This window comes from Somniosus microcephalus, chromosome 3, assembly GCF_052327205.1.
Source record: "Somniosus microcephalus isolate GS21.2 chromosome 3, FLI_Smic_1.0, whole genome shotgun sequence".
NCBI classification, from domain to species: Eukaryota; Metazoa; Chordata; class Chondrichthyes; order Squaliformes; family Somniosidae; genus Somniosus; species Somniosus microcephalus.
The window spans coordinates 154,468,734-154,540,822 of NC_140989.1; positions in this window are offsets into that span (position 1 = coordinate 154,468,734).

A 72,089-nucleotide genomic window follows, 5' to 3' on the forward strand; every position below is an offset into this window, starting at 1 on the left:
AACTGAGGGGGATACAAGGTGGTAGTGAAAACTGAGGGGGATACATGGTGGTACTGAGAACTGAAGGGGATACAAGGTGGTAGTAAATACTGAGGGGGATACAAGGTGGTAGTGAGAACTGAGGGGGATACAAAATGGTAGTGAGAACTGAGGTGGATACAAGGTGGTAGTGAGAACTGAGGGGGATTCAAGGTGGTAGTGATAACTGAGGGGGATACAAGATGGTACTGAGAACTGAGGGGGATACAAGGTGGTAGTGAGAACTGAGGGGGTACAATGTGGTAGTGAGAACTGAGGGGGATACAAGGTGGTACTGAGAACTGAGGGGGATACAAAATGGTACTGAGAACTGAGGGGCATGCAAGGTGGTAATGAGAACTGATGGGAATACAAGGTGGTACTGAGAACTGAGGGGGATGCAAGGTGGTAGTGAGAACTGAGTGGAATACAAGGTGGGACTGAGAACTTAGGAGGATACAAGGTGTTAGTGAGAACTGAGGGGAATACAAGGTGGTACTGAGAACTGAGGGGGATACAAGGTGGTAGAGAGAACCGAGGGGATACAAGGTGGTAGTGAAAACTGAGGGGGATACAAGGTGGTAGTGACAACTTAGGGGGATACAAAATTGTAGTGAGAACTGAGGTGGATACAAGGTGGGACTGAGAACTTAGGAGGATACAAGGTGTTAGTGAGAACTGAGGGGAATACAAGGTGGTACTGAGAACTGAGGGGTATACAAGGTGGTAGTGAAAACTGAGCGGAATACAAGGTGGTACTGAGAACTGAGAGGGATACAAGGTGGTACTGAGAATTTACGGGGATACAATGTGGTAGTGAAAACTGAGGGGGATACAAGGTGGTACTGAGAACTGAGGGGGATACAAGCTGGTAGTGAAAACTGAAGGGGATACAAGAAGGTAGTGAGAACTGAGGGGAATACAAGGTGGTACTGAGAACTGAGGGGGATACAAGGTGGTCATGAGAACTGAGGGGGTACTAGGTGGTAATGAGAGCTGAGGGGGATAAAAAGGGGTACTGAGAACTGAGAGGGATACAAGGTGGTACTGAGAACTGAGGGGGATACAAGATTGTACTGAGAACTGAGGGAGATACAATGTGGTAGTGAGAACTGATGGGAATACAAGGTGGTACTGAGAACTGAGGGGGATACAAGGTGGTAGATAAAACTGAGGGGGATACAAGTTGGTAGTGAGAACTGAGGGGGATACAAGGTGGTACTGAGAACTGAGGGGGATACAAGGTGCTACTGAGAACTAACGGGAATACAAGGTGGTACTGAGAACTGAGGGGGATACAAGGTGGTACTGAAAACTGAGGGGGATACAAGGTGGTACTGAGAACTGAAGGGGATACAAGGTGGTAGTAAAAACTGAGGGGGATACAAGGTGGTAGTGAGAACTGAGGGGAATACAAGGTGGTACTGAGAACTGAGGGGGGTACAAAATGGTAGTGAGAACTGAGGTGGATATAAGGTGGTAGTGAAAACTGAGGGGGATACAAGTTGGTCGTGAAAACTGAGGGGGATACAAGGTGGTAGTGACAACTGAGGGGGATACAAACTGGTAGTGAGAACTGAGGTCGATACAAGGTGGTAGTGAGAACTGAGGGGGATACAAGGTGGTAGTGAAAATTGAGGGGGATACAAGGTGGTACTGAGAACTGAGGGGGATACAAGGTGGTAGTGAAAACTGAGGGGGATACAAGGTGGTAGTGAGAACTGAGCGGGATACAAGGTGTTAGTGAAAACTGAGGGGGATACAAGGTGGTAGTGATAACTCGGGGATACAAAATGGTAGTGAGAACTGAGGTGGATACAAGGTGGTAGTGAGAACTGAGGGGGATGCAAGGTGGTACTGAGAACAAAGGGGAATACAAGGTGGTACTGAGAACTGAGGGGGATACAAGGTGGTATTGAAAACTGAGGTGGATTCAAGGTGGTAGTGAGAACTTAAGGGAATACAAGGTGGTACTGAGAACTGAGGGGGATACAAAATGGTAGTGAGAACTGAGGTGGATTCAAGGTGGTAGTGAGAACTGAGGGGGATACAAGGTGGTAGTGAAAACTGAGGGGGATACAAGGTGGTACTGAGAACTGAGGGGGATACAAGGTGGTAGTGAAAACTGAGGGGGATACAAGTTTGCAGTGAGAACTGAGGGGAATACAAGGTGGTAGTGACAACTGAGGAGGATACAAAATGGTATTGAGAACTGAGGTGGATACAAGGTGGTAGTGAGAAATGAGGGGGAAACAAGGTGGTAGTGAAAACTGAGGGGATACAAGGTGGTAGTGAGAACTGAGGGGAATACATGGTGGTAGTGAGAACTGAGGGGGATAGAAGGTGGTAGTGAAAACTGAGGGGGTACAAGGTGGTAGTGAGAACTGAGGGGAATACAAGGTGGTAGTGACAACTGAGGGGGATACAAACTGGTAGTGAGAACTGAGGTGGATACAAGGTGGTTGTGAGAACTGAGGGGGATACAAGGTGGCAGTGAAAACTGAGGGGGATACAAGGTGGTAGTGAGAACTGAGGGGGATACAAGGTGTTAGTGAAAACTGAGGGGGATACAAGGTGGTAGTGATAACTCAGGGGGATACAAAATGATAGTGAGAACTGAGGTGGATACAAGGTGGTAGTGAGAACTGGGGGGGATACAAGGTGGTAGTGAAAACTGAGGGGGATACAAGGTGGTAGTGATAACTCAGGGGGATTCAAAATGGTAGTGAGAACTGAGGTGGATACAAGGTGGTAGTGAGAAATGAGGGGGATGCAAGGTGGTACTGAGAACAAAGGGGAATACAAGGTGGTACTGAGAACTGAGGGGGATACAAGGAGGTATTGAAAACTGAGGGGGACACAAGGTGGTAGAGAGAACTTAGGGGAATACAAGGTGGTACTGAGAACTGAGGGGGATACAAAATGGTAGTGAGAACTGAGGTGGATTCAAGGTGGTAGTGAGAACAGAGGGGATACAAGGTGGTAGTGAAACCTGGGGGGGATACAAGGTGGTACTGAGAACTGAGGGGGATACAAGGTGGTAGTGAAAACTGAGGGGGATACAAGTTTGTAGTGAGAACTGAGGGGAATACAAGGTGGTAGTGACAACTGAGGAGGTTAAAAAATGGTATTGAGAACTGAGGTGGATACAAGGTGGAAGTGAGAAATGAGGGGGAAACAAGGTGGTAGTGAAAACTGAGGGGATACAAGGTGGTAGTAAGAACTGAGGGGAATACATGGTGGTAGTGAGAACTGAGGGGGATAGAAGGTGGTAGTGAAAACTGAGGGGGTACAAGGTGGTAGTGAGAACTGAGGGGAATACAAGGTGGTAGTGACAACTGAGGGGGATACAAACTGGTAGTGAGAACTGAGGTGGATACAAGGTGGTTGTGAGAACTGAGGGGGATACAAGGTGGTAGTGAAAACTGAGGGGGATACAAGGTGGTAGTGAGAACTGAGGGGGATACAAGGTGTTAGTGAAAACTTAGGGGAATACAAGGTGGTAGTGATAACTCAGGGGGATACAAAATGATAGTGAGAACTGAGGTGGATACAAGGTGGTAGTGAGAACTGAGGGGAATACAAGGTGGTAGTGAGAATTGAGGGGAATACAAGGTGGTAGTGAGAATTGAGGGGGATAGAAGGTGGTAGTGAAAACTGAGGGGGTACAAGGTGGTAGTGACAACTGAGGGGAATACAAGGTGGTAGTGACAACTGAGAGGGATACAAACTGGTAGTGAGAACTGAGGTGGATACAAGGTGGTTGTGAGAACTGAGGGGGATACAAGGTGGTAGTGAAAACTGAGGGGGATACAAGGTGGTAGTGACAACTTAGGGGGATACAAAATTGTAGTGAGAACTGAGGTGGATACAAGGTGGTAGTGAGAACTGAGGGGGATACAAGGTGGTAGTGAAAACTGAGGGGGATACAAGATGGTAGTGAGAACTGAGGGGAATACAAGGTGGTACTGAGAACTGAGGGGGATACAAGGTGGTCATGAGAACTGAGGGGGTACTAGGTGGTAATGAGAGCTGAGGGGGATAAAAAGGGGTACTGAGAACTGAGAGGGATACAAGGTGGTACTGAGAACTGAGGGGGATACAAGATTGTACTGAGAACTGAGGGGGATACAAGGTGGTAGTGAGAACTGATGGGAATACAAGGTGGTACTGAGAACTGAGGGGGATACAAGGTGGTAGATAAAACTGAGGGGGATACAAGTTGGTAGTGAGAACTGAGGGGGATACAAGGTGGTACTGAGAACTGAGGGGGATACAAGGTGCTACTGAGAACTAAGGGGAATACAAGGTGGTGCTGAGAACTGAGGGGGATACAAGGTGGTACTGAAAACTGAGGGGGATACAAGGTGGTACTGAGAACTGAAGGGGATACAAGGTGGTAGTAAAAACTGAGGGGGATACAAGGTGGTAGTGAGAACTGAGGGGAATACAAGGTGGTACTGAGAACTGAGGGGGATACAAGGTGGTAGTGAAAACTGAGGGGGATACAAGGTGGTAGTGAGAACTGAGGGGGATACAAGGTGTTAGTGAAAACTGAGGGGGATACAAGGTGGTAGTGATAACTCAGGGGGATACAAAATGGTAGTGAGAACTGAGGTGGATACAAGGTGGTAGTGAGAACTGAGGGGGATGCAAGGTGGTACTGAGAACAAAGGGGAATACAAGGTGGTACTGAGAACTGAGGGGGATACAAGGTGGTATTGAAAACTGAGGGGGACACAAGGTGGTAGAGAGAACTTAGGGGAATACAAGGTGGTACTGAGAACTGAGGGGGATACAAAATGGTAGTGAGAACTGAGGTGGATTCAAGGTGGTAGTGAGAACTGAGGGGGATACAAGGTGGTAGTGAAAACTGAGGGGGATACAAGGTGGTACTGAGAACTGAGGGGGATACAAGGTGGTAGTGAAAACTGAGGGGGATACAGGTTTGTAGTGAGAACTGAGGGGAATACAAGGTGGTAGTGACAACTGAGGAGGATACAAAATGGTATTGAGAACTGAGGTGGATACAAGGTGGTAGTGAGAAATGAGGGGGAAACAAGGTGGTAGTGAAAACTGAGGGGATACAAGGTGGTAGTGAGAACTGAGGGGAATACATGGTGGTAGTGAGAACTGAGGGGATAGAAGGTGGTAGTGAAAACTGAGGGGGTACAAGGTGGTAGTGAGAACTGAGGGGAATACAAGGTGGTAGTGACAACTGAGTGGGATACAAACTGGTAGTGAGAACTGAGGTGGATACAAGGTGGTTGTGAGAACTGAGGGGGATACAAGGTGGTAGTGAAAACTGAGGGGGATACAAGGTGGTAGTGAGAACTGAGGGGGATACAAGGTGTTAGTGAAAACTGAGGGGGATACAAGGTGGTAGTGATAACTCAGGGGGATACAAAATGATAGTGAGAACTGAGGTGGATACAAGGTGGTAGTGAGAACTGAGGGGGATACAAGGTGGTAGTGAAAACTGAGGGTGATGCAAGGTGGTACTGAGAACTGAGGGTGCTACAAGGTGGTAGTGAAAACTCAGGGGGATACAAGGTGGTTGTGAGAATTGAGGGGAATACAAGGTGGTAGTGAGAATTGAGGGGGATAGAAGGTGGTAGTGAAAACTGAGGGGGTACAAGGTGGTAGTGACAACTGAGGGGAATACAAGGTGGTAGTGACAACTGAGAGGGATACAAACTGGTAGTGAGAACTGAGGTGGATACAAGGTGGTTGTGAGAACTGAGGGGGATACAAGGTGGTAGTGAAAACTGAGGGGGATACAAGGTGGTACTGAGAACTGAGGGGGATACAAGGTGGTCATGAGAACTGAGGGGGTACTAGGTGGTAATGAGAGCTGAGGGGGATAAAAAGGGGTACTGAGAACTGAGAGGGATACAAGGTGGTACTGAGAACTGAGGGGGATACAAGATTGTACTGAGAACTGAGGGGGATACAAGGTGGTACTGAAAACTGAGGGGGATACAAGGTGGTAGATAAAACTGAGGGGGATACAAGTTGGTAGTGAGAACTGAGAGGGATACAAGGTGGTACTGAGAACTGAGGGGGATACAAGGTGCTACTGAGAACTAAGGGGAATACAAGGTGGTACTGAGAACTGAGGGGGATACAAGGTGGTACTGAAAACTGAGGGGGATACAAGGTGGTACTGAGAACTGAAGGGGATACAAGGTGGTAGTAAAAACTGAGGGGGATACAAGGTGGTAGTGAGAACTGAGGGGAATACAAGGTGGTACTGAGAACTGAGGGGGGTACAAAATGGTAGTGAGAACTGAGGTGGATATAAGGTGGTAGTGAAAACTGAGGGGGATACAAGTTGGTCGTGAAAACTGAGGGGATACAAGGTGGTAGTGACAACTGAGGGGGATACAAACTGGTAGTGAGATCTGAGGTCGATACAAGGTGGTAGTGAGAACTGAGGGGGATACAAGGTGGTAGTGAAAATTGAGGGGAATACAAGGTGGTACTGAGAACTGAGGGGGATACAAGGTGGTAGTGAAAACTGAGGGGGATACAAGGTGGTAGTGAGAACTGAGGGGGATACAAGGTGTTAGTGAAAACTGAGGGGGATACAAGCTGGTAGTGATAACTCAGGGGGATACAAAATGGTAGTGAGAACTGAGGTGGATACAAGGTGGTAGTGAGAACTGAGGGGGATGCAAGGTGGTACTGAGAACAAAGGGGAATACAAGGTGGTACTGAGAACTGAGGGGGATACAAGGTGGTATTGAAAACTGAGGGGGACACAAGGTGGTAGAGAGAACTGAGGGGAATACAAGGTGGTACTGAGAACTGAGGGGGATACAAAATGGTAGTGAGAACTGAGGTGGATTCAAGGTGGTAGTGAGAACTGAGGGGGATACAAGGTGGTAGTGAAAACTGAGGGGGATACAAGGTGGTACTGAGAACTGAGGGGGATACAAGGTGGTAGTGAAAACTGAGGGGGATACAGGTTTGTAGTGAGAACTGAGGGGAATACAAGGTGGTGGTGACAACTGAGGAGGATACAAAATGTTATTGAGAACTGAGGTGGATACAAGGTGGTAGTGAGAAATGAGGGGGAAACAAGGTGGTAGTGAAAACTGAGGGGATACAAGGTGGTAGTGAGAACTGAGGGGAATACATGGTGGTAGTGAGAACTGAGGGGGATAGAAGGTGGTAGTGAAAACTGAGGGGGTACAAGGTGGTAGTGAGAACTGAGGGGAATACAAGGTGGTAGTGACAACTGAGGGGGATACAAACTGGTAGTGAGAACTGAGGTGGATACAAGGTGGTTGTGAGAACTGAGGTGAATACAAGGTGGTAGTGAGAACTGAGGGGGATAACAGGTGGGAGTGAGAACTGAGGGGGTACAAGGTGGTAGTGAGAACTGAGGTGGATACAAGGTGGTAGTGAAAACTGAGGGGGATACAAGGTGGTACTGAGAACTGAGGGGGATACAAGGTGGTAGTGAGAACTGAGGGGAATACAAGGTGGTAGTGAGAATTGTGGGGAATACAAGGTGGTTGTGAGAATTGAGGGGGATAGAAGGTGGTAGTGAAAACTGAGGGGGTACAAGGTGGTAGTGACAACTGAGGGGAATACAAGGTGGTAGTGACAACTGAGAGGGATGCAAACTGGTAGTGAGAACTGAGGTGGATACAAGGTGGTTGTGAGAACTGAGGGGGATACAAGGTGGTAGTGAAAACTGAGGGGGATACAAGATGGTAGTGAGAACTGAGGGGAATACAAGGTGGTACTGAGAACTGAGGGGGATACAAGGTGGTCATGAGAACTGAGGGGGTACTCGGTGGTAATGAGAGCTGAGGGGGATAAAAAGGGGTACTGAGAACTGAGAGGGATACAAGGTGGTACTGAGAACTGAGGGGTATACAAGATTGTACTGAGAACTGAGGGGGATACAAGGTGGTAGTGAGACCTGATGGGAATACAAGGTGGTACTGAGAACTGAGGGGGATACAAGGTGGTAGATAAAACTGAGGGGGATACAAGTTGGTAGTGAGAACTGAGGGGGATACAAGGTGGTACTGAGAACTGAGGGGGATACAAGGTGCTACTGAGAACGAAGGGGAATACAAGGTGGTACTGAGAACTGAGGGGGATACAAGGTGGTACTGAAAACTGAGGGGGATACAAGGTGGTAGTGAGAACTGAGGGGAATACAAGGTGGTACTGAGAACTGAAGGGGATACAAGGTGGTCGTAAAAACTGAGGGGGATACAAGGTGGTAGTGAGAACTGAGGGGAATACAAGGTGGTACTGAGAACTGAGGGGGGTACAAAATGGTAGTGAGAACTGAGGTGGATATAAGGTGGTAGTGAAAACTGAGGGGGATACAAGTTGGTCGTGAAAACTGAGGGGGATACAAGGTGGTAGTGACAACTGAGGGGGATACAAACTGGTAGTGAGATCTGAGGTCGATACAAGGTGGTAGTGAGAACTGAGGGGGATACAAGGTGGTAGTGAAAATTGAGGGGAATACAAGGTGGTACTGAGAACTGAGGGGGATAGAAGGTGGTAGTGAAAACTGAGGGGGATACAAGGTGGTAGTGAGAACTGAGGGGGATACAAGGTGTTAGTGAAAACTGAGGGGGATACAAGGTGGTAGTGATAACTCAGGGGGATACAAAATGGTAGTGAGAACTGAGGTGGATACAAGGTGGTAGTGAGAACTGAGGGGGATGCAAGGTGGTACTGAGAACAAAGGGGAATACAAGGTGGTACTGAGAACTGAGGGGGATACAAGGTGGTATTGAAAACTGAGGGGGACACAAGGTGGTAGAGAGAACTGAGGGGAATACAAGGTGGTACTGAGAACTGAGGGGGATACAAAATGGTAGTGAGAACTGAGGTGGATTCAAGGTGGTAGTGAGAACTGAGGGGGATACAAGGTGGTAGTGAAAACTGAGGGGGATACAAGGTGGTACTGAGAACTGAGGGGGATACAAGGTGGCAGTGAAAACTGAGGGGGATACAAGTTTGTAGTGAGAACTGAGGGGAATACAAGGTGGTAGTGACAACTGAGGAGGATACAAAATGTTATTGAGAACTGAGGTGGATACAAGGTGGTAGTGAGAAATGAGGGGGAAACAAGGTGGTAGTGAAAACTGAGGGGATACAAGGTGGTAGTGAGAACTGAGGGGAATACATGGTGGTAGTGAGAACTGAGGGGGATAGAAGGTGGTCGTGAAAACTGAGGGGGTACAAGGTGGTAGTGAGAACTGAGGGGAATACAAGGTGGTACTGAGAACTGAGGGGGATACAAGGTGGTACTGAGAACTAAGGGGAATACAAGGTGGTACTGAGAACTGAGGGGGATACAAGGTGGTAGTGAAAACTGAGGGGGATACATGGTGGTACTGAGAACTGAAGGGGATACAAGGTGGTAGTAAAAACTGAGGGGGATACAAGGTGGTAGTGAGAACTGAGGGGGATACAAAATGGTAGTGAGAACTGAGGTGGATACAAGGTGGTAGTGAGAACTGAGGGGGATTCAAGGTGGTAGTGATAACTGAGGGGATACAAGATGGTACTGAGAACTGAGGGGGATACAAGGTGGTAGTGAGAACTGAGGGGGTACAATGTGGTAGTGAGAACTGAGGGGGATACAAGGTGGTACTGAGAACTGAGGGGGATACAAAATGGTACTGAGAACTGAGGGGCATGCAAGGTGGTAATGAGAACTGATGGGAATACAAGGTGGTACTGAGAACTGAGGGGGATGCAAGGTGGTAGTGAGAACTGAGTGGAATACAAGGTGGGACTGAGAACTTAGGAGGATACAAGGTGGTAGTGAGAACTGAGGGGAATACAAGGTGGTACTGAGAACTGAGGGGGATACAAGGTGGTAGAGAGAACCGAGGGGAATACAAGGTGGTAGTGAGAACTGAGGGGGATACAAATTGGTAGTGAAAACTGAGGGGGATACAAGGTGGTAGTGAGAACTGAGGGGAATACAAGGTGGTACTGAGAACTGAGGGGGATACAAGGTGGTAGTGAAAACTGAGGGGGATACAATGTGGTAGTGAGAACTGAGCGGAATACAAGGTGGTACTGAGAACTGAGAGGGATACAAGGTGGTACTGAGAATTTACGGGGATACAAGGTGGTAGTGAAAACTGACGGGGATACAAGGTGGTACTGAGAACTGAGGGGGATACAAGCTGGTAGTGAAAACTGAAGGGGATACAAGATGGTAGTGAGAACTGAGGGGAATACAAGGTGGTACTGAGAACTGAGGGGGATACAAGGTGGTCATGAGAACTGAGGGGGTACTAGGCGGTAATGAGAGCTGAGGGGGATAAAAAGGGGTACTGAGAACGGTACTGGAGAACTGAGAGGGATACAAGGTGGTACTGAGAACTGAGGGGGATACAAGATTGTACTGAGAACTGAGGGAGATACAAGGGGTAGTGAGAACTGATGGGAATACAAGGTGGTACTGAGAACTGAGGGGGATACAAGGTGGTAGATAAAACTGAGGGGGATTCAAGTTGGGAGTGAGAACTGAGGGGGATACAAGGTGCTACTGAGAACTGAGGGGGATACAAGGTGCTACTGAGAACTAAGGGGAATACAAGGTGGTACTGAGAACTGAGGGGGATACAAGGTGGTACTGAAAACTGAGGGGGATACAAGGTGGTACTGAGAACTGAAGGGGATACAAGGTGGTAGTAAAAACTGAGGGGATACAAGGTGTAGTGAGAACTGAGGGGAATACAAGGTGGTACTGAGAACTGAGGGGCGTACAAATGTCGTGAGAACTGGAGTGATATAAGGTGGTAGTGAAAACTGAGGGGATACAAGTTGGTCGTGAAAACTGAGGGGATACAAGGTGGTAGTGACAACTGAGGGGGATACAAACTGGTAGTGAGAACTGAGGTCGATACCCAAGGTGGTAGTGAGAACTGAGGGGGATACAAGGTGTAGTGAAAATTGAGGGGGATACAAGGTGGTACTGAGAACTGAGGGGATACAAGGTGGTAGTGAAAACTGAGGGGGATACAAGGTGGTAGTGAGAACTGAGGGGGATACAAGGTGTTAGTGAAAACTGAGGGGGATACAAGGTGGTAGTGATAACTCAGGGGGATACAAAATGTAGTGAGAACTGAGGTGGATACAAGGTGGTAGTGAGAACTGAGGGGGATGCAAGGTGGTACTGAGAACAAAGGGGAATACAAGGTGGTACTGAGAACTGAGGGGGATACAAGGTGGTATTGAAAACTGAGGGGGACACAAGGTGGTAGAGAGAACTTAGGGGAATACAAGGTGGTACTGAGAACTGAGGGGGATACAAAATTGTAGTGAGAACTGAGGTGGATTCAAGGTGGTAGTGAGAACTGAGGGGGATACAAGGTGGTAGTGAAAACTGAGGGGGATACAAGGTGGTACTGAGAACTGAGGGGGATACAAGGTGGTTGTGAAAACTGAGGGGGGATACAAGTTTGTAGTGAGAACTGAGGGGAATACAAGGTGGTAGTGACAACTGAGGAGGATACAAAATGGTATTGAGAACTGAGGTGGATACAAGGTGGTAGTGAGAAATGAGGGGGAAACAAGGTGGTAGTGAAAACTGAGGGGATACAAGGTGGTAGTGAGAACTGAGGGGAATACATGGTGGTAGTGAGAACTGAGGGGGATAGAAGGTGGTAGTGACAACTGAGGGGGATACAAACTGGTAGTGAGAACTGAGGTGGATACAAGGTGGTTGTGAGAACTGAGGGCATACAAGGTGGTAGTGAAAACTGAGAGGGATACAAGGTGTAGTGAGAACTGAGGGGGATACAAGGTGTTAGTGAAAACTGAGGGGATACAAGGTGGTAGTGATAACTCAGGGGGATACAAAATGGTAGTGAGAACTGAGGTGGATACAAGGTGGTAGTGAGAACTGAGGGGGATACATGGTGGTAGTGAAAACTGAGGGTGATGCAAGGGGTACTGAGAACTGAGGGTGCTACAAGGTGTAGTGAAAACTCAGGGGGATTCAAGGTGGTTGTGAGAACTGAGGTGAATACAAGGTGGTAGTGAGAACTGAGGGGATAAAAGGTGGTAGTGAGAACTGAGGGGTACAAGGTGGTAGTGAGAACTGAGGTGGATACAAGGTGGTAGTGAAAAACTGAGGGGGATACAGGTGGTACTGAGAACTGAGGGGGATACAAGGTGGTAGTGTGAGAACTGAGGGGGATCCATGGTGTTAGTGAAAACTGAGGGGATACAAGGTGGTAGTGAGAACTGAGGGGAATACAAGGTGGTAGTGAGAATTGAGGGGGATAGAAGGTGGTAGTGAAAACTGAGGGGGTACAAGGTGGTAGTGACAACTGAGGGGAATACAAGGTGGTAGTGACAACTGAGAGGGATACAAACTGGTAGTGAGACTGAGGTGGATTCAAGGTGGTTGTGAGAACTGAGGGGGATACAAGGTGGTAGTGAAAACTTAGGGGGATACAAAATTGTAGTGAGAACTGAGGTGGATACAAGGTGGTACTGAGAACTGAGGGGGATACAAGGTGGTAGTGAAAACTGAGGGGGATACAAGGTGGTTATGATAACTGAGGTGAATACAAGGTGGTCGTGAGAAATGAGGGGGATAGAAGGTGGTAGTGAGAACTGAGGGGGTACAAGGTAGTAGTGAGAACTGAGGTGGATACAAGGTGGTAGTGAAAACTGAGGGCGATACAAGGTGGTACTGAGAACTGAGGAGAATACAAGGTGGTAATGAGAAATGAGGGGAATTCAAGGTGGTAGTGAGAACTGAGGGGGATACAAGGAGGTAGTGAGAACTGAGGGGGATACAAGGTGGTACTGAGAACTGAGGGAGATACAAGGTGGCAGTGAAAACTGAGGGGGATACAAGTTGGTTATGAGAACTGAGGGGAATTCAAGGTGGCAGTGAGAACTGAGGGGGATAGACGGTGGTAGTGAGAACTGAGGGGAATACAAGGTGGTAGTGAGAACTGAGGGGGATACAAGGTGGTAGTGAACACTGAGGGGGATACAAGGTGGTACTGAGAAATGAGGGGGATACAAGGTGGTAGTGAGAACGGAGGGGATCCAAGGTGTTAGTGAGAACTGAGGGGAATACAAGGTGTTAGTGAGAACTGAGGGGGATGCAAGGTGGTACTGAGAACTGAGGGGGATACAAGGTGGTACTGAGAACTATGGGGAATACAAGGTGGTACTGAGAACTGAGGGGGATACAAGGTGGTAGTGAAAACTGAGGGGGTTACATGGTGGTACTGAGAACTGAAGGGGATACAATGTGTTAGTAAAAACTGAGGGGGATACAAGGTGGTAGTGAGAACTGAGGGGGATACAAAATGGTAGTGAGAACTGAGGTGGATACAAGGTGGTAGTGAGAACTGAGGGGGATTCAAGGTGGTAGTGATAACTGAGGGGGATACAAGATGGTACTGAGAACTGAGGGGGATACAAGGTGGTAGTGAGAACTGAGGGGGTACAATGTAGGAGTGAGAACTGAGGGGGATACAAGGTGGTACTGAGAACTGAGGGGGATACAAGATGGTACTGAGAACTGAGGGGCATGCAAGGTGGTAATGAGAACTGATGGGAATACAAAGTGGTACTGAGAACTGAGGGGGATGCAAGGTGGTAGTGAGAACTGAGTGGAATACAAGGTGGGACTGAGAACTTAGGAGGATACAAGGTGGTAGTGAGAACTGAGGGGAATACAAGGTGGTACTGAGAACTGAGGGGGATACAAGGTGGTCGAGAGAACCGAGGGGAATACAAGGTGGTAGTGAGAACTGAGGGGGATACAAATTGGTAGTGAAAACTGAGGGGGATACAAGGTGGTAGTGAGAACTGAGGGGAATACAAGGTGGTACTGAGAACTGAGGGGGATACAAGGTGGTAGTGAAAACTGAGGGGGATACAATGTGGTAGTGAGAACTGAGCGGAATACAAGGTGGTACTGAGAACTGAGAGGGATACAAGGTGGTACTGAGAATTTACGGGGATACAAGGTGGTAGTGAAAACTGAGGGGGATACAAGGTGGTACTGAGAACTGAGGGGGATACAAGCTGGTAGTGAAAACTGAAGGGGATATAAGATGGTAGTGAGAACTGAGGGGAATACAAGGTGGTACTGAGAACTGAGGGGGATACAAGGTGGTCATGAGAACTGAGGGGGTACTAGGTGGTAATGAGAGCTGAGGGGGATAAAAAGGGGTACTGAGAACTGAGAGGGATACAAGGTGGTACTGAGAACTGAGGGGGATACAAGATTGTACTGAGAACTGAGGGGGATACAAGGTGGTAGTGAGAACTGATGGGAATACAAGGTGGTACTGAGAACTGAGGGGGATACAAGGTGGTAGATAAAACTGAGGGGGATTCAAGTTGGTAGTGAGAACTGAGGGGGAAACAAGGTGGTACTGAGAACTGAGGGGGATACAAGGTGCTACTGAGAACTAAGTGGAATACAAGCTGGTACTGAGAACTGAGGGGGATACAAGGTGGTACTGAAAACTGAGGGGGATACAAGGTGGTACTGAGAACTGAAGGGGATACAAGGTGGTAGTAAAAACTGAGGGGGATACAAGGTGGTAGTGAGAACTGAGGGGAATACAAGGTGGTACTGAGAACTGAGGGGGGTACAAAATGGTAGTGAGAACTGAGGTGGATATAAGGTGGTAGTGAAAACTGAGGGGGCTACAAGTTGGTCGTGAAAACTGAGGGGGATACAAGGTGGTAGTGACAACTGAGGGGGATACAAACTGGTAGTGAGATCTGAGGTCGATACAAGGTGGTAGTGAGAACTGAGGGGGATACAAGTTGGTAGTGAAAATTGAGGGGAATACAAGGTGGTACTGAGAACTGAGGGGGATACAAGGTGGTAGTGAAAACTGAGGGGGATACAAGGTGGTAGTGAGAACTGAGGGGGATACAAGGTGTTAGTGAAAACTGAGGGGGATACAAGGTGGTAGTGATAACTCAGGGGGATACAAAATGGTAGTGAGAACTGAGGTGGATACAAGGTGGTAGTGAGAACTGAGGGGGATGCAAGGTGGTACTGAGAACAAAGGGGAATACAAGGTGGTACTGAGAACTGAGGGGGATACAAGGTGGTATTGAAAACTGAGGGGGACACAAGGTGGTAGAGAGAACTGAGGGGAATACAAGGTGGTACTGAGAACTGAGGGGGATACAAAATGGTAGTGAGAACTGAGGTGGATTCAAGGTGGTAGTGAGAACTGAGGGGGATACAAGGTGGTAGTGAAAACTGAGGGGTTACAAGGTGGTACTGAGAACTGAGGGGGATACAAGGTGGTAGTGAAAACTGAGGGGGATACAAGTTTGTAGTGAGAACTGAGGGGAATACAAGGTGGTAGTGACAACTGAGGAGGATACAAAATGGTATTGAGAACTGAGGTGGATACAAGGTGGTAGTGAGAAATGAGGGGGAAACAAGGTGGTAGTGAAAACTGAGGGGATACAAGGTGGTAGTGAGAACTGAGGGGAATACATGGTGGTAGTGAGAACTGAGGGGATAGAAGGTGGTAGTGAAAACTGAGGGGGTACAAGGTGGTAGTGAGAACTGAGGGGAATACAAGGTGGTAGTGACAACTGAGTGGGATACAAACTGGTAGTGAGAACTGAGGTGGATACAAGGTGGTTGTGAGAACTGAGGGGGATACAAGGTGGTAGTGAAAACTGAGGGGGATACAAGGTGGTAGTGAGAACTGAGGGGGATACAAGGTGTTAGTGAAAACTGAGGGGGATACAAGGTGGTAGTGATAACTCAGGGGGATACAAAATGATAGTGAGAACTGAGGTGGATACAAGGTGGTAGTGAGAACTGAGGGGGATACAAGGTGGTAGTGAAAACTGAGGGTGATGCAAGGTGGTACTGAGAACTGAGGGTGCTACAAGGTGGTAGTGAAAACTCAGGGGGATACAAGGTGGTTGTGAGAATTGAGGGGAATACAAGGTGGTAGTGAGAATTGAGGGGGATAGAAGGTGGTAGTGAAAACTGAGGGGGTACAAGGTGGTAGTGACAACTGAGGGGAATACAAGGTGGTAGTGACAACTGAGAGGGATACAAACTGGTAGTGAGAACTGAGGTGGATACAAGGTGGTTGTGAGAACTGAGGGGGATACAAGGTGGTAGTGAAAACTGAGGGGGATACAAGGTGGTACTGAGAACTGAGGGGGATACAAGGTGGTCATGAGAACTGAGGGGGGTACTAGGTGGTAATGAGAGCTGAGGGGGATAAAAAGGGGTACTGAGAACTGAGAGGGATACAAGGTGGTACTGAGAACTGAGGGGGATACAAGATTGTACTGAGAACTGAGGGGGATACAAGGTGGTACTGAAAACTGAGGGGGATACAAGGTGGTAGATAAAACTGAGGGGGATACAAGTTGGTAGTGAGAACTGAGAGGGATACAAGGTGGTACTGAGAACTGAGGGGGATACAAGGTGCTACTGAGAACTAAGGGGAATACAAGGTGGTACTGAGAACTGAGGGGGATACAAGGTGGTACTGAAAACTGAGGGGGATACAAGGTGGTACTGAGAACTGAAGGGGATACAAGGTGGTAGTAAAAACTGAGGGGGATACAAGGTGGTAGTGAGAACTGAGGGGAATACAAGGTGGTACTGAGAACTGAGGGGGGTACAAAATGGTAGTGAGAACTGAGGTGGATATAAGGTGGTAGTGAAAACTGAGGGGGATACAAGTTGGTCGTGAAAACTGAGGGGATACAAGGTGGTAGTGACAACTGAGGGGGATACAAACTGGTAGTGAGATCTGAGGTCGATACAAGGTGGTAGTGAGAACTGAGGGGGATACAAGTTGGTAGTGAAAATTGAGGGGAATACAAGGTGGTACTGAGAACTGAGGGGGATACAAGGTGGTAGTGAAAACTGAGGGGGATACAAGGTGGTAGTGAGAACTGAGGGGGATACAAGGTGTTAGTGAAAACTGAGGGGGATACAAGCTGGTAGTGATAACTCAGGGGGATACAAAATGGTAGTGAGAACTGAGGTGGATACAAGGTGGTAGTGAGAACTGAGGGGGATGCAAGGTGGTACTGAGAACAAAGGGGAATACAAGGTGGTACTGAGAACTGAGGGGGATACAAGGTGGTATTGAAAACTGAGGGGGACACAAGGTGGTAGAGAGAACTGAGGGGAATACAAGGTGGTACTGAGAACTGAGGGGGATACAAAATGGTAGTGAGAACTGAGGTGGATTCAAGGTGGTAGTGAGAACTGAGGGGGATACAAGGTGGTAGTGAAAACTGAGGGGGATACAAGGTGGTACTGAGAACTGAGGGGGATACAAGGTGGTAGTGAAAACTGAGGGGGATACAGGTTTGTAGTGAGAACTGAGGGGAATACAAGGTGGTGGTGACAACTGAGGAGGATACAAAATGTTATTGAGAACTGAGGTGGATACAAGGTGGTAGTGAGAAATGAGGGGGAAACAAGGTGGTAGTGAAAACTGAGGGGATACAAGGTGGTAGTGAGAACTGAGGGGAATACATGGTGGTAGTGAGAACTGAGGGGGATAGAAGGTGGTAGTGAAAACTGAGGGGGTACAAGGTGGTAGTGAGAACTGAGGGGAATACAAGGTGGTAGTGACAACTGAGGGGGATACAAACTGGTAGTGAGAACTGAGGTGGATACAAGGTGGTTGTGAGAACTGAGGTGAATACAAGGTGGTAGTGAGAACTGAGGGGGATAACAGGTGGGAGTGAGAACTGAGGGGGTACAAGGTGGTAGTGAGAACTGAGGTGGATACAAGGTGGTAGTGAAAACTGAGGGGGATACAAGGTGGTACTGAGAACTGAGGGGGATACAAGGTGGTAGTGAGAACTGAGGGGAATACAAGGTGGTAGTGAGAATTGTGGGGAATACAAGGTGGTTGTGAGAATTGAGGGGGATAGAAGGTGGTAGTGAAAACTGAGGGGGTACAAGGTGGTAGTGACAACTGAGGGGAATACAAGGTGGTAGTGACAACTGAGAGGGATGCAAACTGGTAGTGAGAACTGAGGTGGATACAAGGTGGTTGTGAGAACTGAGGGGGATACAAGGTGGTAGTGAAAACTGAGGGGGATACAAGATGGTAGTGAGAACTGAGGGGAATACAAGGTGGTACTGAGAACTGAGGGGGATACAAGGTGGTCATGAGAACTGAGGGGGTACTCGGTGGTAATGAGAGCTGAGGGGGATAAAAAGGGGTACTGAGAACTGAGAGGGATACAAGGTGGTACTGAGAACTGAGGGGGATACAAGATTGTACTGAGAACTGAGGGGGATACAAGGTGGTAGTGAGACCTGATGGGAATACAAGGTGGTACTGAGAACTGAGGGGGATACAAGGTGGTAGATAAAACTGAGGGGGATACAAGTTGGTAGTGAGAACTGAGGGGGATACAAGGTGGTACTGAGAACTGAGGGGGATACAAGGTGCTACTGAGAACGAAGGGGAATACAAGGTGGTACTGAGAACTGAGGGGGATACAAGGTGGTACTGAAAACTGAGGGGGATACAAGGTGGTACTGAGAACTGAAGGGGATACAAGGTGGTCGTAAAAACTGAGGGGGATACAAGGTGGTAGTGAGAACTGAGGGGAATACAAGGTGGTACTGAGAACTGAGGGGGGTACAAAATGGTAGTGAGAACTGAGGTGGATATAAGGTGGTAGTGAAAACTGAGGGGGATACAAGTTGGTCGTGAAAACTGAGGGGGATACAAGGTGGTAGTGACAACTGAGGGGGATACAAACTGGTAGTGAGATCTGAGGTCGATACAAGGTGGTAGTGAGAACTGAGGGGGATACAAGGTGGTAGTGAAAATTGAGGGGAATACAAGGTGGTACTGAGAACTGAGGGGGATAGAAGGTGGTAGTGAAAACTGAGGGGGATACAAGGTGGTAGTGAGAACTGAGGGGGATACAAGGTGTTAGTGAAAACTGAGGGGGATACAAGGTGGTAGTGATAACTCAGGGGGATACAAAATGGTAGTGAGAACTGAGGTGGATACAAGGTGGTAGTGAGAACTGAGGGGGATGCAAGGTGGTACTGAGAACAAAGGGGAATACAAGGTGGTACTGAGAACTGAGGGGGATACAAGGTGGTATTGAAAACTGAGGGGGACACAAGGTGGTAGAGAGAACTGAGGGGAATACAAGGTGGTACTGAGAACTGAGGGGGATACAAAATGGTAGTGAGAACTGAGGTGGATTCAAGGTGGTAGTGAGAACTGAGGGGGATACAAGGTGGTAGTGAAAACTGAGGGGGATACAAGGTGGTACTGAGAACTGAGGGGGATACAAGGTGGCAGTGAAAACTGAGGGGGATACAAGTTTGTAGTGAGAACTGAGGGGAATACAAGGTGGTAGTGACAACTGAGGAGGATACAAAATGTTATTGAGAACTGAGGTGGATACAAGGTGGTAGTGAGAAATGAGGGGGAAACAAGGTGGTAGTGAAAACTGAGGGGATACAAGGTGGTAGTGAGAACTGAGGGGAATACATGGTGGTAGTGAGAACTGAGGGGGATAGAAGGTGGTCGTGAAAACTGAGGGGGTACAAGGTGGTAGTGAGAACTGAGGGGAATACAAGGTGGTACTGAGAACTGAGGGGGATACAAGGTGGTACTGAGAACTAAGGGGAATACAAGGTGGTACTGAGAACTGAGGGGGATACAAGGTGGTAGTGAAAACTGAGGGGGATACATGGTGGTACTGAGAACTGAAGGGGATACAAGGTGGTAGTAAAAACTGAGGGGGATACAAGGTGGTAGTGAGAACTGAGGGGGATACAAAATGGTAGTGAGAACTGAGGTGGATACAAGGTGGTAGTGAGAACTGAGGGGGATTCAAGGTGGTAGTGATAACTGAGGGGATACAAGATGGTACTGAGAACTGAGGGGGATACAAGGTGGTAGTGAGAACTGAGGGGGTACAATGTGGTAGTGAGAACTGAGGGGGATACAAGGTGGTACTGAGAACTGAGGGGGATACAAAATGGTACTGAGAACTGAGGGGCATGCAAGGTGGTAATGAGAACTGATGGGAATACAAGGTGGTACTGAGAACTGAGGGGGATGCAAGGTGGTAGTGAGAACTGAGTGGAATACAAGGTGGGACTGAGAACTTAGGAGGATACAAGGTGGTAGTGAGAACTGAGGGGAATACAAGGTGGTACTGAGAACTGAGGGGGATACAAGGTGGTAGAGAGAACCGAGGGGAATACAAGGTGGTAGTGAGAACTGAGGGGGATACAAATTGGTAGTGAAAACTGAGGGGGATACAAGGTGGTAGTGAGAACTGAGGGGAATACAAGGTGGTACTGAGAACTGAGGGGGATACAAGGTGGTAGTGAAAACTGAGGGGGATACAATGTGGTAGTGAGAACTGAGCGGAATACAAGGTGGTACTGAGAACTGAGAGGGATACAAGGTGGTACTGAGAATTTACAGGGATACAAGGTGGTAGTGAAAACTGACGGGGATACAAGGTGGTACTGAGAACTGAGGGGGATACAAGCTGGTAGTGAAAACTGAAGGGGATACAAGATGGTAGTGAGAACTGAGGGGAATACAAGGTGGTACTGAGAACTGAGGGGGATACAAGGTGGTCATGAGAACTGAGGGGGTACTAGGCGGTAATGAGAGCTGAGGGGGATAAAAAGGGGTACTGAGAACTGAGAGGGATACAAGGTGGTACTGAGAACTGAGGGGGATACAAGATTGTACTGAGAACTGAGGGAGATACAAGGTGGTAGTGAGAACTGATGGGAATACAAGGTGGTACTGAGAACTGAGGGGGATACAAGGTGGTAGATAAAACTGAGGGGGATACAAGTTGGTAGTGAGAACTGAGGGGGATACAAGGTGCTACTGAGAACTGAGGGGGATACAAGGTGCTACTGAGAACTAAGGGGAATACAAGGTGGTACTGAGAACTGAGGGGGATACAAGGTGGTACTGAAAACTGAGGGGGATACAAGGTGGTACTGAGAACTGAAGGGGATACAAGGTGGTAGTAAAAACTGAGGGGGATACAAGGTGGTAGTGAGAACTGAGGGGAATACAAGGTGGTACTGAGAACTGAGGGGCGTACAAAATGGTCGTGAGAACTGAGGTGGATATAAGGTGGTAGTGAAAACTGAGGGGGATACAAGTTGGTCGTGAAAACTGAGGGGGATACAAGGTGGTAGTGACAACTGAGGGGGATACAAACTGGTAGTGAGAACTGAGGTCGATACAAGGTGGTAGTGAGAACTGAGGGGGATACAAGGTGGTAGTGAAAATTGAGGGGGATACAAGGTGGTACTGAGAACTGAGGGGGATACAAGGTGGTAGTGAAAACTGAGGGGGATACAAGGTGGTAGTGAGAACTGAGGGGGATACAAGGTGTTAGTGAAAACTGAGGGGGATACAAGGTGGTAGTGATAACTCAGGGGGATACAAAATGGTAGTGAGAACTGAGGTGGATACAAGGTGGTAGTGAGAACTGAGGGGGATGCAAGGTGGTACTGAGAACAAAGGGGAATACAAGGTGGTACTGAGAACTGAGGGGGATACAAGGTGGTATTGAAAACTGAGGGGGACACAAGGTGGTAGAGAGAACTTAGGGGAATACAAGGTGGTACTGAGAACTGAGGGGGATACAAAATGGTAGTGAGAACTGAGGTGGATTCAAGGTGGTAGTGAGAACTGAGGGGGATACAAGGTGGTAGTGAAAACTGAGGGGGATACAAGGTGGTACTGAGAACTGAGGGGGATACAAGGTGGTTGTGAAAACTGAGGGGGATACAAGTTTGTAGTGAGAACTGAGGGGAATACAAGGTGGTAGTGACAACTGAGGAGGATACAAAATGGTATTGAGAACTGAGGTGGATACAAGGTGGTAGTGAGAAATGAGGGGGAAACAAGGTGGTAGTGAAAACTGAGGGGATACAAGGTGGTAGTGAGAACTGAGGGGAATACATGGTGGTAGTGAGAACTGAGGGGGATAGAAGGTGGTAGTGACAACTGAGGGGGATACAAACTGGTAGTGAGAACTGAGGTGGATACAAGGTGGTTGTGAGAACTGAGGGCATACAAGGTGGTAGTGAAAACTGAGAGGGATACAAGGTGGTAGTGAGAACTGAGGGGGATACAAGGTGTTAGTGAAAACTGAGGGGATACAAGGTGGTAGTGATAACTCAGGGGGATACAAAATGGTAGTGAGAACTGAGGTGGATACAAGGTGGTAGTGAGAACTGAGGGGGATACATGGTGGTAGTGAAAACTGAGGGTGATGCAAGGTGGTACTGAGAACTGAGGGTGCTACAAGGTGGTAGTGAAAACTCAGGGGGATTCAAGGTGGTTGTGAGAACTGAGGTGAATACAAGGTGGTAGTGAGAACTGAGGGGGATAAAAGGTGGTAGTGAGTACTGAGGGGGTACAAGGTGGTAGTGAGAACTGAGGTGGATACAAGGTGGTAGTGAAAACTGAGGGGGATACAAGGTGGTACTGAGAACTGAGGGGGATACAAGGTGGTAGTGAGAACTGAGGGGGATCCATGGTGTTAGTGAAAACTGAGGGGGATACAAGGTGGTAGTGAGAACTGAGGGGAATACAAGGTGGTAGTGAGAATTGAGGGGGATAGAAGGTGGTAGTGAAAACTGAGGGGGTACAAGGTGGTAGTGACAACTGAGGGGAATACAAGGTGGTAGTGACAACTGAGAGGGATACAAACTGGTAGTGAGAACTGAGGTGGATTCAAGGTGGTTGTGAGAACTGAGGGGGATACAAGGTGGTAGTGAAAACTTAGGGGGATACAAAATTGTAGTGAGAACTGAGGTGGATACAAGGTGGTACTGAGAACTGAGGGGGATACAAGGTGGTAGTGAAAACTGAGGGGGATACAAGGTGGTTATGATAACTGAGGTGAATACAAGGTGGTCGTGAGAAATGAGGGGGATAGAAGGTGGTAGTGAGAACTGAGGGGGTACAAGGTAGTAGTGAGAACTGAGGTGGATACAAGGTGGTAGTGAAAACTGAGGGCGATACAAGGTGGTACTGAGAACTGAGGAGAATACAAGGTGGTAATGAGAAATGAGGGGAATTCAAGGTGGTAGTGAGAACTGAGGGGGATACAAGGAGGTAGTGAGAACTGAGGGGGATACAAGGTGGTACTGAGAACTGAGGGAGATACAAGGTGGCAGTGAAAACTGAGGGGGATACAAGTTGGTTATGAGAACTGAGGGGAATTCAAGGTGGCAGTGAGAACTGAGGGGGATAGACGGTGGTAGTGAGAACTGAGGGGAATACAAGGTGGTAGTGAGAACTGAGGGGGATACAAGGTGGTAGTGAACACTGAGGGGGATACAAGGTGGTACTGAGAAATGAGGGGGATACAAGGTGGTAGTGAGAACGGAGGGGATCCAAGGTGTTAGTGAGAACTGAGGGGAATACAAGGTGTTAGTGAGAACTGAGGGGGATGCAAGGTGGTACTGAGAACTGAGGGGGATACAAGGTGGTACTGAGAACTATGGGGAATACAAGGTGGTACTGAGAACTGAGGGGGATACAAGGTGGTAGTGAAAACTGAGGGGGTTACATGGTGGTACTGAGAACTGAAGGGGATACAATGTGTTAGTAAAAACTGAGGGGGATACAAGGTGGTAGTGAGAACTGAGGGGGATACAAAATGGTAGTGAGAACTGAGGTGGATACAAGGTGGTAGTGAGAACTGAGGGGGATTCAAGGTGGTAGTGATAACTGAGGGGGATACAAGATGGTACTGAGAACTGAGGGGGATACAAGGTGGTAGTGAGAACTGAGGGGGTACAATGTAGGAGTGAGAACTGAGGGGGATACAAGGTGGTACTGAGAACTGAGGGGGATACAAGATGGTACTGAGAACTGAGGGGCATGCAAGGTGGTAATGAGAACTGATGGGAATACAAAGTGGTACTGAGAACTGAGGGGGATGCAAGGTGGTAGTGAGAACTGAGTGGAATACAAGGTGGGACTGAGAACTTAGGAGGATACAAGGTGGTAGTGAGAACTGAGGGGAATACAAGGTGGTACTGAGAACTGAGGGGGATACAAGGTGGTCGAGAGAACCGAGGGGAATACAAGGTGGTAGTGAGAACTGAGGGGGATACAAATTGGTAGTGAAAACTGAGGGGGATACAAGGTGGTAGTGAGAACTGAGGGGAATAGAAGGTGGTACTGAAAACTGAGGGGGATACAAGGTGGTAGTGAAAACTGAGGGGGATACAATGTGGTAGTGAGAACTGAGCGGAATACAAGGTGGTACTGAGAACTGAGAGGGATACAAGGTGGTACTGAGAATTTACGGGGATACAAGGTGGTAGTGAAAACTGAGGGGGATACAAGGTGGTACTGAGAACTGAGGGGGATACAAGCTGGTAGTGAAAACTGAAGGGGATATAAGATGGTAGTGAGAACTGAGGGGAATACAAGGTGGTACTGAGAACTGAGGGGGATACAAGGTGGTCATGAGAACTGAGGGGGTACTAGGTGGTAATGAGAGCTGAGGGGGATAAAAAGGGGTACTGAGAACTGAGAGGGATACAAGGTGGTACTGAGAACTGAGGGGGATACAAGATTGTACTGAGAACTGAGGGGGATACAAGGTGGTAGTGAGAACTGATGGGAATACAAGGTGGTACTGAGAACTGAGGGGGATACAAGGTGGTAGATAAAACTGAGGGGGATTCAAGTTGGTAGTGAGAACTGAGGGGGAAACAAGGTGGTACTGAGAACTGAGGGGGATACAAGGTGCTACTGAGAACTAAGTGGAATACAAGCTGGTACTGAGAACTGAGGGGGATACAAGGTGGTACTGAAAACTGAGGGGGATACAAGGTGGTACTGAGAACTGAAGGGGATACAAGGTGGTAGTAAAAACTGAGGGGGATACAAGGTGGTAGTGAGAACTGAGGGGAATACAAGGTGGTACTGAGAACTGAGGGGGGTACAAAATGGTAGTGAGAACTGAGGTGGATATAAGGTGGTAGTGAAAACTGAGGGGGCTACAAGTTGGTCGTGAAAACTGAGGGGGATACAAGGTGGTAGTGACAACTGAGGGGGATACAAACTGGTAGTGAGATCTGAGGTCGATACAAGGTGGTAGTGAGAACTGAGGGGGATACAAGTTGGTAGTGAAAATTGAGGGGAATACAAGGTGGTACTGAGAACTGAGGGGGATACAAGGTGGTAGTGAAAACTGAGGGGGATACAAGGTGGTAGTGAGAACTGAGGGGGATACAAGGTGTTAGTGAAAACTGAGGGGGATACAAGGTGGTAGTGATAACTCAGGGGGATACAAAATGGTAGTGAGAACTGAGGTGGATACAAGGTGGTAGTGAGAACTGAGGGGGATGCAAGGTGGTACTGAGAACAAAGGGGAATACAAGGTGGTACTGAGAACTGAGGGGGATACAAGGTGGTATTGAAAACTGAGGGGGACACAAGGTGGTAGAGAGAACTGAGGGGAATACAAGGTGGTACTGAGAACTGAGGGGGATACAAAATGGTAGTGAGAACTGAGGTGGATTCAAGGTGGTAGTGAGAACTGAGGGGGATACAAGGTGGTAGTGAAAACTGAGGGGTTACAAGGTGGTACTGAGAACTGAGGGGGATACAAGGTGGTAGTGAAAACTGAGGGGGATACAAGTTTGTAGTGAGAACTGAGGGGAATACAAGGTGGTAGTGACAACTGAGGAGGATACAAAATGGTATTGAGAACTGAGGTGGATACAAGGTGGTAGTGAGAAATGAGGGGGAAACAAGGTGGTAGTGAAAACTGAGGGGATACAAGGTGGTAGTGAGAACTGAGGGGAATACATGGTGGTAGTGAGAACTGAGGGGGATAGAAGGTGGTAGTGAAAACTGAGTGGGTACAAGGTGGTAGTGAGAACTGAGGGGAATACAAGGTGGTAGTGACAACTGAGGGGGATACAAACTGGTAGTGAGAACTGAGGTGGATACAAGGTGGTTGTGAGAACTGAGGGGGATACAAGGTGGTAGTGAAAACTGAGAGGGATACAAGGTGGTAGTGAGAACTGAGGGGGATACAAGGTGTTAGTGAAAACTGAGGGGATACAAGGTGGTAGTGATAACTCAGGGGGATACAAAATGGTAGTGAGAACTGAGGTGGATACAAGGTGGTAGTGAGAACTGAGGGGGATACAAGGTGGTAGTGAAAACTGAGGGTGATGCAAGGTGGTACTGAGAACTGAGGGTGCTACAAGGTGGTAGTGAAAACTCAGGGGGATTCAAGGTGGTTGTGAGAACTGAGGGGGATACAAGGTGGTAGTGAGAACTGAGGGGGATCCATGGTGTTAGTGAAAACTGAGGGGGATACAAGGTGGTAGTGAGAACTGAGGGGAATACAAGGTGGTAGTGAGAATTGAGGGGGATAGAAGGTGGTAGTGAAAACTGAGGGGGTACAAGGTGGTAGTGACAACTGAGGGGAATACAAGGTGGTAGTGACAACTGAGAGGGATACAAACTGGTAGTGAGAACTGAGGTGGATACAAGGTGGTTGTGAGAACTGAGGGGGATACAAGGTGGTAGTGAAAACTTAGGGAGATACAAAATTGTAGTGAGAACTGAGGTGGATACAAGGTGGTACTGAGAACTGAGGGGGATACAAGGAGGTAGTGAAAACTGAGGGGGATACAAGGTGGTTATGATAACTGAGGTGAATACAAGGTGGTCGTGAGAAATGAGGGGAATAGAAGGTGGTAGTGAGAACTGAGGGGGTACAAGGTAGTAGTGAGAACTGAGGTGGATACAAGGTGGTAGTGAAAACTGAGGGGGATACAAGGTGGTACTGAGAACTGAGGAGAATACAAGGTGGTAATGAGAAATGAGGGGGATACAAGGTGGCAGTAAAAACTGAGGGGGATACAAGGTGGTAGTGAGAACTGAGGGGAATACAAGGTGGTACTGAGAACTGAGGGGGGTACAAAATGGTAGTGAGAACTGAGGTGGATATAAGGTGGTAGTGAAAACTGAGGGGGCTACAAGTTGGTCGTGAAAACTGAGGGGGATACAAGGTGGTAGTGACAACTGAGGGGGATACAAACTGGTAGTGAGATCTGAGGTCGATACAAGGTGGTAGTGAGAACTGAGGGGGATACAAGTTGGTAGTGAAAATTGAGTGGAATACAAGGTGGTACTGAGAACTGAGGGGGATACAAGGTGGTAGTGAAAACTGAGGGGGATACAAGGTGGTAGTGAGAACTGAGGGGGATACAAGGTGTTAGTGAAAACTGAGGGGGATACAAGGTGGTAGTGATAATTCAGGGGGATACAAAATGGTAGTGAGAACTGAGGTGGATACAAGGTGGTAGTGAGAACTGAGGGGGATGCAAGGTGGTACTGAGAACAAAGGGGAATACAAGGTGGTACTGAGAACTGAGGGGGATACAAGGTGGTATTGAAAACTGAGGGGGACACAAGGTGGTAGAGAGAACTGAGGGGAATACAAGGTGGTACTGAGAACTGAGGGGGATACAAAATGGTAGTGAGAACTGAGGTGGATTCAAGGTGGTAGTGAGAACTGAGGGGGATACAAGGTGGTAGTGAAAACTGAGGGGTTACAAGGTGGTACTGAGAACTGAGGGGGATACAAGGTGGTAGTGAAAACTGAGGGGGATACAAGTTTGTAGTGAGTACTGAGGGGAATACAAGGTGGTAGTGACAACTGAGGAGGATACAAAATGGTATTGAGAACTGAGGTGGATACAAGGTGGTAGTGAGAAATGAGGGGGAAACAAGGTGGTAGTGAAAACTGAGGGGATACAAGGTGGTAGTGAGAACTGAGGGGAATACATGGTGGTAGTGAGAACTGAGGGGGATAGAAGGTGGTAGTGAAAACTGAGGGGGTACAAGGTGGTAGTGAGAACTGAGGGGAATACAAGGTGGTAGTGACAACTGAGGGGGATACAAACTGGTAGTGAGAACTGAGGTGGATACAAGGTGGTTGTGAGAACTGAGGGGGATACAAGGTGGTAGTGAAAACTGAGGGGGATACAAGGTGGTAGTGAGAACTGAGGGGGATACAAGGTGTTAGTGAAAACTGAGGGGGATACAAGGTGGTAGTGATAACTCAGGGGGATACAAAATGGTAGTGAGAACTGAGGTGGATATAAGGTGGTAGTGAGAACTGAGGGGGATACAAGGTGGTAGTGAAAACTGAGGGTGATGCAAGGTGGTACTGAGAACTGAGGGTGCTACAAGGTGGTAGTGAAAACTCAGGGGGATACAAGGTGGTTGTGAGAACTGAGGTGAATACAAGGTGGTAGTGAGAACTGAGGGGGATAAAAGGTGGTAGTGAGAACTGAGGGGGTACAAGGTGGTAGTGAGAACTGAGGTGGATACAAGGTGGCAGTGAAAACTGAGGGGGATACAAGGTGGTACTGAGAACTGAGGGGGATACAAGGTGGTAGTGAGAACTGAGGGGGATCCATGGTGTTAGTGAAAACTGAGGGGGATACAAGGTGGTAGTGAGAACTGAGGGGAATACAAGGTGGTAGTGAGAATTGAGGGGGATAGAAGGTGGTAGTGAAAACTGAGGTGGTACAAGGTGGTAGTGACAACTGAGGGGAATACAAGGTGGTAGTGACAACTGAGGGGGATACAAACTGGTAGTGAGAACTGAGGTGGATACAAGGTGGTTGTGAGAACTGAGGGGGATACAAGGTGGTAGTGAAAACTGAGGGGGATACAAGGTGGTAGTGACAACTTAGGGGGATACAAAATTGTAGTGAGAACTGAGGTGGATACAAGGTGGTAGTGAGAACTGAGGGGGATACAAGGTGGTAGTGAAAACTGAGGGGGATACAAGGTGGTACTGAGAACTGAGGGGGATACAAGGTGGTAGTGAAAACTGAGGGGGATACAAGGTGGTTATGATAACTGAGGTGAATACAAGGTGGTCGTGAGAATTGAGGGGGATAGAAGATGGTAGTGAGAACTGAGGGGGTACAAGGTAGTAGTGAGAACTGAGGTGGATACAAGGTGGTAGTGAAAACTGAGGGGGATACAAGGTGGTACTGAGAACTGAGGAGAATACAAGGTGGTAATGAGAAATGAGGGGGATACAAGTTGGTAGTGAAAACTGAGGGGGATACAAGGTGGTTATGAGAACTGAGGGGAATTCAAGGTGGTAGTGAGAACTGAGGGGGATACAAGGAGGTAGTGAGAACTGAGGGTGATACAAGGTGGTACTGAGAACTGAGGGAGATACAAGGTGGCAGTGAAAACTGAGGGGGATACAAGGTGGTTATGAGAACTGAGGGGAATTCAAGGTGGCAGTGAGAACTGAGGGGGATAGACGGTGGTAGTGAGAACTGAGGGGAATACAAGGTGGTAGTGAGAACTGAAGGGGATACAAGGTGGTAGTGAACACTGAGGGGGATACAAGGTGGTACTGAGAAATGAGGGGGATACAAGGTGGTAGTGAGAACGGAGGGGATCCAAGGTGTTAGTGAGAACTGAGGGGGATGCAAGGTGGTACTGAGATCTAAGGGGAATACAAGGTGGTACTGAGAACTGAGGGGGATACAAGGTGGAAGTGAAAACTGAGGGGGACACAACGTGGTCGTGAGAACTGAGGGGAATACAAGGTGGTACTGAGTACTGAGGGCGATACAAAATGGTAGTGAGAACTGAGGTGGATTCAAGGTGGTAGTGAGAACTGAGGGGGATACAAGGTGGTAGTGAAAACTGAGGGGGATACAAGGTGGTACTGAGAACTGAGGGGGATACAAGGTGGTAGTGAAAACTGAGGGGGATACAAGTTTGTAGTGAGAACTGAGGGGAATACAAGGTGGGAGTGACAACTGAGGAGGATACAAAATGGTAGTGAGAACTGAGGGGGAAACAAGGTGGTAGTGAAAACTGAGGGGTATACAAAGTGGTACTGAGAACTGAGGGGGATACAAGGTGGTAGTGAAAATTGAGGGGATACAAGGTGGTAGTGAGAACTGAGGGGGATAGAAGGTGGTAGTGAGAACTGAGGGGAATACAAGGTGGTAGTGAGAACTGAGCGGGATACAAGCTGGTAGTCAGAACAAAGGGGAATACAAGGTGGTACTGAGAACTGAGGGGGATACAAGGTGGTAGTGAAAACTGAGGGGGATACAAGGTGGTAGTGAGAACTGACGGGGATACAAGATGGTACTGAGAACTGAGGGGGATACAAGGTGGTACTGAGAACTAAGGGGAATACAAGGTGGTACTGAGAACTGAGGGGGATACAAGGTGGTAGTGAAAACTGAGGGGGATACAAGGTGGTACTGAGAACTGAGGGGGATGCAACGTGGTCGTGAAACTGAGGGGGAAACAAGGTGGTACTGAGAACTGAGGGGGATACAAGGTGGTAGTGAGAACTGAGGAGAATACAAGGTGGTAATGAGAAATGAGGGGGATACAAGGTGGTAGTGAAAACTGAGGGGGATACAAGGTGGTTATGAGAACTGAGGGGAATTCAAGGTGGTAGTGAGAACTGACGGGAATACAAGGTGATACTGAGAACTGAGGGGGATGCAAGGTGGGACTGAGAACTGAGGGGGATACAAGGTGCTAGTGAGAACTGAGGGGAATACAAGGTGGTACTAATAACTGAGGGGATACAAGGTGGTAGTGAGAACGGAGGGGAATACAAGGTGGAACTGAGAACTGAGGGGGATACAAGGTGGTACTGAGAACTGAGGGGAATACAAGTCGGTAGTGAGAACTGAGGGGGATACAAATTGGCAGTGAGAACTGAGAGGAATACAAGCTGGTCGTGAGAACTGAGGGGGATACAAGTTTTTAGTGAGAACTAAGGGGGATACAAGGTGGTAGTGAGAACTGAGGGGAATACAAGGTGGTACAGGGAACTGAGGGGGATACAAGCTGGTAGTGAAAACTGAGGGGAATACAAGGTGGTAGTGAGAACTGAGGGGAATACAAGGTGGTACTGAGAACTGAGGGGGATACAAGGTGGTAGTGAAAACTGAGGGGGATACAATGTGGTAGTGAGAACTGAGCGGAATACAAGGTGGTACTGAGAACTATGGGGAATGCAAGGTTGTACTGAGAACTGAGAGGGATACAAGGTGGTACTGAGAACTGAGGGGGGATACAAGATTGTACTGAGAACTGAGGGGGATATAAGATGGTAGTGAGAACTGATGGGAATACAAGGTGGTACTGAGAACTGAGGGGGATACAAGGTGGTAGATATAACTGAGGGGGATACAAGGTGGTAGGGAGAACTGAGGGGGATACAAGGTGGTACTGAGAACTGAGGGGAATACAAGGTGGTACTGAGAACTGAGGGGGATACAAGATGGTAGTGAAAACTGAGGGGGATACATGGTGGTACTGAGAACTGAAGGGGATACAAGGTGGTAGTAAAAACAGAGGGGGATACAAGGTGGTAGTGAGAACTGAGGGGGATACAAAATGGTAGTGAGAACTGAGGTGGATACAAGGTGGTAGTGAGAACTGAGGGGTTCAAGGTGGTAGTGAGAACTGAGGGGGATAGAAGGTGGTACTGAGAACTGAGGGGGATACAAGATGGTACTGAGAACTGAGGGGCATGCAAGGTGGTAATGAGAACTGATGGGAATACAAGGTGGTACTGAGAACTGAGGGGGATGCAAGGTGGTAGTGAGAACTGAGTGGAATACAAGGTGGTAGTGAGAACTGAGGGGAATACAAGGTGGTACTGAGAACTGAGGGGCATGCAAGGTGGTAATGAGAACTGATGGGAATACAAGGTGGTACTGAGAACTGAGGGGGATGCAAGGTGGGACTGAGAACTGAGGGGAATACAAGGTGGTACTGAGAACCGAGGGGAATACAAGGTGGTAGTGAGAACTGAGGGGGATACAAATTGGTAGTGAAAACTGAGGGGGATACAAGGTGGTAGTGAGAACTGAGGTGAATACAAGGTGGTACTGAGAACTGAGGGGGATACAAGGTGGTAGCGAAAACTGAGGGGGATACAAGGTGGTACTGAGAACTGAGAGGGATACAAGGTGGTACTGAAAATGTACGGGGATACAAGGTGGTAGTGAAAACTGAGGGGGATACAAGGTGGTACTGAGAACTGAGGGTGATACAAGCTGGTAGTGAAAACTGAAGGGGATACAAGATGGTAGTGAGAACTGAGGGGAATACAAGGTGGTACTGAGAACTGAGGGGGACGCAAGGTGGTCATGAGAACTGAGGGGGTACAAGGTGGTAATGAGAGCTGAGGGGGATACAAGGGGGTACTGAGAACTGAGAGGGATACAAGGTGGTACTGAGAACTGAGGGGGATACAAGATTGTACTGAGAACTGAGGGGGATACAAGGTGGTAGTGAGAACTGATGGGAATACAAGGTGGTACTGAGAACTGAGGGGGATACAAGGTGGTAGATAAAACTGAGGGGGATACAAGTTGGTAGTGAGAACTGAGGGGGATACAAGGTGGTACTGAGAACTGAGGGGGATACAAGGTGCTACTGAGAACTAAGGGGAATACAAGGTGGTACTGAGAACTGAGGGGGATACAAGGTGGTACTGAAAACTGAGGGGGATACAAGGTGGTACTGAGAACTGAAGGGGATACAAGGTGGTAGTAAAAACTGAGGGTGATACAAGGTGGTAGTGAGAACTGAAGGGAATACAAGGTGGTACTGAGAACTGAGGGGGGTACAAAATGGTAGTGAGAACTGAGGTGGATACAAGGTGGTAGTGAAAACTGAGGGGGATACAAGTTGGTCGTGAAAACTGAGGGGGATACAAGGTGGTAGTGACAACTGAGGGGGATACAAACTGGTAGTGAGAACTGAGGTCGATACAAGGTGGTAGTGAGAACTGAGGGGGATACAAGGTGGTAGTGAAAATTGAGGGGGATACAAGGTGGTACTGAGAACTGAGGGGGATACAAGGTGGTAGTGAAAACTGAGGGGGATACAAGGTGGTAGTGAGAACTGAGGGGGATACAAGGTGTTAGTGAAAACTGAGGGGGATACAAGGTGGTAGTGATAACTCAGGGGGATACAAAATCGTAGTGAGAACTGAGGTGGATACAAGGTGGTAGTGAGAACTGAGGGGGATGCAAGGTGGTACTGAGAACTAAGGGGAATACAAGGTGGTGCTGAGAACTGAGGGGGATACAAGGTGGTATTGAAAACTGAGGGGGACACAAGGTGGTAGAGAGAACTGAGGGGAATACAAGGTGGTACTGAGAACTTAGGGGGATACAAAATCGTAGTGAGAACTGAGGTGGATTCAAGGTGGTAGTGAGAACTGAGGGGGATACAAGGTGGTAGTGAAAACTGAGGGGGATACAAGGTGGTAGTGAGAACTGAGGGGGATACAAGGTGTTAGTGAAAACTGAGGGGGATACAAGGTGGTAGTGATAACTCAGGGGGATACAAAATGGTAGTGAGAACTGAGGTGGATACAAGGTGGTAGTGGGAACTGAGGGGGATGCAAGGTGGTACTGAGAACTAAGGGGAATACAAGGTGGTACTGAGAACTGAGGGGGATACAAGGTGGTATTGAAAACTGAGGGGGACACAAGGTGGTAGAGGGAACTGAGGGGAATACAAGGTGGTCCTGAGAACTGAGGGGGATACAAAATTGTAGTGAGAACTGAGGTGGATTCAAGGTGGTAGTGAGAACTGAGGGGGATACAAGGTGGTAGTGAAAACTGAGGGGGATACAAGGCGGTACTGAGAACTGAGGGGGATTCAAGGTGGTAGTGAAAACTGAGGGGGATACAAGTTTGTAGTGAGAACTGAGGGGAATACAAGGTGGTAGTGACAACTGAGGAGGATACAAAATGGTATTGAGAACTGAGGTGGATACAAGGTGGTAGTGAGAAATGAGGGGGAAACAAGGTGGAAGTGAAAACTGAGGGGATACAAGGTGGTAGTGAGAACTGAGGGGAATACATGGTGGTAGTGAGAACTGAGGAGGATACAAAATGGTATTGAGAACTGAGGTGGATACAAGGTGGTAGTGAGAAATGAGGGGGAAACAAGGTGGAAGTGAAAACTGAGGGGATACAAGGTGGTAGTGAGAACTGAGGGGAATACATGGTGGTAGTGAGAACTGAGGGGGATAGAGGGTGGTAGTGAAAACTGAGGGGGTACAAGGTGGTAGTGAGAATTGAGAGGAATACAAGGTGGTAGTGACAACTGAGGGGGATACAAACTGGTAGTGAGAACTGAGGTGGATACAAGGTGGTTGTGAGAACTGAGGGGGATACAAGGTGGTAGTGAAAACTGAGGGGGATACAAGGTGGTAGTGACAACTTAGGGGGATACAAAATTGTAGTGAGAACTGAGGTGGATACAAGGTGGTAGTGAGAACTGAGGGGGATACAAGGTGGTAGTGAAAACTGAGGGGGATACAAGGTGGTACTGAGAACTGAGGGGGATACAAGGTGGTAGTGAAAACTCAGGGGGATACAAGGTGGTTATGATAACTGAGGTGAATACAAGGTGGTCGTGAGAAATGAGGGGGATAGAAGGTGGTAGTGAGAACTGAGGGGGTACAAGGTAGTAGTGAGAACTGAGGTGGATACAAGGTGGTAGTGAAAACTGAGGGGGATACAAGGTGGTACTGAGAACTGAGGAGAATACAAGGTGGTACTGAGAAATGAGGGGGATACAAGGTGGTAGTGAAAACTGAGGGGGATACAAGGTGGTACTGAGAACTGAGGGTGATATAAGGTGGTAGTGAAAACTGAGGGGGATACAAGTTTGTAGTGAGAACTGAGGGGAATACAAGGTGGGAGTGACAACTGAGGAGGATACAAAATGGTATTGAGAACTGAGGAGGATACAAGCTGGTAGTGAGAACTGAGGGGGAAACAAGGTATTAGTGAAAACTGAGGGGATACAAGGTGGTACTGAGAACTGAGGGGGAAACAAGGTGGTAGTGAAAACTGAGGGGATACAAGGTGGTAGTGAGAACTGAGGGGAATACATTGTGGTAGTGAGAACTGAGGGGGATAGAAGGTGGTAGAGAGAACTGAGGGGGTACAAGGTGGTAGTGAGAACTGAGGTGGATACAAGGTGGTAGTGAGAACTGAGCGGGATACAAGGTGGTAGTGAAAACTGAGGGGGATACAAGGTGGTAGTGAGAACTGACGGGGATACAAGATGGTACTGACAACTGAGGGGGATACAAGGTGGTACTGAGAACTGAGGGGGATACAAGGTGGTACTGAGAACTGAGGGGGATCCAAGGTGTTAGTGAAAACTGAGGGGGATACAAGGTGGTAGTGAGAACTGGGGGGAATACAAGGTGGTAGTGAGAACTGAGGGGGATACAAGGTGGTAGTGAAAACTGAGGGGGATACAAGGTGGTAGTGAGAACTGACGGGGATACAAGATGGTACTGACAACTGAGGGGGATACAAGGTGGTACTGAAAACTAAGGGGAATACAAGGTGGTACTGAGAACTGAGGGGGATAAGAGGTGGTAGTGAAAACTGAGGGGGATACAAGGTGGTACTGAGAACTGAGGGGGATACAAGGTGGTACTGAGAACTGAGGGGGGTACAAAATGGTAGTGAGAACTGAGGTGGATTCAAGGTGGCAGTGAGAACTGAGGGGGATACAAGGTGGTAGTGAAAACTGAGGGGGATACAAGGTGGTACTGAGAACTGAGGGGGATACAAGGTGGTAGTGAAAACTGAGGGGGATACAAGTTTGTAGTGAGAACTGAGGGGAATACAAGGTGGTAGTGACAACTGAGGAGGATACAAAATGGTATTGAGAACTGAGGTGGATACAAGGTGGTAGTGAGAAATGAGGGGGAAACAAGGTGGTAGTGAAAACTGAGGGGATACAAGGTGGTAGTGAGAACTGAGGGGAATACATGGTGGTATTGAGAACTGAGGGGGATAGAAGGTGGTAGTGAAAACTGAGGGGGTACAAGGTGGTAGTGAGAACTGAGGGGAATACAAGGTGGTAGTGACAACTGAGGGGGATACAAACTGGTAGTGAGAACTGAGGTGGATACAAGGTGGTTGTGAGAACTGAGGGGGATACAAGGTGGTAGTGAAAACTGAGGGGGATACAAGGTGGTAGTGAGAACTGAGGGGGATACAAGGTGTTAGTGAAAACTGAGGGGGATACAAGGTGGTAGTGAGAACTGAGGGGGATACAAGGTGGTAGTGAGAACTGAGGGGAATACAAGGTGGTACTGAGAACTGAGGGGGATACAAGCTGGTAGTGAAAACTGAGGGGGATACAAGGTGGTAGTGAGAACTGAGGGGAATACAAGGTGGTACTGAGAACTGAGGGGGATACAAGGTGTTAGTGAAAACTGAGGGGCATACAATGTGGTAGTGAGAACTGAGCTGAATACAAGGTGGTACTGAGAACTGAGAGGGATACAAGGTGGTACTGAGAATTTACGGGGATACAAGGTGGTAGTGAAAACTGAGGGGGATACAAGGTGGTACTGAGAACTGAGGGTGATACAAGCTGGTAGTGAAAACTGAAGGGGATACAAGATGGTAGTGAGAACTGAGGGGAATACAAGGTGGTACTGAGAACTGAGGGGGATACAAGGTGGTCATGAGAACTGAGGGGGTACTCGGTGGTAATGAGAGCTGAGGGGGATAAAAAGGGGTACTGAGAACTGAGAGGGATACAAGGTGGTACTGAGAACTGAGGGGGATACAAGATTGTACTGAGAACTGAGGGGGATACAAGGTGGTAGTGAGAACTGATGGGAATACAAGGTGGTACTGAGAACTGAGGGGGATACAAGGTGGTAGATAAAACTGAGGGGGATACAAGTTGGTAGTGAGAACTGAGGGGGATACAAGGTGGTACTGAGAACTGAGGGGGATACAAGGTGCTACTGAGAACTAAGGGGAATACAAGGTGGTACTGAGAACTGAGGGGGATACAAGGTGGTACTGAAAACTGAGGGGGATACAAGGTGGTATTGAGAACTGAAGGGGATACAAGGTGGTAGTAAAAACTGAGGGTGATACAAGGTGGTAGTGAGAACTGAGGGGAATACAAGGTGGTACTGAGAACTGAGGGGGGTACAAAATGGTAGTGAGAACTGAGGTGGATACAAGGTGGTAGTGAAAACTGAGGGGGATACAAGTTGGTAGTGAAAACTGAGGGGGATACAAGGTGGTAGAGACAACTGAGGGGGATACAAACTGGTAGTGAGAACTGAGGTCGATACAAGGTGGTAGTGAGAACTGAGGGGGATACAAGGTGGTAGTGAAAATTGAGGGGGATACAAGGTGGTACTGAGATCGGAGGGGGATACAAGGTGGTAGTGAAAACTGAGGGGGATACAAGGTGGCAGTGAGAACTGAGGGGGATACAAGGTGTTAGTGAAAACTTAGGGGGATACAAGGTGGTAGTGATAACTCAGGGGGATACAAAATGGTAATGAGAACTGAGGTGGATACAAGGTGGTAGTGAGAACTGAGGGGGATGCAAGGTGGTACTGAGAACTAAGGGGAATACAAGGTGGTACTGAGAACTGAGGGGGATACAAGGTGGTATTGAAAACTGAGGGGGACACAAGGTGGTAGAGAGAACTGAGGGGAATACAAGGTGGTACTGAGAACTGAGGGGGATACAAAATGGTAGTGAGAACTGAGGTGGATTCAAGGTGGTAGTGAGAACTGAGGGGGATACAAGGTGGTAGTGAAAACTGAGGGGGATACAAGTTTGTAGTGAGAACTGAGGGGAATACAAGGTGGTAGTGACAACTGAGGAGGATAAAAAATGGTATTGAGAACTGAGGTGGATACAAGGTGGTAGTGAGAAATGAGGGGGAAACAAGGTGGTAGTGAAAACTGAGGGGATACAAGGTGGTAGTGAGAACTGAGGGGAAAACATGGTGGTAGTGACAACTGAGGGGGATAGAAGGTGGTAGTGAAAACTGAGGGGGTACAAGGTGGTAGTGAGAACTGAGGGGAATACAAGGTGGTAGTGACAACTGAGGGGGATACAAACTGGTAGTGAGAACTGAGGTGGATACAAGGTGGTTGTGAGAACTGAGGGGGATACAAGGCGTTAGTGAAAACTGAGGGGGATACAAGGTGGTACTGAGAACTGAGGGGGATACAAGGTGGTAGTGAAAACTGAGGGGGATACAAGGTGGTTATGATAACTGAGGTGAATACAAGGTGGTCGTGAGAAATGAGGGGGATAGAAGGTGGTAGTGAGAACTGAGGGGGTACAAGGTAGTAGTGAGAACTGAGGTGGATACAAGGTGGTAGTGAAAACTGAGGGGGATACAAGGTGGTACTGAGAACTGAGGAGAATACAAGGTGGTACTGAGAAATGAGGGGGATACAAGGTGGTAGTGAAAACTGAGGGGGATACAAGGTGGTTATGAGAACTGAGGGGAATTCAAGGTGGTAGTGAGAACTGAAGGGGATACAAGGTGCTAGTGTGAACTGAGGGGGATACAAGGTGGTACTGAGAACTGAGGATGATACAAGGTGGTAGTGAAAACTGAGGGGGATACAAGGTGGTTATGAGAACTGAGGGGAATTCAAGGTGGCAGTGAGAACTGAGGGGGATAGACGGTGGCAGTGAGAACTGAGGGGAATACAAGGTGGTAGTGAGAACTGAGGGGAATACAAGGTGGTAGTGAAAACTGAGGGGGATACAAAATGGTATTGAGAACTGAGGAGGATACAAGCTGGTAGTGAGAACTGAGGGGGAAACAAGGTGGCAGTGAAAACTGAGGGGGATACAAGGTGGTAGTGAGAACTGAGGGGAATACATTGTGGTAGTGAGAACTGAGGAGGATAGAAGGTGGTAGTGAGAACTGAGGGGGTACAAGGTAGTAGTGAGAACTGAGGTGGATACAAGGTGGCAGTGAGAACTGACGGGGATACAAGATGGTACTGACAACTCAGGGGGATACAAGGTGGTACTGAGAACTAAGGGGAATACAAGGTGGTACTGAGAACTGAGAGGGATACAAGGTGGTACTGAGAACTGAGGGGCATGCAAGGTGGTAATGAGAACTGAGGGGGATGCAACGTGGTAGTGAAAACTGAGGGGGAAACAAGGTGGTACTGAGAACTGAGGGGGATACAAGGTGGTAGTGAGAACTGAGGGGGATACAAGGTGGTACTGAGAACTGAGGGGCATACAAGGTGGTACTGAGAACTGAGGGGCATGCAAGGTGGTAATGAGAACTGACGGGAATACAAGGTGATACTGAGAATTGAGGGGGATGCAAGGTGGTACTGAGAACTGAGGGGGATACAAGGTGCTAGTGAGAACTGAGGGGAATACAAGGTGGTACTAAGAACTGAGGGGATACAAGGTGGTAGTGAGAACGGAGGGGAATACAAGGTGGTACTGAGAACTGAGGGGGATACAAGGTGGTACTGAGAACTGAGGGGAATACAAGGCGGTAGTGAGAACTGAGGGGCATACAAGGTGGTACTGAGAACTGAGGGGCATGCAAGGTGGTAATGAGAACTGACGTGAATACAAGGTGATACTGAGAATTGAGGGGGATGCAAGGTGGTACTGAGAACTGAGGGGGATACAAGGTGCTAGTGAGAACTGAGGGGAATACAAGGTGGTACTAAGAACTGAGGGGATACAAGGTGGTAGTGAGAACGGAGGGGAATACAAGGTGGTACTGAGAACTGAGGGGGATACAAGGTGGTACTGAGAACTGAGGGGAATACAAGGCGTTAGTGAGAACTGAGGGGGTAACACATTGGTAGTGAGAACTGAGGGGAATACAAGCTGGTAGTGAGAACTGAGGGGGATACAAGTTTGTAGTGAGAACTGAGGGGGATACAAGTTTGTAGTGAGAACTGAGGTGGATACAAGGAGTTAGTGAGAACTGAGGGGAATACAAGGTGGTACTGAGAACTGAGGGGGATACAAGGTGGTAGTGAAAACTGAGGGGGATACAATGTGGTAGTGAGAACTGAGGGGGATACAAGGTGGTAGTGAAAACTGAGGGGGATACAAGGTGGTAGTGAGAACTGAGGGGGATACAAGGTGTTAGTGAAAACTGAGGGGGATACAAGGTGGTAGTGATAACTCAGGGGGATACAAAATGGTAGTGAGAACTGAGGTGGATACAAGGTGGTAGTGAGAACTGAGGGGGATGCAAGGTGGTACTGAGAACTAAGGGGAATACAAGGTGGTACTGAGAACTGAGGGGGATACAAGGTGGTATTGAAAACTGAGGGGGGCACAAGGTGGTAGAGAGAACTGAGGGGAATACAAGGTGGTACTGAGAACTGAGGGGGATACAAAATGGTAGTGAGAACAGAGTTGGATTCAAGGTGGTAGTGAGAACTGAGGGGGATACAAGGTGGTAGTGAAAACTGAGGGGGATACAAGGTGGTACTGAGAACTGAGGGGGATACAAGGTGTTAGTGAAAACTGAGGGGGATACAAGTATGTAGTGAGAACTGAGGGGAATACAAGGTGGTAGTGAGAACTGAGGAGGATACAAAATGGTATTGAGAACTGAGGTGGATACAAGGTGGTAGTGAGAAATGAGGGGGAAACAAGGTGGTAGTGAAAACTGAGGGGATACAAGGTGGTAGTGAGAACTGAGGGGAATACATGGTGGTAGTGAGAACTGAGGGGGATAGAAGGTGGTAGTGAAAACTGAGGGGGTACAAGGTGGCAGTGAGAACTGAGGGGAATACAAGGTGGTAGTGACAACTGAGGGGGATACAAACTGGTAGTGAGAACTGAGGTGGATACAAGGTGGTTGTGAGAACTGAGGGGGATACAAGGTGGTAGTGAAAACTGAGGGGGATACAAGGTGGTAGTGAGAACTGAGGGGGATACAAGGTGTTAGTGAAAACTGAGGGGGATACAAGGTGGTAGTGATAACTCAGGGGGATACAAAATGGTAGTGAGAACTGAGGTGGATACAAAGTGGTAGTGAGAACTGAGGGGGATACAAGGTGGTAGTGAAAACTGAGGGGGATACAAGGTGGTACTGAGAACTGAGGGGGATACAAGGTGGTAGTGAAAACTCAGGGGGATACAAGGTGGTTATGATAACTGAGGTGAATACAAGGTGGTCGTGAGAAATGAGGGGGATAGAAGGTGGTAGTGAGAACAGAGGGGGTACAAGGTAGTAGTGAGAACTGAGGGGGATACAAGGTGGTAGTGAAAACTGAGGGGGATACAAGGTGGTACTGAGAACTGAGGGGGATACAAGGTGGTAGTGAAAACTGAGGGGGATACAAGGTGGTACTGAGAACTGAGGAGAATACAAGGTGGTACTGAGAAATGAGAGGGATACAAGGTGGTAGTGAAAACTGAGGGGGATACAAGGTGGTTATGAGAACTGAGGGGAATTCAAGGTGGTAGTGAGAACTGAAGGGGATAAAAGGTGGTAATGAGAACTGAGGGGGATACAAGGTGGTACTGAGAACTGAGGATGATACAAGGTGGTAGTGAGAACTCAGGGGGATACAAGGTGGTAGTGAACACTGAGGGGGATACAAGGTGGTACTGAGAAATGAGGGGGATACAAGGTGGTAGTGAGAACGGAGGGGATCCAAGGAGTTAGTGAGAACTGAGGGGGATGCAAGGTGGTACTGAGAACTAAGGGGAATAGAAGGTGGTACTAAGAACTGAGGGGGATACAATGTGGTAGTGAAAACTGAGGGGGACACAACGTGGTAGTGAGAACTTAGGGGAATACAAGGTGGTACTGAGAACTGAGGGGGATACAAAATGGTAGTGAGAACTGAGGGGGATACAAGGTGGTAGTGAAAACTGAGGGGGATACAAGGTGGTACTGAGAACTGAGGGGTTACAAGGTGGTAGTGAAAACTGAGGGGGATACAAGTCTGTAGTGAGAACTGAGGGGAATACAAGGTGGGAGTGACAACTGAGGAGGATACAAAATGGTATTGAGAACTGAGGAGGATACAAGGTGGTAGTGAAAACTGAGGGGGATACAAAGTGGTACTGAGAACTGAGGGGGATACAAGGTGGTAGTGAAAACTGAGGGGATACAAGGTGGTAGTGAGAACTGAGGGGGTACAAGGTGGTAGTGAGAACTGAGGGGGATACAAGGTGGTAGTGAGAACTGACGGGGATATAAGATGGTACTGAGAACTGAGGGGGATACAAGGTGGTACTGAGAACTGAGGGGGATGCAACGTGGTAGTGAAAACTGAGGGGGAAACAAGGTGGTACTGAGAACTGAGGGGGATACAAGGTGGTAGTGAGAACTGAGGGGGTACAATGTGGCAGAGAGAACTGAGGGGAAAACATGGTGGTAGTGACAACTGAGGGGGATAGAAGGTGGTAGTGAAAACTGAGGGGGTACAAGGTGGTAGTGAGAACTGAGGGGAATACAAGGTGGTAGTGACAACTGAGGGGGATACAAACTGGTAGTGAGAACTGAGGTGGATACAAGGTGGTTGTGAGAACTGAGGGGGATACAAGGTGGTAGTGAAAACTGAGGGGGATACAAGGTGGTACTGAGAACTGAGGGGGATACAAGGTGGTAGTGAAAACTGAGGGGGATACAAGGTGGTTATGATAACTGAGGTGAATACAAGGTGGTCGTGAGAAATGAGGGGGATAGAAGGTGGTAGTGAGAACTGAGGGGGTACAAGGTAGTAGTGAGAACTGAGGTGGATACAAGGTGGTAGTGAAAACTGAGGGGGATACAAGGTGGTACTGAGAACTGAGGAGAATACAAGGTGGTACTGAGAAATGAGGGGGATACAAGGTGGTAGTGAAAACTGAGGGGGATACAAGGTGGTTATGAGAACTGAGGGGAATTCAAGGTGGTAGTGAGAACTGAAGGGGGTACAAGGTGGTAGTGTGAACTGAGGGGGATACAAGGTGGTACTGAGAACTGAGGATGATACAAGGTGGTAGTGAAAACTGAGGGGGATACAAGGTGGTTATGAGAACTGAGGGGAATTCAAGGTGGTAGTGAGAACTGAGGGGGATAGACGGTGGTAGTGAGAACTGAGGGGAATACAAGGTGGTAGTGAGAACTGAGGGGGATGCAAGGTGGTACTGAGAACTAAGGGGAATAGAAGGTGGTACTAAGAACTGAGGGGGATACAATGTGGTAGTGAAAACTGAGGGGGACACAACGTGGTAGTGAGAACTTAGGGGAATACAAGGTGGTACTGAGAACTGAGGGGGATACAAAATGGTAGTGAGAACTGAGGTGGATTCAAGGTGGTAGTGAGAACTGAGGGGGATACAAGGTGGTAGTGAAAACTGAGGGGGATACAAGGTGGTACTGAGAACTGAGGGGTTACAAGGTGGTAGTGAAAACTGAGGGGGATACAAGTCTGTAGTGAGAACTGAGGGGAATACAAGGTGGGAGTGACAACTGAGGAGGATACAAAATGGTATTGAGAACTGAGGAGGATACAAGCTGGTAGTGAGAACTGAGGGTGAAACAAGGTGGTAGTGAAAACTGAGGGGGATATAAAGTGGTACTGAGAACTGAGGGGGATACAAGGTGGTAGTGAAAACTGAGGGGATACAAGGTGGTAGTGAGAACTGAGGGGAATACATTGTGGTAGTGAGAACTGAGGGGGTACAAGGTGGTAGTGAGAACTGAGGTGGATACAAGGTGTTCGTGAAAACTGAGGGGGATACAAGGTGGTGTTGAGAACTGAGGGGAATACAAGGTGGTACTGAGAACTGAGGGGGATACAAGGTGGTAGTGAAAACTGAGGGGGATACAAGGTGGTAGTGAGAACTGACGGGGATATAAGATGGTACTGACAACTGAGGGGGATACAAGGTGGTACTGAGAACTAAGGGGAATACAAGGTGGTCATTAGAACTGAGGGGGATACAAGGTGGTAGTGAGAACTGAGCGGGATACAAGGTGTTCGTGAAAACTGAGGGGGATACAAGGTGGTGTTGAGAACTGAGGGGAATACAAGGTGGTACTGAGAACTGAGGGGGATACAAGGTGGTAGTGAAAACTGAGGGGGATACAAGGTGGTAGTGAGAACTGACGGGGATATAAGATGGTACTGACAACTGAGGGGGATACAAGGTGGTACTGAGAACTAAGGGGAATACAAGGTGGTCATTAGAACTGAGGGGGATACAAGGTGGTAGTGAAAACTGAGGGGGATACAAGGTGGCACTGAGAACTGAGGGGGATGCAACGTGGTAGTGAAAACTGAGGGGGAAACAAGGTGGTACTGAGAACTGAGGGGGATACAAGGTGGTAGTGAGAACTGAGGGGGTACAATGTGGTAGTGAGAACTGAGGGGAAAACATGGTGGTAGTGACAACTGAGGGGGATAGAAGGTGGTAGTGAAAACTGAGGGGGTACAAGGTGGTAGTGAGAACTGAGGGGAATACAAGGTGGTAGTGACAACTGAGGGGGATACAAACTGGTAGTGAGAACTGAGGTGGATACAAGGTGGTTGTGAGTACTGAGGGGGATACAAGGTGGTAGTGAAAACTGAGGGGGATACAAGGTGGTACTGAGAACTGAGGGGGATACAAGGTGGTAGTGAAAACTGAGGGGGATACAAGGTGGTTATGATAACTGAGGTGAATACAAGGTGGTCGTGAGAAATGAGGGGGATAGAAGGTGGTAGCGAGAACTGAGGGGGTACAAGGTAATAGTGAGAACTGAGGTGGATACAAGGTGGGAGTGAAAACTGAGGGGGATACAAGGTGGTACTGAGAACTGAGGGGGATACAAGGTGGTTATGAGAACTGAGGGGAATTCAAGGTGGTAGTGAGAACTGAAGGGGATACAAGGTGGTAGTTTGAACTGAGGGGGATACAAGGTGGTACTGAGAACTGAGGATGATACAAGGTGGTAGTGAAAACTGAGGGGGATACAAGGTGGTTATGAGAACTGAGGGGAATTCAAGGTGGTAGTGAGAACTGAGGGGGATAGACGGTGGTAGTGAGAACTGAGGGGAATACAAGGTGGTAGTGAGAACTGAGGTGGATACAAGGTGGTAGTGAACACTGAGGGGGATACAAGGTGGTGCTGAGAAATGAGAGGGATACAAGGTGGTAGTGAGAACGGAGGGGATCCAAGGTGTTAGTGAAAACTGAGGAGGATACAAGGTGGTAGTGAAAACTGAGGGGGACACAACGTGGTAGTGAGAACTGAGGGGAATACAAGGTGGTAGTGAAAACTGAGGGGGACACAACGTGGTAGTGAGAACTGAGGGGAATACAAGGTGGTACTGAGAACTGAGGGGGATACAAAATGGCAGTGAGAACTGAGGTGGATTCAAGGTGGTAGTGAGAACTGAGGGGGATACAAGGTGGTAGTGAAAACTGAGGGGGATACAAGGTGGTACTGAGAACTGAGGGGGATATAAGGTGGTAGTGAAAACTGAGGGGGATACAAAATGGTATTGAGAACTGAGGAGGATACAAGCTGGTAGTGAGAACTGAGGGGGAAACAAGGTGGTAGTGAAAACTGAGGGGGATACAAAGTGGTACTGAGAACTGAGGGGGATACAAGGTGGTAGTGAAAACTGAGGGGATACAAGGTGGTAGTGAGAACTGAGGGGAATACATTGTGGTAGTGAGAACTGAGGGGGATAGAAGGTGGTAGTGAGAACTGAGGGGGTACAAGGTAGTAGTGAGAACTGAGGTGGATACAAGGTGGCAGTGAGAACTGAGCGGGATACAAGGTGTTAGTGAAAACTGAGGGGGATACAAGGTGGTAGTGAGAACTGAGGGGGATCCAAGGTGTTAGTGAAAACTGAGGGGGATACAAGGTGGTAGTGAGAACTGGGGGGAATACAAGGTGGTACTGAGAACTGAGGGGGATACAAGGTGGTAGTGAAAACTGAGGGGGATACAAGGTGGTAGTGAGAACTGACGGGGATACAAGATGGTACTGACAACTCAGGGGGATACAAGGTGGTACTGAGAACTGAGGGGCATGCAAGGTGGTAATGAGAACTGACGGGAATACAAGGTGATACTGAGAATTGAGGGGGATGCAAGGTGGTTCTGAGAACTGAGGGGGATACAAGGTGCTAGTGAGAACTGAGGGGAATACAAGGTGGTACTAAGAACTGAGGGGATACAAGGTGGTAGTGAGAACGGAGGGGAATACAAGGTGGTACTGAGAACTGAGGGGGATACAAGGTGGTACTGAGAACTGAGGGGAATACAAGGCGGTAGTGAGAACTGAGGGGGATACAAGGAGGTACTGAGAACTGAGGGGAATACAAGGCGGTAGTGAGAACTGAGGGGCATACAAGGTGGTACTGAGAACTGAGGGGCATGCAAGGTGGTAATGAGAACTGACGGGAATACAAGGTGATACTGAGAATTGAGGGGGATGCAAGGTGGTACTGAGAACTGAGGGGGATACAAGGTGCTAGTGAGAACTGAGGGGAATACAAGGTGGTACTAAGAACTGAGGGGATACAAGGTGGTAGTGAGAACGGAGGGGAATACAAGGTGGTACTGAGAACTGAGGGGGATACAAGGTGGTACTGAGAACTGAGGGGAATACAAGGCGGTAGTGAGAACTGAGGGGGATACAAGGTGGTAGTGAACACTGAGGGGGATACAAGGTGGTGCTGAGAAATGAGAGGGATACAAGGTGGTAGTGAGAACGGAGGGGATCCAAGGTGTTAGTGAAAACTGAGGAGGATACAAGGTGGTAGTGAAAACTGAGGGGGACACAACGTGGTAGTGAGAACTGAGGGGAATACAAGGTGGTAGTGAAAACTGAGGGGGACACAACGTGGTAGTGAGAACTGAGGGGAATACAAGGTGGTACTGAGAACTGAGGGGGATACAAAATGGCAGTGAGAACTGAGGTGGATTCAAGGTGGTAGTGAGAACTGAGGGGGATACAAGGTGGTAGTGAAAACTGAGGGGGATACAAGGTGGTACTGAGAACTGAGGGGGATATAAGGTGGTAGTGAAAACTGAGGGGGATACAAAATGGTATTGAGAACTGAGGAGGATACAAGCTGGTAGTGAGAACTGAGGGGGAAACAAGGTGGTAGTGAAAACTGAGGGGGATACAAAGTGGTACTGAGAACTGAGGGGGATACAAGGTGGTAGTGAAAACTGAGGGGATACAAGGTGGTAGTGAGAACTGAGGGGAATACATTGTGGTAGTGAGAACTGAGGGGGATAGAAGGTGGTAGTGAGAACTGAGGGGGTACAAGGTAGTAGTGAGAACTGAGGTGGATACAAGGTGGCAGTGAGAACTGAGCGGGATACAAGGTGTTAGTGAAAACTGAGGGGGATACAAGGTGGTAGTGAGAACTGAGGGGGATCCAAGGTGTTAGTGAAAACTGAGGGGGATACAAGGTGGTAGTGAGAACTGGGGGGAATACAAGGTGGTACTGAGAACTGAGGGGGATACAAGGTGGTAGTGAAAACTGAGGGGGATACAAGGTGGTAGTGAGAACTGACGGGGATACAAGATGGTACTGACAACTCAGGGGGATACAAGGTGGTACTGAGAACTGAGGGGCATGCAAGGTGGTAATGAGAACTGACGGGAATACAAGGTGATACTGAGAATTGAGGGGGATGCAAGGTGTTTCTGAGAACTGAGGGGGATACAAGGTGCTAGTGAGAACTGAGGGGAATACAAGGTGGTACTAAGAACTGAGGGGATACAAGGTGGTAGTGAGAACGGAGGGGAATACAAGGTGGTACTGAGAACTGAGGGGGATACAAGGTGGTACTGAGAACTGAGGGGAATACAAGGCGGTAGTGAGAACTGAGGGGGATACAAGGAGGTACTGAGAACTGAGGGGAATACAAGGCGGTAGTGAGAACTGAGGGGCATACAAGGTGGTACTGAGAACTGAGGGGCATGCAAGGTGGTAATGAGAACTGACGGGAATACAAGGTGATACTGAGAATTGAGGGGGATGCAAGGTGGTACTGAGAACTGAGGGGGATACAAGGTGCTAGTGAGAACTGAGGGGAATACAAGGTGGTACTAAGAACTGAGGGGATACAAGGTGGTAGTGAGAACGGAGGGGAATACAAGGTGGTACTGAGAACTGAGGGGGATACAAGGTGGTACTGAGAACTGAGGGGAATACAAGGCGGTAGTGAGAACTGAGGGGGTAACACATTGGAAGTGAGAACTGAGGGGAATACAAGCTGGTAGTGAGAACTGAGGGGGATACAAGTTTGTAGTGAGAACTGAGGGGGATACAAGGTGGTAGTGAGAACTGAGGGGAATACAAGGTGGTACAGAGAACTGAGGGGGATACAAGCTGGTAGTGAAAACTGAGGGGGACACAAGGAGGTAGTGAGAACTGAGGGGAATACAAGGTGGTACTGAGAACTGAGGGGGATACAAGGTGGTAGTGAAAACTGAGGGGGATACAATGTGGTAGTGAGAACTGAGGGGGATACAAGGTGGTAGTGAAAACTGAGGGGGATACAAGGTGGTAGTGAGAACTGAGAGGGATACAAGGTGTTAGTGAAAACTGAGGGGGATACAAGGTGGTAGTGATAACTCAGGGGGATACAAAATGGTAGTGAGAACTGAGGTGGATACAAGGTGGTAGTGAGAACTGAGGGGGATGCAAGGTGGTACTGAGAACTAAGGGGAATACAAGGTGGTACTGAGAACTGAGGGGGATACAAGGTGGTATTGAAAACTGAGGGGGGCACAAGGTGGTAGAGAGAACTGAGGGGAATACAAGGTGGTACTGAGAACTGAGGGGGATACAAAATGGTAGTGAGAACAGAGTTGGATTCAAGGTGGTAGTGAGAACTGAGGGGGATACAAGGTGGTAGTGAAAACTGAGGGGGATACAAGGTGGTACTGAGAACTGAGGGGGATACAAGGTGTTAGTGAAAACTGAGGGGGATACAAGTTTGTAGTGAGAACTGAGGGGAATACAAGGTGGTAGTGAGAACTGAGGAGGATACAAAATGGTATTGAGAACTGAGGTGGATACAAGGTGGTAGTGAGAAATGAGGGGGAAACAAGGTGGTAGTGAAAACTGAGGGGATACAAGGTGGTAGTGAGAACTGAGGGGAATACATGGTGGTAGTGAGAACTGAGGGGGATAGAAGGTGGTAGTGAAAACTGAGGGGGTACAAGGTGGCAGTGAGAACTGAGGGGAATACAAGGTCGTAGTGACAACTGAGGGGGATACAAACTGGTAGTGAGAACTGAGGTGGATACAAGGTGGTTGTGAGAACTGAGGGGGATACAAGGTGGTAGTGAAAACTGAGGGGGATACAAGGTGGTAGTGAGAACTGAGGGGGATACAAGGTGTTAGTGAAAACTGAGGGGGATACAAGGTGGTAGTGATAACTCAGGGGGATACAAAATGGTAGTGAGAACTGAGGTGGATACAAAGTGGTAGTGAGAACTGAGGGGGATACAAGGTGGTAGTGAAAACTGAGGGGGATACAAGGTGGTACTGAGAACTGAGGGGGATACAAGGTGGTAGTGAAAACTCAGGGGGATACAAGGTGGTTATGATAACTGAGGTGAATACAAGGTGGTCGTGAGAAATGAGGGGGATAGAAGGTGGTAGTGAGAACAGAGGGGGTACAAGGTAGTAGTGAGAACTGAGGGGGATACAAGGTGGTAGTGAAAACTGAGGGGGATACAAGGTGGTACTGAGAACTGAGGGGGATACAAGGTGGTAGTGAAAACTGAGGGGGATACAAGGTGGTACTGAGAACTGAGGAGAATACAAGGTGGTACTGAGAAATGAGAGGGATACAAGGTGGTAGTGAAAACTGAGGGGGATACAAGGTGGTTATGAGAACTGAGGGGAATTCAAGGTGGTAGTGAGAACTGAAGGGGATAAAAGGTGGTAATGAGAACTGAGGGGGATACAAGGTGGTACTGAGAACTGAGGATGATACAAGGTGGTAGTGAAAACTGAGGGGGATACAAGGTGGTTATGAGAACTGAGGGGAATTCAAGGTGGTAGTGAGAACTGAGGGGGATAGACGGTGGTAGTGAGAACTGAGGGGAATACAAGGTGGTAGTGAGAACTCAGGGGGATACAAGGTGGTAGTGAACACTGAGGGGGATACAAGGTGGTACTGAGAAATGAGGGGAATACAAGGTGGTAGTGAGAACGGAGGGGATCCAAGGAGTTAGTGAAAACTGAGGAGGATACAAGGTGGTAGTGAGAACTGAGGGGGATGCAAGGTGGTACTGAGAACTAAGGGGAATAGAAGGTGGTACTAAGAACTGAGGGGGATACAATGTGGTAGTGAAAACTGAGGGGGACACAACGTGGTAGTGAGAACTTAGGGGAATACAAGGTGGTACTGAGAACTGAGGGGGATACAAAATGGTAGTGAGAACTGAGGTGGATTCAAGGTGGTAGTGAGAACTGAGGGGGATACAAGGTGGTAGTGAAAACTGAGGGGGATACAAGGTGGTACTGAGAACTGAGGGGTTACAAGGTGGTAGTGAAAACTGAGGGGGATACAAGTCTGTAGTGAGAACTGAGGGGGATATAAGGTGGGAGTGACAACTGAGGAGGATACAAAATGGTATTGAGAACTGAGGAGGATACAAGCTGGTAGTGAGAACTGAGGGTGAAACAAGGTGGTAGTGAAAACTGAGGGGGATACAAAGTGGTACTGAGAACTGAGGGGGATACAAGGTGGTAGTGAAAACTGAGGGGATACAAGGTGGTAGTGAGAACTGAGGGGAATACATTGTGGTAGTGAGAACTGAGGGGCATAGAAGGTGGTAGTGAGAACTGAGGGGGTACAAGGTGGTAGTGAGAACTGAGGTGGATACAATGTGGTAGTGAGAACTGAGCGGGATACAAGGTGGTAGTCAGAACTGAGGGGAATACAAGGTGGTAGTGAAAACTGAGGGGGATCCAAGGTGTTCGTGAAAACTGTGGGGGATACAAAGTGGTAGTGAGAACTGAGGGGAATACAAGGTGGTACAGAGAACTGAGGGGGATACAAGCTGGTAGTGAAAACTGAGGGGGACACAAGGAGGTAGTGAGAACTGAGGGGAATACAAGGTGGTACTGAGAACTGAGGGGGATACAAGGTGGTAGTGAAAACTGAGGGGGATACAATGTGGTAGTGAGAACTGAGGGGGATACAAGGTGGTAGTGAAAACTGAGGGGGATACAAGGTGGTAGTGAGAACTGAGAGGGATACAAGGTGTTAGTGAAAACTGAGGGGGATACAAGGTGGTAGTGATAACTCAGGGGGATACAAAATGGTAGTGAGAACTGAGGTGGATACAAGGTGGTAGTGAGAACTGAGGGGGATGCAAGGTGGTACTGAGAACTAAGGGGAATACAAGGTGGTACTGAGAACTGAGGGGGATACAAGGTGGTATTGAAAACTGAGGGGGGCACAAGGTGGTAGAGAGAACTGAGGGGAATACAAGGTGGTACTGAGAACTGAGGGGGATACAAAATGGTAGTGAGAACAGAGTTGGATTCAAGGTGGTAGTGAGAACTGAGGGGGATACAAGGTGGTAGTGAAAACTGAGGGGGATACAAGGTGGTACTGAGAACTGAGGGGGATACAAGGTGTTAGTGAAAACTGAGGGGGATACAAGTTTGTAGTGAGAACTGAGGGGAATACAAGGTGGTAGTGAGAACTGAGGAGGATACAAAATGGTATTGAGAACTGAGGTGGATACAAGGTGGTAGTGAGAAATGAGGGGGAAACAAGGTGGTAGTGAAAACTGAGGGGATACAAGGTGGTAGTGAGAACTGAGGGGAATACATGGTGGTAGTGAGAACTGAGGGGGATAGAAGGTGGTAGTGAAAACTGAGGGGGTACAAGGTGGCAGTGAGAACTGAGGGGAATACAAGGTGGTAGTGACAACTGAGGGGGATACAAACTGGTAGTGAGAACTGAGGTGGATACAAGGTGGTTGTGAGAACTGAGGGGGATACAAGGTGGTAGTGAAAACTGAGGGGGATACAAGGTGGTAGTGAGAACTGAGGGGGATACAAGGTGTTAGTGAAAACTGAGGGGGATACAAGGTGGTAGTGATAACTCAGGGGGATACAAAATGGTAGTGAGAACTGAGGTGGATACAAAGTGGTAGTGAGAACTGAGGGGGATACAAGGTGGTAGTGAAAACTGAGGGGGATACAAGGTGGTACTGAGAACTGAGGGGGATACAAGGTGGTAGTGAAAACTCAGGGGGATACAAGGTGGTTATGATAACTGAGGTGAATACAAGGTGGTCGTGAGAAATGAGGGGGATAGAAGGTGGTAGTGAGAACAGAGGGGGTACAAGGTAGTAGTGAGAACTGAGGGGGATACAAGGTGGTAGTGAAAACTGAGGGGGATACAAGGTGGTACTGAGAACTGAGGGGGATACAAGGTGGTAGTGAAAACTGAGGGGGATACAAGGTGGTACTGAGAACTGAGGAGAATACAAGGTGGTACTGAGAAATGAGAGGGATACAAGGTGGTAGTGAAAACTGAGGGGGATACAAGGTGGTTATGAGAACTGAGGGGAATTCAAGGTGGTAGTGAGAACTGAAGGGGATAAAAGGTGGTAATGAGAACTGAGGGGGATACAAGGTGGTACTGAGAACTGAGGATGATACAAGGTGGTAGTGAAAACTGAGGGGGATACAAGGTGGTTATGAGAACTGAGGGGAATTCAAGGTGGTAGTGAGAACTGAGGGGGATAGACGGTGGTAGTGAGAACTGAGGGGAATACAAGGTGGTAGTGAGAACTCAGGGGGATACAAGGTGGTAGTGAACACTGAGGGGGATACAAGGTGGTACTGAGAAATGAGGGGAATACAAGGTGGTAGTGAGAACGGAGGGGATCCAAGGAGTTAGTGAAAACTGAGGAGGATACAAGGTGGTAGTGAGAACTGAGGGGGATGCAAGGTGGTACTGAGAACTAAGGGGAATAGAAGGTGGTACTAAGAACTGAGGGGGATACAATGTGGTAGTGAAAACTGAGGGGGACACAACGTGGTAGTGAGAACTTAGGGGAATACAAGGTGGTACTGAGAACTGAGGGGGATACAAAATGGTAGTGAGAACTGAGGTGGATTCAAGGTGGTAGTGAGAACTGAGGGGGATACAAGGTGGTAGTGAAAACTGAGGGGGATACAAGGTGGTACTGAGAACTGAGGGGTTACAAGGTGGTAGTGAAAACTGAGGGGGATACAAGTCTGTAGTGAGAACTGAGGGGGATATAAGGTGGGAGTGACAACTGAGGGGGATACAAAATGGTATTGAGAACTGAGGAGGATACAAGCTGGTAGTGAGAACTGAGGGTGAAACAAGGTGGTAGTGAAAACTGAGGGGGATACAAAGTGGTACTGAGAACTGAGGGGGATACAAGGTGGTAGTGAAAACTGAGGGGATACAAGGTGGTAGTGAGAACTGAGGGGAATACATTGTGGTAGTGAGAACTGAGGGGCATAGAAGGTGGTAGTGAGAACTGAGGGGGTACAAGGTGGTAGTGAGAACTGAGGTGGATACAATGTGGTAGTGAGAACTGAGCGGGATACAAGGTGGTAGTCAGAACTGAGGGGAATACAAGGTGGTAGTGAAAACTGAGGGGGATCCAAGGTGTTCGTGAAAACTGTGGGGGATACAAAGTGGTAGTGAGAACTGAGGGGAATACAAGGTGGTAGTGAAAACTGAGGGGGATCCAAGGTGTTCGTGAATACTGAGGGGGATACAAGGTGGTAGTGAGAACTGAGGGGAATACAAGGTGGTAGTGAAAACTGAGGGGATACAAGGTGGTAGTGAGAACTGAGGGGAATACATTGTGGTAGTGAGAACTGAGGGGGATCCAAGGTGTTCGTGAAAACTGTGGGGGATACAAAGTGGTAGTCAGAACTGAGGGGAATACAAGGTGGTAGTGAAAACTGAGGGGGATCCAAGGTGTTCGTGAATACTGAGGGGGATACAAGGTGGTAGTGAGAACTGAGGGGAATACAAGGTGGTAGTGAAAACTGAGGGGGATCCAAGGTGTTCGTGAAAACTGAGGGGGATACAAGGTGGTAGTGAGAACTGAGGGGAATACAAGGTGGTAGTGAAAACTGAGGGGATACAAGGTGGTAGTGAGAACTGAGGGGAATACATTGTGGTAGTGAGAACTGAGGGGCATAGAAGGTGGTAGTGAGAACTGAGGGGGTACAAGGTGGTAGTGAGAACTGAGCGGGATACAAGGTGGTAGTCAGAACTAAGGGGAATCCAAGGTGGTAGTGAGAACTGAGGGGGATACAAGGTGGTAGTGAGAACTGAGGGGAATACAAGGTGGTACTGAGAACTGAGGGGGATACAAGGTGGTAGTGAAAACTGAGGGGGATACAAGGTGGTAGTGAGAACTGACGGGGATACAAGGTGGCACTGAGAACTGAGGGGGATGCAACGTGGTAGTGAAAACTGAGGGGGAAACAAGGTGGTACTGAGAACTGAGGGGGATACAAGGTGGTAGTGAGAACTGAGGGGGTACAATGTGGCAGAGAGAACTGAGGGGAAAACATGGTGGTAGTGACAACTGAGGGGGATAGAAGGTGGTAGTGAAAACTGAGGGGGTACAAGGTGGTAGTGAGAACAAAGGGGAATACAAGGTGGTCATTAGAACTGAGGGGGATACAAGGTGGTAGTGAAAACTGAGGGGGATACAAGGTGGCACTGAGAACTGAGGGGGATGCAACGTGGTAGTGAAAACTGAGGGGGAAACAAGGTGGTACTGAGAACTGAGGGGGATACAAGGTGGTAGTGAGAACTGAGGGGGTACAATGTGGCAGAGAGAACTGAGGGGAAAACATGGTGGTAGTGACAACTGAGGGGGATAGAAGGTGGTAGTGAAAACTGAGGGGGTACAAGGTGGTAGTGAGAACTGAGGGGAATACAAGGTGGTAGTGACAACTGAGGGGGATACAAACTGGTAGTGAGAACTGAGGTGGATACAAGGTGGTTGTGAGAACTGAGGGGGATACAAGGTGGTAGTGAAAACTGAGGGGGATACAAGGTGGTAGTGAAAACTGAGGGGGATACAAGGTGGTAGTGAAAACTGAGGGGGATACAAGGTGGTTATGATAACTGAGGTGAATACAAGGTGGTCGTGAGAAATGAGGGGGATAGAAGGTGGTAGTGAGAACTGAGGGGGTACAAGGTAGTAGTGAGAACTGAGGTGGATACAAGGTGGTAGTGAAAACTGAGGGGGATACAAGGTGGTACTGAGAACTGAGGAGAATACAAGGTGGTACTGAGAAATGAGGGGGATACAAGGTGGTAGTGAAAACTGAGGGGGATACATGGTGGTTATGAGAACTGAGGGGAATTCAAGGTGGTAGTGAGAACTGAGGGGGATGCACGGTGGTACTGAGAACTAAGGGGAATACAAGGTGGTACTGAGAACTGAGAGGGATACAAAATGGTAGTGAGAACTGAGGTGGATTCAAGGTGGTAGTGAGAACTGAGGGGGATACAAGGTGGTAGTGAAAACTGAGGGGGATACAAGGTGGTACTGAGAACTGAGGGGTTACAAGGTGGTAGTGAAAACTGAGGGGGATACAAGTCTGTAGTGAGAACTGAGGGGAATACAAGGTGGGAGTGACAACTGAGGAGGATACAAAATGGTATTGAGAACTGAGGAGGATACAAGCTGGTAGTGAGAACTGAGGGTGAAACAAGGTGGTAGTGAAAACTGAGGGGGATACAAAGTGGTACTGAGAACTGAGGGGGATACAAGGTGGTAGTGAAAACTGAGGGGATACAAGGTGGTAGTGAGAACTGAGGGGAATACATTGTGGTAGTGAGAACTGAGGGGGTACAAGGTGGTAGTGAGAACTGAGGTGGATACAAGGTGGTAGTGAGAACTGAGCGGGATACAAGGTGGTACTGAGAACTGAGGGGGATCCAAGGTGTTCGTGAAAACTGAGGGGGATACAAGGTGGTGTTGAGAACTGAGGGGAATACAAGGTGGTACTGAGAACTGAGGGGGATACAAGGTGGTAGTGAAAACTGAGGGGGATATAAGATGGTACTGACAACTGAGGGGGATACAAGGTGGTACTGAGAACTAAGGGGAATACAAGGTGGTCATTAGAACTGAGGGGGATACAAGGTGGTAGTGAAAACTGAGGGGGATACAAGGTGGCACTGAGAACTGAGGGGGATGCAACGTGGTAGTGAAAACTGAGGGGGAAACAAGGTGGTACTGAGAACTGAGGGGGATACAAGGTGGTAGTGAGAACTGAGGGGGATACAATGTGGTAGTGAGAACTGAGGGGAAAACATGGTGGTAGTGACAACTGAGGGGGATAGAAGGTGGTAGTGAAAACTGAGGGGGTACAAGGTGGTAGTGAGAACTGAGGGGAATACAAGGTGGTAGTGACAACTGAGGGGGATACAAACTGGTAGTGAGAACTGAGGTGGATACAAGGTGGTTGTGAGTACTGAAGGGGATACAAGGTGGTAGTGAAAACTGAGGGGGATACAAGGTGGTACTGAGAACTGAGGGGGATACAAGGTGGTAGTGAAAACTGAGGGGGATACAAGGTGGTTATGATAACTGAGGTGAATACAAGGTGGTCGTGAGAAATGAGGGGGATAGAAGGTGGTAGTGAGAACTGAGGGGGTACAAGGTAGTAGTGAGAACTGAGGTGGATACAAGGTGGGAGTGAAAACTGAGGGGGATACAAGGTGGTACTGAGAACTGAGGAGAATACAAGGTGGTACTGAGAAATGAGGGGGATACAAGGTGGTAGTGAAAACTGAGGGGGATACAAGGTGGTTATGAGAACTGAGGGGAATTCAAGGTGGTAGTGAGAACTGAAGGGGATACAAGGTGGTAGTGTGAACTGAGGGGGATACAAGGTGGTACTGAGAACTGAGGATGATACAAGGTGGTAGTGAAAACTGAGGGGGATACAAGGTGGTTATGAGAACTGAGGGGAATTCAAGGTGGTAGTGAGAACTGAGGGGGATAGACGGTGGTAGTGAGAACTGAGGGGAATACAAGGTGGTAGTGAGAACTGAGGGGGATACAAGGTGGTAGTGAACACTGAGGGGGATACAAGGTGGTACTGAGAAATGAGAGGGATACAAGGTGGTAGTGAGAACGGAGGGGATCCAAGGTGTTAGTGAAAACTGAGGAGGATACAAGGTGGTAGTGAGAACTAAGGGGAATACAAGGTGGTACTGAGAACTGAGGGGGATACAAAATGGCAGTGAGAACTGAGGTGGATTCAAGGTGGTAGTGAGAACTGAGGGGGATACAAGGTGGTAGTGAAAACTGAGGGGGATACAAGGTGGTACTGAGAACTGAGGGGGATATAAGGTGGTAGTGAAAACTGAGGGGGATACAAAATGGTATTGAGAACTGAGGAGGATACAAGCTGGTAGTGAGAACTGAGGGGGAAACAAGGTGGTAGTGAAAACTGAGGGGGATACAAAGTGGTACTGAGAACTGAGGGGGATACAAGGTGGTAGTGAAAACTGAGGGGATACAAGGTGGTAGTGAGAACTGAGAGGAATACATTGTGGTAGTGAGAACTGAGGGGGATAGAAGGTGGTAGTGAGAACTGAGGGGGTACAAGGTAGTAGTGAGAACTGAGGTGGATACAAGGTGGCAGTGAGAACTGAGCGGGATACAAGGTGGTACTGAGAACTGAGGGGGATCCAAGGTGTTAGTGAAAACTGAGGGGGATACAAGGTGGTAGTGAGAACTGGGGGGAATACAAGGTGGTAGTGAAAACTCAGGGGGATACAAGGTGGTAGTGAGAACTGACGGGGATACAAGATGGTACTGACAACTCAGGGGGATACAAGGTGGTACTGAGAACTAAGGGGTATACAAGGTGGTAGTGAAAACTGAGGGGGACACAACGTGGTAGTGAGAACTGAGGGGAATACAAAGTGGTACTGAGAACTGAGGGGGATACAAGGTGGTAGTGAAAACTGAGGGGGATACAAGGTGGTACTGAGAACTGAGGGGGATATAAGGTGGTAGTGAAAACTGAGGGGGAAACAAGGTGGTAGTGAGAACTGAGGGGGAAACAAGCTGGTACTGAGAACTGAGGGGGATACAAAATGGTATTGAGAACTGAGGAGGATACAAGCTGGTAGTGAGAACTGAGGGGGAAACAAGGTGGTAGTGATAACTGAGGGGGATACAAAGTGGTACTGAGAACTGAGCGGGATACAAGGTGGTAGTGAGAACTGAGGGGAATACATTGTGGTAGTGAGAACTGACGGGGATACAAGATGGTACTGACAACTCAGGGGGATACAAGGTGGTAGTGAAAACTGAGGGGGATTCAAGGTGGTAGTCAGAACTAAGGGGAATCCAAGGTGGTACTGAGAACTGAGGGGGATCCAAGGTGTTAGTGAAAACTGAGGGGGATACAAGGTGGTAGTGAGAACTGGGGGGAATACAAGGTGGTAGTGAAAACTGAGGGGGATACAAGGTGGTAGTGAGAACTGACGGGGATACAAGGTCGCACTGAGAACTGAGGGGCATACAAGGTGGTACTGAGAACTGAGGGGCATGCAAGGTGGTACTAAGAACTGAGGGGATACAAGGTGGTAGTGAGAACGGAGGGGAATACAAGGTGGTATTGAGAACTGAGGGGGATACAAGGTGGAACTGAGAACTGAGGGGAATACAAGGCGGTAGTGAGAACTGAGGGGGTAACACATTGGTAGTGAGAACTGAGGGGAATACAAGCTGGTAGTGAGAACTGAGGGGGATACAAGTTTGTAGTGAGAACTGAGGGGGATACAAGGTGGTAGTGAGAACTGAGGGGAATACAAGGTGGTACAGAGAACTGAGGGGGATACAAGCTGGTAGTGAAAACTGAGGGGGACACAAGGTGGTAGTGAGAACTGAGGGGAATACAAGGTGGTACTGAGAACTGAGGGGGATACAAGGTGGTAGTGAAAACTGAGGGGGATACAATGTGGTAGTGAGAACTGAGGGGGATACAAGGTGGTAGTGAAAACTGAGGGGGATACAAGGTGGTAGTGAGAACTGAGGGGGATACAAGGTGTTAGTGAAAACTGAGGGGGATACAAGGTGGTAGTGATAACTCAGGGGGATACAAAATGGTAGTGAGAACTGAGGTGGATACAAGGTGGTAGTGAGAACTGAGGGGGATGCAAGGTGGTACTGAGAACTAAGGGGAATACAAGGTGGTACTGAGAACTGAGGGGGATACAAGGTGGTATTGAAAACTGAGGGGGACACAAGGTGGTAGAGAGAACTGAGGGGAATACAAGGTGGTACTGAGAACTGAGGGGGATACAAAATGGTAGTGAGAACAGAGGTGGATTCAAGGTGGTAGTGAGAACTGAGGGGGATACAAGGTGGTAGTGAAAACTGAGGGGGATACAAGGTGGTACTGAGAACTGAGGGGGATACAAGGTGTTAGTGAAAACTGAGGGGGATACAAGTTTGTAGTGAGAACTGAGGGGAATACAAGGTGGTAGTGAGAACTGAGGAGGATACAAAATGGTATTGAGAACTGAGGTGGATACAAGGTGGTAGTGAGAAATGAGGGGGAAACAAGGTGGTAGTGAAAACTGAGGGGATACAAGGTGGTAGTGAGAACTGAGGGGAATACATGGTGGTAGTGAGAACTGAGGGGGATAGAAGGTGGTAGTGAAAACTGAGGGGGTACAAGGTGGCAGTGAGAACTGAGGGGAATACAAGGTGGTAGTGAAAACTGAGGGGGATACAAGGTGGTAGTGAGAGCTGAGGGGGATACAAGGTGTTAGTGAAAACTGAGGGGGATACAAGGTGGTAGTGATAACTCAGGGGGATACAAAATGGTAGTGAGAACTGAGGTGGATACAAGGTGGTAGTGAGAACTGAGGGGGATACAAGGTGGCAGTGAAAACTGAGGGGGATACAAGGTGGTACTGAGAACTGAGGGGGATACAAGGTGGTAGTGAAAACTCAGGGGGATACAAGGTGGTTATGATAACTGAGGTGAATACAAGGTGGTCGTGAGAAATGAGGGGGATAGAAGGTGGTAGTGAGAACTGAGGGGGTACAAGGTAGTAGTGAGAACTGAGGGGGATACAAGGTGGTAGTGAAAACTGAGGGGGATACAAGGTGGTACTGAGAACTGAGGGGGATACAAGGTGGTAGTGAAAACTGAGGGGGATACAAGGTGGTACTGAGAACTGAGGAGAATACAAGGTGGTAGTGAGAACTGAAGGGGATACAAGGTGGTAATGAGAACTGAGGGGGATACAAGGTGGTACTGAGAACTGAGGATGATACAAGGTGGTAGTGAAAACTGAGGGGGATACAAGGTGGTTATGAGAACTGAGGGGAATTCAAGGTGGTAGTGAGAACTGAAGGGGATACAAGGTGGTAATGAGAACTGAGGGGGATACAAGGTGGTACTGAGAACTGAGGGGGATACAAGGTGGTACTGAGAACTGAGGATGATACAAGGTGGTAGTGAAAACTGAGGGGGATACAAGGTGGTTATGAGAACTGAGGGGAATTCAAGGTGGTAGTGAGAACTGAGGGGGATAGACGGTGGTAGTGAGAATTGAGGGGAATACAAGGTGGTAGTGAGAACTCAGGGGGATACAAGGTGGTAGTGAACACTGAGGGGGATACAAGGTGGTACTGAGAAATGAGGGGGATACAAGGTGGTAGTGAGCACGGAGGGGATCCAAGGTGTTAGTGAAAACTGAGGAGGATACAAGGTGGTAGTGAGAACTGAGGGGGATGCAAGGTGGTACTGAGAACTAAGGGGAATAGAAGGTGGTACTAAGAACTGACGGGGATACAAGGTGGTAGTGAAAACTGAGGGGGATACAAAATGGTAGTGAGAACTGAGGTGGATTCAAGGTGGTAGTGAGAACTGAGGGGGATACAAGGTGGTAGTGAAAACTGAGGGGGATACAAGGTGGTACTGAGAACTGAGGGGTTACAAGGTGGTAGTGAAAACTGAGGGGGATACAAGTCTGTAGTGAGAACTGAGGGGAATACAAGGTGGGAGTGACAACTGAGGAGGATACAAAATGGTATTGAGAGCTGAGGGGGATACAAGGTGGTAGTGAGAACTGAGGGGAATACATTGTGGTAGTGAGAACTGAGGGGCATAGAAGGTGGTAGTGAGAACTGAGGGGGTACAAGGTGGTAGTGAGAACTGAGGTGGATACAAGGTGGTAGTGAGAACTGAGCGGGATACAAGGTGGTAGTCAGAACTAAGGGGAATCCAAGGTGGTACTGAGAACTGAGGGGGATCCAAGGTGTTCGTGAAAACTGAGGGGGATACAAGGTGGTAGTGAGAACTGAGGGGAATACAAGGTGGTACTGAGAACTGAGGGGGATACAAGGTGGTAGTGAAAACTGAGGGGGATACAAGGTGGTAGTGAGAACTGACGGGGATACAAGATCTTACTGACAACTGAGGGGGATACAAGGTGGTACTGAGAACTGAGGGGGATACAACGTGGTAGTGAAAACTGAGGGGGAAACAAGGTGGTACTGAGAACTCAGGGGGTACAATGTGGCAGAGAGAACTGAGGGGGATACAAGGTGGTACTGAGAACTGAGGGGGATACAAGGTGGTACTGAGAACTGAGGGGCATGCAAGGTGGTAATGAGAACTGACGGGAATACAAGGTGATACTGAGAACTGAGGGGGATGCAAGGTGGTACTGAGAACTGAGGGGGATACAAGGTGCAAGTGAGAACTGAGGGGAATACAAGGTGGTACTAAGAACTGAGGGGATACAAGGTGGTAGTGAGAACGGAGGGGAATACAAGGTGGTACTGAGAACTGAGGGGAATACAAGGTGGTACTGAGAACTGAGGGGAATACAAGGCGGTAGTGAGAACTGAGGGGGTAACAAATTGGTAGTGAGAACTGAGGGGAATAAAAGCTGGTAGTGAGAACTGAGGGGGATACAAGTTTGTAGTGAGAACTGAGGGGGATAAAAGGTGGTAGTGAGAACTGAGGGGACTACAAGGTGGTACTGAGAACTGAGGGGGATACAAGCTGGTAGTGAAAACTGAGGGGGATACAAGGTGGTAGTGAGAACTGAGGGGAATACAAGGTGGTACTGAGAACTGAGGGGAATACAAGGAGGTAGTGAGAACTGAGGGGGATACAAGTTGGTAGTGAGAACTGAGGGGAATACAACGTGGTATTGAGAACTGAGGGGGATACAAGTTGGTCGTGAAAACTGAGGGGGATACAAGGTGGTAGTGAGAACTGAGGGGAATACAAGGTGGTACTGAGAACTGAGGGGGATACAAGGTGGTACTGAGAACTTAGGGGGATAAAAGATTGTACTGAGAACTGAGGGGGATACAAGGTGGTAGTGAGAACTGATGGGAATACAAGGTGGTACTGAGAACTGAGGGGAATACAAGGTGGTAGATAAAACTGAGAGGTATACAAGGTGGTAGTGAGAACTGAGGGGGATACAAGGTGGTACTGAGAACTGAGGGGGATACAAGATGGTACTGAGAACTAAGGGGAATACAAGGTGGTAGTGAGAACTGAGGGGGATACAAGGTGGTAGTGAAAACTGAGGGGGATACAAGGTGGTACTGAGAACTAAGGGGAATACAAGGTGGTAGTGAGAACTGAGGGGGATACAAGGTGGTAGTGAGAACTGAGGGGAATACAAGGTGGTAGTGACAACTGAGGGGATACAAAATGGTAGTGAGAACTGAGGTGGATACAAGGTGGGAGTGAGAACTGAGGGGGATACAAGGTGGTAGTGAAAACTGAGGGGGATACAAGGTGGTACTGAGAACTGAGGGGGATACAAGGTGGTAGTGAAAACTGCGGGGGATACAAGGTGGTAGTGAGAACTGAGGGGGATACTAGGTCCTAGTGAAAACTGAGGGGGATACAAGGTGGTAGTGACAACTCAGGGGGATACAAAATGGTCGTGAGAACTGAAGTGGATACAAGGTGGTAGTGAGAACTGAGGGGGATACAAGGTGGTAGTGAAAACTGAGGGGGATTCAAGGTGGTACAGAGAACTGAGGGGGATACAAGGTGGTAGTGAAAACTGAGGGGGATACAAGGTGGTTATGAGAAATGAGGGGAATACAAGGTGGTAGTGAGAACTGAGGGGGATAGAAGGTGGTCGTGAGAACTGAGGGGGTACCAGGTGGTAGTGAGAACAGAGTTGGATACAAGGTGGTAGTGAAAACTGAGGGGGATACAAGGTGGTAGTGAAAACTGAGGGGGATACAAGGTGGTAGTGAAAACTGAGGGGGATACAAGGTGGTAGTGAGAACTGAGGGGGATACAAGGTGGTAGTGACAAGTCAGGGGGATACAAAATGATCGTGAGAACTGAGTTGGATACAAGGTGGTAGTGAGAACTGAGGGGGATACAAGGTGGTAGTGAAAACTGAGTGGGATACAAGGTGGTACTGAGAGCTGAGGGGGATACAAGTTGGTACTGAGAACTGAGGGGGATACAAGTTGGAAGTGAGAACTGAGGGGGATCCAAGATGTTAGTGAAAACTGAGGGGGGTACAAGATGGTAGTGAGAACTGAGGGGAATACAAGGTGGTACTGAGAACTGAGGGGGATACAAGGTGGTAGTGAAAACTGAGGGGGATACAAGGTGGTAGTGAAAACTGAGGGGGATAGAAGGTGGTCGTGAGAACTGAGGGGGTACAAGATGGTAGTGAGAACTGAGTTGGATACAAGGTGGTAGTGACAACTAAGAGGGATACAAGGTGGTAGTGAAAACTGAGGGAGATAGAAGGTGGTGCTGAGAACTGAGGGGGATCCAAGATGTTAGTGAAAACTGAGGGGGGTACAAGGTGGTAGTGAGAACTGAGGGGAATACAAGGTGGTACTCAGAACTGAGGGGGATACAAGGTGGTAGTGAAAACTGAGGGGGATACAAGGTGGTAGTGAGAACTGAGGGGGATACAAGGTGGTACTGAGAACTGAGGGGGATACAAGGTGGTGCTGAGAACTAAGGGGAATACAAGGTGGTACTGAGAACTAAGGGGGATACAAGATGGTAGTGAAAACTGAGCGGGATACAAGGTGGTACTGAGAACTGAGGGGGATACAAGGTGGTAGTGAAAACTGAGGGGGATACAAGGTGGTAGTGAGAACTGAGGGGAATACAAGGTGGTACTGACAACTGATGGGTATACAAAATGGGAGTGAGAACTGAGGTGGATACAAGTTGGTAGTGAGAACTGAGGGGGATACAAGGTGGTAGTGAAAACTGAGGGGGATACAAGTTGGTACTGAGAACTGAGGGGGATACAATGTGGTAGTGAAAACTGAGGGGGATACAAGGTGGTAGTGAGATCTGAGGGGAATACAAGGTGGTAGTGAGAACTCAGGGGGATAGAAGGTGGTAGTGAGAACTGAGGGGGTACAAGATGGTCATGACTACTGAGGTGGATATAAGGTGGTACTGAGGACTGAGGGGGATACAAGGTGTAAGTAAAATCTGAGCGGGATACAATGTAGTAGTGAGAACTGAGGGACATACAAGGTGGTACTGAGAACTGAGGGGGATACAAGGTGGTAGTGAAAACTGAGGGGGATACAAGGTGGTACTGAGAACTGAGGGGGATACAAGGTGATTGTGAAAACTGAGGGGGATACAAGGTGGCAGTGAGAACTGAGGGGGATACAAGGTGGTACTGAGAACTTCGGGGAATACAAGGTGGTACTGAGAACTGAGGGGGATACAAGGTGGTAGTGAAAACTGAGGGGGATACAAGGTGGTACTGAGATCTGAGGGGGATACAAGGTGGTAGTGAAAACTGAGGGGGATACAAGGTGGTAGTGAGATCTGAGGGGAACACAAGGTGGTAGTGAGAACTCAGGGGGACAGAAGGTGGCAGTGAGAACAGAGGGGTTACAAGGTGGTCATGACTACTGAGGTGGATATAAGGTGGTACTGAGGACTGAGGGGGATACAAGGTGGTAGTGAAAACTGAGGGGGTTACAAGGTGGTAGTGAGAACTGAGGGGGATCCAAGGTGTTCGTGAAAACTGAGGGGGATACAAGGTGGTAGTGAGAACTGAGGGGAATACAAGGTGGTACTCAGAACTGAGGGGGATACAAGGTGGTAGTGAAAACTGAGGGGGATACAAGGTGGTAGTGAGAACTGAGGGGGATACAAGGTGGTACTGAGAGCTGAGGGGGAGACAAGGTGGTACTGAGAACTAAGGGGAATACAAGGTGGTACTGAGAACTAAGGGGTAAACAAGATGGTAGTGAAAACTGAGCGGGATACAAGGTGGTACTGAGAACTGAGGGGGATACAAGGTGGTAGTGAAAACTGAGGGGGATACAAGGTGGTAGTGAGAACTGAGGGGAATACAAGGTGGTACTGAGAACTGACGGGGATACAAAATGGTAGTGAGAACTGAGGTGGATACAAGGTGGTACTGAGAACTGAGGGGGATACAATGTGGTAGTGAAAACTGAGGGGGATACAAGGTGGTAGTGAGATCTGAGGGGAATACAAGGTGGTAGTGAGAACTCAGGGGGATAGAAGGTGGTAGTGAGAACTGAGGGGGATACAAGGTGGTAGTGAAAACTAAGGGGAATACAAGGTGGTACTGAGAACTGAGGGGGATCCAAGGTGTAAGTGAAATCTGAGCGGGATACAATGTAGTAGTGAGAACTGAGGGACATACAAGGTGGTACTGAGAACTGAGGGGGATACAAGGTGGTAGTGAAAACTGAGGGGGTTACAAGGTGGTAGTGAGAACTGAGGGGGATACAAGATGGTACTGAGAACTGAGGGGGATACAAAGTGGTACTGAGAACTAAGGGGAATACAAGGTGGTACTGAGAACAGAGGGGGATACAATGTGGAAGTGAAAACTGAGGGGGATGCAAGGTGGTACTGAGAACTGAGGGGGATACAAGGTGGTAGTCAAAACTGGGGGGGTTACAAGGTGGTACTGAGAACTGAGGGGCATACAAGGTCGTAATGAGAACTGACGGGAATACAAGGTGGTACTGAGAACTGAGGGGGATGGAAGGTGGTAGTGAGAACTGAGGGGAATACAAGGTGGTAGTGAGAACTGAGGGGGATACAAATTGGTACTGAGAACTGAGGGGAATACAAGGTGGTAGTGAGAACTGAGGGGGATACATGTTGGTAGTGAGAACTGAGGGGGATACAAGGTGGTAGTGAGAACTGAGGGGAATACAAGGTGGTGCTGAGAACTGAGGGGGATACAAGGTGGTAGTGAGAACTGAGGGGGTACAATGTGGTCATGAGTGCTGAGGGGGTTACAAGGTGGTCCTGAGAACTGAGAGGGATACAAGTTGGTACAGAGAACTGAGGAGGATGCAAGGTGGTACTGAGAACTGAGGGGGATAAAAGGTGGGAGAGAGAACTGAGGGGAATACAAGGTATTACTGAGAACTGTCGGGGATACAAAATGGTAGTGAGAGCTGAGGTGGATACAAGGTGGTAGTGAGAACTGAGGTGGATACAAGGTGGTAGTGAGAACTGAGGGGGATACAAGGTGGTAGTGAAAACTGAGGGGGATACAAGTTGGTACTGAGAACTGACGGGGATACAAGGTGGTAGTGAAAACTGAGGGGGTTACAAGGTGGTAGTGAGAACTGAGGGGAATACAAGGTGGTAGTGAGAACTGAGGGGAATAGAAGGTGGTGGTGAGAATTGAGGGGTACAAGATGGTAGTGAGAACTGAGGTGGATACAAGGTGGTAGTGAGAACTGAGCGGGATACAAGGTGGTAGTGAGAACTAAGGGGAATATAAGGTGGTACTGAGAACTTAGGGGAATACAAGGTGCTACTGAGAACTGAGGGGATACAAGGTGGTACTGAGAACTTAGGGGAATACAAGGTGCTACTGAGAACTGAGGGGATACAAGGTGGTAGTGAAAACTGAGGGGGATACAAGGTGTTTCTGAGATCTGAGGGGGATACAAGGTGGTAGTGAAAATGGAGGGGGATACAAGGTGGTACTGAGGACTGAGGGGGATACAAGGTGGTCGTGAGAACTGAGGGGGTACAATGTGGTAGTGAGAACTGAGGTGGATACAAGGTGGTACTGAGAACTGAGGTGGATATAAGGTGGTACTGAGAACTGAGGGGGATACAACGTGGTACTGAGAACTGAGGGGCATACAAGGTGGTAATGAGAACTGACGGGAAAACAAGGTGGTACTGAGAACTGAGGGGGATGCAAGGTGGTACTGAGAACTGAGGGGGATACAAGGTGGTAGTGAAAACTGAGGGGGATACAAGGTGGTTATGAGAACTGAGGGGAATACAAGGTGGTAGTGAGAACTGAGGGGGATAGAAGGTGGTCGTGAGAACTGAGGGGGTACCAGGTGGTAGTGAGAACAGAGTTGGATACAAGGTGGTAGTGAAAACTGAGGGGGATACAAGGTGGTAGTGAAAACTGAGGGGGATACAATGTGGTAGTGAAAACTGAGGGGGATACAAGGTGGTAGTGAGAACTGAGGGGGATACAAGGTGGTAGTGACAAGTCAGGGGGATACAAAATGGTAGTGAGAACTGAGTTGGATACAAGGTGGTAGTGAGAACTGAGGGGGATACAAGGTGGTAGTGAAAACTGAGTGGGATACAAGGTGGTACTGACAGCTGAGGGGAATACAAGGTATTACTGAGAACTGAGGGGGATCCAAGATGTTAGTGAAAACTGAGGGGGGTACAAGGTGGTTGTGAGAACTGAGGGGAATACAAGGTGGTACTCAGAACTGAGGGGGATACAAGGTGGTAGTGAAAACTGAGGGGGATACAAGGTGGTAGTGAGAACTGAGGGGTATACAAGGTGGTACTGAGAACTGAGGGGGATACAAGGTGGTACTGAGAACTAAGGGGAATACAAGGTGGTACTGAGAACTAAGGGGGATACAAGATGGTAGTGAAAACTGAGCGGGATACAAGGTGGTACTGAGAACTGAGGGGGATACAAGGTGATAGTGAGAACTGAGGTGGATACAAGGTGGTAGTGAGAACTGAGCGGGATACAAGGTGGTAGTGAGAACTAAGGGGAATATAAGGTGGTACTGAGAACTGAGGTGGATACAAGGTGGTAGTGAGAACTGAGGGGGATACAAGGTGGTACTGAGAACTTAGGGGAATACAAGGTGCTACTGAGAACTGAGGGGATACAAGGTGGTAGTGAAAACTGAGGGGGATACAAGGTGGTACTGAGATCTGAGGGGGATACAAGGTGGTAGTGAAAATGGAGGGGGATACAAGGTGGTACTGAGGACTGAGGGGGATACAAGGTGCTCGTGAGAACTGAGGGGGTACAATGTGGTAGTGAGAACTGAGGTGGATACAAGGTGGTACTGAGAACTGAGGTGGATATAAGGTGGTACTGAGAACTGAGGGGGATACAACGTGGTACTGAGAACTGAGGGGCATACAAGGTGGTAATGAGAACTGACGGGAATACAAGGTGGTACTGAGAACTGAGGGGGATGCAAGGTGGTACTGAGAACTCAGGGGGATACAAGGTGGTAGTGAGAACTGAGGGGAATACAAGATGGTACTGAGAACTGAGGGGGATACAAGGTGGTAGTGAGAACTGAGGGGAATACAAGGTGCTAGTGAGAACTGAGGGGGATACAAATTGGTATTGAGAACTGAGGGGAATACAAGGTGGTACTGAGAACTGAGGGGTACAAGGTGGTAGTGAAAACTGAGGGGGATACAAGGTGGTAGTGAGAATTGAGGGAATATAAGGTGGTACCGAGGACTGAGGGGGATACAAGGTGGTAGTGAAAACTGAGGGGGTTACACGGTGGTAGTGAGAACTGAGGGGGATACAAGGTGGTAGTGAGAACTGAGGGGAATACAACGTGGTAGTGAGAACTGAGGGGGATACAAATTGGTACTGAGAACTGAGGGGAATGCAAGGTGGTACTGAGATCTGAGTGGGATACAAGGTGGTAGTGAAAACTGAGGGGGTTACAAGGTGGTAGTGAGAACTGAGGGGAATACCAGGTGGTACTGAGAACTGAGGGGTGTACAAGGTGGTACTGAGAACTAAGGGGAATACAAGGTGGTACTGAGAACTGCGGGGATACAAGGTGGTAGTGAAAACTGAGGGGGATAAAAGGTGGTACTGAGAACTGAGGGGGATACAAGGTGGTAGGGAAAACTGAAGGGGATACAAGGTGGTAGTGAGAACTGAGGGGAATACAAGGTGGTGCTGAGATCTGAGGGGGATACAAGGTGGTAGTGAGAACTGAGGGGGTACAATGTGGTAATGAGTGCTGAGGGGGATACAAGGCGGTACTGAGAACTGAGTGGGATACAATTTGGTACAGAGAACTGAGGGGGATACAAGGTTGTACTGAGAACTGAGGGTGATTCAAGATGGTAGTGAGAACTGATGGGAATACAAGGTGGTACTGAGAACTGAGGAGGATGCAAGGTGGTACTGAGAACAGTGGGATACAAGGTGGTAGAGAGAACTGAGGGGAATACAAGGTATTACTGAGAACTGTCGGGGATACAAAATGGTAGTGAGAACTGAGGTGGATACAAGGTGGTAGTCACAACTGAGGTGGATACAAGGTGGTAGTGAGAACTGAGGGGGATACAAGGTGGGAGTGAAAACTGAGGGGGATACAAGTTGGTACTGAGAACTGAGGGGGATACAAGGTGGTCGTGAAAGCTGAGGGGGATACAAGGTGGTAGTGAGAACAGAGGGGAATACAAGGTGGTAGTGAGAACTGAGGGGGATAGAAGGTGGTCGTGGGATCTGAGGGGTACAAGATGGTAGTGAGAACTGAGGTGGATACAAGGTGGTAGTGAGAACTGAGCGGGATACAAGGTGGCAGTGAGAACTAAGGGGAATACAAGGTGGTACTGAGAACTGAGTGGGTTCCAAGGTGTTAGTGAAAACTGAGCGGCATACAAGGTGGTAGTGAGAACTGAGGGGAATACAAGGTGGTACTGAGAACTGAGGGGGATTCAAGGTGCTGGTGAAAACTGAGGGCGATACAAGGTGGTAGTGAGAACTGAGGGGGATAGAAGGTGGTAGTGGGATCTGAGGGTGATACAAGGTGGTACTGAGAACTAAGGGGAATACAAGGTGGTACTGAGAACTGAGGGGGATACAAGGTGGTAGTGAAAACTGAGGGGGATACAAGGTGGTACTGAAAACTGAGGGGCATACAAGTTCGTAATGAGAACTGACGGGAATACAAGGTGGTACTGAGAACTGAGGGGGATGCAAGGTGGTACTGTGAACTGAGGGGGATACAAGGTGGTAGTGAGAACTGAGTGGAATACAAGGTGGTACTGAGAAGTGAGGGGAATACAAGGTGGTAGTGAGAACTGAGGGGGATACAAATTGGTACTGAGAACTGAGGGGAATACAAGGTGGTAGTGAGAACTGAAGGGGATACATGTTGGTAGTGAGAACTGAGGGGGATACAAGGTGGTAGTGAGAACTCAGGGGGATACAAGGTGGTAGTGAAACCTAAGGGAATACAAGGTGGTACTGAGAACTGAGGGGGATCCAAGGTGTAAGTGAAATCTGAGCGGGATACAATGTAGTAGTGAGAACTGAGGGACATACAAGGTGGTACTGAGAACTGAGGGGGATACAAGGTGGTAGTGAAAACTGAGGGGGATACAATGTGGTAGTGAGAACTGAGGGGGATACAAGATGGTACTGAGAACTGAGGGGGATACAAGGTGGTACTGAGAACTGAGGGGCATACAAGGTCGTAATGAGAACTGACGGGAATACAAGGTGGTACTGAGAACTGAGGGGGATGCAAGGTGGTACTGAGAACTGAGGGGGATACAAGGTGGTAGTGAGAACTGAGGGGAATACAAGGTGGTACTGAGAACTGAGGGGGATACAAGGAGGTAGTGAGAACTGAGGGGAATACAAGGTGGTAGTGAGAACTGAGGGGGATACAAATTGGTACTGAGAACTGAGGGGAATACAAGGTGGTAGTGAGAACTGAGGGGGATACATGTTGGTGGTGAGAACTGAGGGAGATACAAGGTGGTAGTGAGAACTGAGGGGAATACAAGGTGGTACTGAGAACTGAGGGGGATACAAGGTGGTAGTGAAAACTGATGGAGTTACAAGGTGATAGTGAGAACTGAGGGGAATACAAGGTGGTACTGAGATCTGAGGGGGATACAAGGTGGTAGTGAAAACTGAGGGGGTTACAAGGTGGTAGTGAGAACTGAGGGGAATACCAGGTGGTACTGAGAACTGAGGGGGATACAAGGTGGTACTGAGAACTAAGGGGAATACAAGGTGGTACTGAGAACTGCGGGGATACAAGGTGGTAGTGAAAACTGAGGGGGATAAAAGGTGTTACTGAGAACTGAGGGGGATACAAGTTGGTAGGGAAAACTGAAGGGGATACAAGGTGGTCGTGAGAACTGAGGGGGAGACAAGGTGCTTGTGAGAACTGAGGGGGTACAATGTGGTAATGAGTGCTGAGGGGGATACAAGGCGGTACTGAGAACTGAGAGGGATACAAGTTGGTACAGAGAACTGAGGGGGATACAAGGTTGTACTGAGAACTGAGGGGGATACAAGGTGGTAGTGAGAACTGATGGGAATACAAGGTGGTACTGTGAACTGAGGGGGATACAAGGTGGTAGAGAGAACTGAGGGAAATACAAGGTATTACTGAGAACTGTCGGGGATACAAAATGGTAGTGAAAACTGAGGTGGATACAAGGTGGTAGTGAGAACTGAGGTGGATACAAGGTGGTAGTGAGAACTGAGGGGGATACAAGGTGGTAGAGAGGACTGAGGGAAATACAAGGTATTACTGAGAACTGTCGGGGATACAAAATGGTAGTGAGAACTGAGGTGGATACAAGGTGGTAGTGAGAACTGAGGTGGATACAAGGTGGTAGTGAGAACTGAGGGGGATACAAGGTGGTAGTGAAAACTGAGGGGGATACAAGTTGGTACTGAGAACTGAGGGGGATACAAGGTGGTAGTTAAAACTGAGGGGGATACAAGGTGGTAGTGAGAACTGAGGGGAATACAAGGTGGTAGTGAGAACTGAGGGGATTAGAAGGTGGTACTGAGAACTGAGGGGTACAAGATGGTAGTGAGAACTGAGGTGGATACAAGGTGGTAGTGAGAACTGAGCGG